At 39.1% G+C, this 72,089-nt stretch overlaps 3 protein-coding genes and 1 pseudogene across 3 annotated transcripts; 3 read left to right on the forward strand and 1 right to left on the reverse strand.

The window, feature by feature from the left end:
* Nucleotides 1-17,743: 17,743 nt before the first annotated feature.
* LOC113349529 (heat shock 70 kDa protein-like) lies at nt 17,744-20,091 on the forward strand. Its single transcript, XM_026593500.1, has one exon. The coding sequence runs from the start codon at nt 17,913-17,915 to the stop codon at nt 19,881-19,883; it is 1,971 nt and encodes a 656-aa protein (XP_026449285.1). The 5' UTR covers nt 17,744-17,912; the 3' UTR covers nt 19,884-20,091.
* A 1,617-nt stretch (nt 20,092-21,708) lies between these two features.
* Nucleotides 21,709-26,680, forward strand: LOC113349530. Its single transcript, XM_026593501.1, has 2 exons — nt 21,709-21,846; nt 23,748-26,680. The coding sequence occupies exon 2, from the start codon at nt 23,804-23,806 to the stop codon at nt 26,327-26,329; it is 2,526 nt and encodes an 841-aa protein (XP_026449286.1). The 5' UTR covers nt 21,709-21,846; nt 23,748-23,803; the 3' UTR covers nt 26,330-26,680.
* LOC113352301 lies at nt 26,333-31,053 on the forward strand (annotated as a pseudogene).
* Nucleotides 31,054-37,104: 6,051 nt separating this feature from the next.
* On the reverse strand, nt 37,105-37,725 carry LOC113352302. Its single transcript, XM_026596138.1, has one exon. It carries the CDS (start codon nt 37,723-37,725, stop codon nt 37,105-37,107), a length of 621 nt encoding a protein of 206 aa, XP_026451923.1.
* Nucleotides 37,726-72,089: the final 34,364 nt, after the last annotated feature.

The following is a 72,089-nucleotide window of genomic DNA, read 5'->3' on the forward strand; positions in this document are numbered from 1 at the left end:
GTCCGACCATATTCCGGCCGACGCCGACCAGGTGAGCTCTCTTTTTTTTTTTCTCTTTTTTTTTTTGCAGACTTCATGCTTTGATCATGTTAAATTTATCTACATATGCATATATGAATGTGAGTTTTGTAGAAAACCCTTGTTTTTAGAAAACGTATGTTCGTTCGATCGATAGTTTAAGAAACTAGTAAAATCCCTAACTTGAGAGAGATTTTTCTTTTGAAATAGACCTGTGTCCAGTGATAAAATTTTGTTTACGAGCTTTCATGGAAACCAAAACTTTATCTTAAAAGATATGAATTTTTCACAAAACCGAAATAAACCCTCGTTTACGAAGGAAAAGAGTTTTTTTTTTTTTTTTTATAAAACCGTGACCTGTTCACGAATTATATATATTTTTTGAACCGTGGAATATCCACAAAATTTACGTGAGATTTGCTCACATCAAATTGTTTTTTTTTATTCACGTGAGTAAATCACGTTTTTATTTATTTATATATATATTAAAAATCAAAACTTGAATTTTGTGTAGTCATTAGAAGTAAACAATTATTTATGATGAAATAATGTTTTAGTTTTCGTAACTCCATGGTGAATGTTCATACAGTAGAAATGTTCATGATTTTATGAAAATCTGAGTTTTGCTCGTCTTTTGTAGATTTGAAGAAACGAGCGAGTTTTGAAGTGTTAACTCTTGCATCAAAACCACTACTGTTAGTGGAATCGTAAAAAGGTAAAAGTTAAGAATTACCATTATTGGTAGATGCTAGTTGAGCATTTTTCCATTTGCATGATTCCATCATCTTGTCGAAGTTTGTATCTGGATGATGTACTGAAGTAGAATGTTATGTGAACTTTGCAGCTACTTCGCAAAGATGTCTGATTCTCAAGCTAATGATGCCTCCATAGATGATACATGTGTAGATAATGATGCCTCCAGGGACGATACGTGCATGGATGGGACTTTTATTGGTGAAGAAGAAGATGAAACACCTGGAATCAAGAATGTTCCAAATATATAAGATGCATTCTTTGTGGATCAAGGGTCTGAAAAGCGTCTCAGAAATCCATCATTTCGTCTTCTGATAAATCCTAGAGAGGTTACTCAGAAGAAATTGGTGACTCCTCAGGCAAGCATTCGGTTCTGTCTCGAATGAGGATATTTTTCTTCATCAATCATTGAATTCAAGCTTTCTCGACGACCTTTAGAGAAGTTTTCTGGATGGGAGAGGTATATGTTGGGTTTCCCTCACGTTCGAGCCAAGATGCATGATGCACAAATAATACGGGCTATCCAAGCTTCTGGAGACTTTTCATTTTTCACGATGCGCGAGGTATTGTAGCTCTACTTTCTCATTGGTGCATTCGAACTCATACCTTCATATGCATATGGGGAGAGTTTACTATTACTTTATAAGATGTAGTTGCTTTGTTGCATCTTCCAATCACAGATAACCTTCCTGAAGGTCTTTCTTCCTTAGAGGAAACTGCAATCTCTAACATCTTGACAACTGCAATGGAGGAGATCAATAAGGCATCATCCGATAGCAAAGGTTGTTATGCTCATTGGTTAATACATTGGTGGCCAAGAGATACTCCTCTGGAGTGTCCTGTTGATGGTACGTTATCTATTGTTGCTTTCTTGTGTTTATGGCTGTCCAGAGATGTATTTGAAGATACTGGAAACTTGTTGAAGCCGTTCGTGATTCCTTTTGCAATTAAGATGGCTCAGGGTGACCAACTCCCAATAGGTAGTCTGTTCTTGGGGTTCTTTGTACTCTAACTTAGACTCCCTGATTATAGACTCGAATGGTTTTATGAAGATCGAATGCTATGCCAATACGATGTTTCTTCAAGATTTGATGTGGGAACGTTTCAATAATTATGCACCTATTCCACGTACCATCTTGCAAGGATTGAATGATGATGCTCGCCACGTTTTCTATGAGAATACCAATGATAGGATTATGCGCTGGTCCACAAAGAAACCTCGACTCAAGACTCGCTTCATTGATGTGTTAGACCGTGAATCTGAATTCAACTTTCGCCCATGGGTGTCAGTTCCTTCTTATATATCTCAGTTGACAACTTTGAATGATGAAGAGAGTATGTCTTTGAAATCTGGTGCTGACTTGAGTGACGGCGAGAGGTCCTTAATGTTGAGTTGCACTCCTGATCATTTGATATCAATAATGCATGGCGAATTCTTGGTGGAAGAATACAATATCGATAGAAAAGCTCGGAAAATGGGTATGGATCAGTGTGTTCCTACTTTTCGAAGAAGGAAACCATCGGTTGAACATCTCATGACCCGTTTAGACCGCACACATGTGAAAGGAAGTGAATACTGGTTCCCTAGCTCTGAGCGAATTACATATGTAACTCCAGGTTATATAAACTTTTGGGATCAACAACTCGGGCGTTTACTCGATTTCGTGTAGGTTGATCAACCTTTGGTGAATGAGCCTCCTTCTGCTGAGATGATTGCTACTCGACCAAGACTGAAGCATTTTCCTGTTGGTGATAAACAGAAAACATCTCCAGGATGTTCACAAGTAAGTATTCTTTGTGTAATTTTCATGAAATTATGATAATTGCGTTTTGATTGTTGCATCAAAATTTTCCACAGGACGGTCGTAACGTAAGACCTCGAATCGATGTAGACCTCTCAGAAACTGAAGCAACTATTCATGGGGGAGAAGGAAGGAATAAGAATTATAAGATGGTACCTAACACCATAAAGTCCTCAGTGATCTCTTTGGTGAGTTGTGGATATTTCTTTCACCGTGACTTTTCTCATCCGTGTAATTAGGATCGCAAAACCAATGTTTGTTACGTTGTTACAGAATTTTACTCCATTAAGTATTGACGGTCTTCAGTTCTCTGTCGCTGGGAAAACAGTTTCTGACTTGAGTGTCGAAGAAGAGGCCGTAACTATTTGTTCGTATATCCAATGATGATGCTTTGTAGAAAAAATGCTAATTGTTGAGAATATGTCCAGGAGGATGTCACCATGGAGGTGGAGAGTACTAGTGATGTTCGTTTATCCTCGGAAAATGGCTATAAAGAAAATTCTTAGAGCTCAAAACCGAATGAAAGTGACGGTGCTTTTGGTGTTGATGCGGGTAATTCAGGTTCTTCGAACGCTTTAGGGACCACCCAAGTAAGTATTTCCCTTACATTCAATCCGTAGGAGAATAAAATTCCTGATTTATGAATGGGTGAATGAGAATTCATGTGAATATACGAAAAGTTTTGCCGAAATACGTCACCAGAAAATTTCAGATCTCAGCCCTTTAGCAAAAATGTTATAGAATCTTCATACGATGTCGGATTTTCGCAATCTACCCATGTATCCTTAAGACCAGGAAATTTCCAAGCTTTTCCAAAGAAGATTTTAGAGTTTTGAGCACTTTTAGGAGGTGAAATCAGCGAAACAGTGTTAGGGTACCGACCCTAAACTCGTCATAAGCCCATGGGTAGAACTCAACTCGAAAATCGGTTGACTAGATGAGGAAACCCATTGACTTATAAACTACCAATTATGCCCCATCTAACCAATGCGGGACTAGGATCCCAACATCCCACCACGCTTCCAGACCCAACGTCCTCGTTGGCCCACTCTATCGACACTGACCCGAAGGTAGCCCTTTCTCTTATGACGGCTTCACTCCCCTATCAGTATTCAATACCGGTGAAAACTACGCCCATAAATAGGTTCCCCAACACTTTAATCTAGCCTATAGGTCACCCCTTCCGTGGAGCGGGCATGGGTCGTGGTGGTTGGCTCTGATATCAAATGTTAGGGTACCGACCCTAAACTCGTCATAAGCCCATGGGTAGAACTCAAATCGAAAACCGGTTGACTAGATGAAGGAACCCATTGACTTATAAACTACCAATTAATCCCCATCTAAACAATGTGGGACTAGGATCCCAACAAAAAGTAAACTTCCAGGAGACTTCCAGAAAATTTTCAGCTATCATGTAGTCCGATGTTTTGACCTCATCGTTTTGCTCGTTCATACGATTGTTACGAAATTTTGTTAGGTTGTAGATAAGACCCATACGAAGATAATGGTATATAACTCAGCCTTAGATTCTTCACCAATTGCTCCCAACTCGTCGTTTTATACATGGCAGTGTAAAATCTTCTCAGACGAGCTTGTTGTAAAACGTGTTTTGTGACTGGCACGTTATTTGCCGATGTCTAGCATGTAAAATGAAGAACTTTGATGACGTTAGACCACTTGTATGCTGTAGTTTATGATTTCTTTTGGTTTGATGCTTGGATGATCCTAATATCATGTAATCTTCGTATTAGGTGTCAAATACCGAAGTTGAGAATGAAGGAGCTAATAATGATGGCTTGAGCAACACAGAGGTTATTGATAAAAGAACAACCATCTCTGAACTTCAAAGTCATGAGGGAGTTGTTGTTGAAGATCCCAAGACTTCAATTGTTGTTGCTTCAGTGGCGAAAGAAGCTGAACCACGCTTAAAAGAAACTGAAGAAATTGTTGCTATGACTGTAGAAGTTGCTCCAGTGATCGAGAATCGTATAGTGGTGCATGAATAACGGAGTGCAGGTATTTCTTTTGATCCTCCATTTGATGCATCACTCCCATATCACGAACTAGTTGGTGGATTTAGTGTTCCCATTGGATATGCCGACTTGTACGAGAAAATATGGAAGAAATTTGGTCACATCATCGTTGCTAGAGACCCAAAGCGTGCTTATTATTTAACAATGCAAGTAAGTGTTATCTTGCGTGTTGCCCTAGGTCCAGAAATACTGTGACTCCAGATGTACTCTTTGATTGGGAGTTTTGGGAGTTCAACTTGGAGAATTCTGAAAGACTTGGCTTCAACGTGAAGTGGCTTCGTAAGAAGATAAATGCTATTAAGGACTCATGTGAGAATAACATACCCTTTCCGAATGACGCTGTGGTGGAGCAGGAAGACAAGATTGGCAGGCTGACTGAAGAGCTGAACATGGAGAAGGCGGCCTTACAAGCCTTGAAGGATGCAGAGGAGAAAAAATCTTTCTTTGCTGATTTTCTTTGATTTCTTTTCATGAACTTCTGAACTTCTGAGAGATGTGATATTTTTATTTTTGGTTTTGATTGGTTTTGGATAAGTAGATGATTGAGGATTTTCTTTGGGTTTGATAGATATTTTCTTTAAGTAAACTGAATTTTGATAAATTGCTGAATTTAAATTATTGAATGCAAGTATTGCAAACATTTTGGAGGAATTGAAATACAATGAAAGAAAATTCTAAACGCCAAATATTTGAGGTGTTCATGCCTTGAACATCCAATACCTCAGATATCCAAAACCTTAAACGTCAAAGGCCTTAAGCCAATTTTCATGTATCACGGACACGGTCTCCTTGATGTCCTTGTTGATTAGTTTGTAGTATCCACCAGCAACAGACTTAGAGATCATAAAAGGTCCTTCCCAGTTGGAGTTCTTTGCAGAATGAAAGTTACGCTTGGTTGCTTTGAGAACTAAATCTCCTTCCTGGAATTTGTTAGACTTGATCATTCGTGCTCTGAATATTTTCTGCTGGTTTGGAATTCTTCGTGCAGTGGGATTCCATGTCTGTGGTACGTATGGACACTCGTGCAAAGGAGAGTATTTGAGATACTGTTTGTCATGCTTAGCCATGTCTTCAACAATAAATTTTCTGATAGAATGCTCAATTTGAAGAAGTTCCGAGCTTAACCATTTGGTGAAATATTGCTGAGGCGAGGTTATCCACTCATAGCATTTTGCAATAGTTAAGTTGTTGGTGGAGTAAAGCCCTCGGACCAAATAAGCATATTTGAAAACTGATGATATGGACACATGAGGATGAATAAGACTTCCCTGAGTACGAAACCTTTTGATGAAAGCATTTGCACCTTCTTCAGGATTTTGTGTTAGCTCTGTCAGGGCTTTGACCTCCCCCAAATACTCGAATGGTGAAATATCTTCTTTTTCTTCTTCTGAATCAGAGGTTTCTTCAACATAGAAATGTGCAATTGAAGGTGTTGGCGTTACCTTTCCAGCATGAATCCATGTACGTCTAAGAATCATATCATATCATGTATCTTCTCGGATTTGTTCCGTCCAGGCTGAGTTTATGTTCACCTTGAGAGTAATGTGGCCATAAGCATATATGGGTGTTCCTTCATGATCTGTGATTGTTACTAGAGCATGAATGGATTCTCGTCGTGTGATACCAGCAGCTCTGAGAGTTTTCAGAGGGATAACATTGACAGGAATGCCGACATCAATCAATGCTCGTTTGAACTCGTTTCCCTTGAGATGGACTGTGGTGAGAAGTCCTCAGTCGTACATTTCTTCGTCTGTTGTTGAGGGCGTCTCAGAAAATGCTTCTTGAACCAACAAACGCTTCTCTAACACGATGTGATTCAGTGCAGTGAACATGTATCCCCTTCGAGCCTTTGATAAGTATACCAATTCGCAGACATGCTCGATTAAGGATTGAACTGATTCTTTGACAGGTGGTTCAGAAAAGAGTGAGGGTTTCGACTGGGAGAGGATCTCTGTGTACTCCTTTAGTCCACAAGTTGAGTTCTCCTGATTCGATCTTTTCTTTAAATATGCGCTTCAAAGTTCTCCAATCACTTGTGGGATGGTTGACGAACCTATGAAAGCGACAGTAACGAGAATTTTCCATGGCCTATTCAGTTGGCTCTTTCTTGACATATGGCAGTTTCATTGCGTCGTCTTGAACCCATACATCTAGAAGTTCAATAACTTCTTCAATGGAGTAGGGAAAATCAGGTGCCTCTTGATCAGCTTCTGTGCATTGAGCAGGAACTTGCGTATTATCCTTCCTTTGTGTCTTTGAAGAAGTTGAGGAAGTATGTTTGCGCTTTGGCTCGGCCTTTTGTTTGCTCCCTTCCGCAACAACATTTGTGGAAGGTTAGAGGTTGTATTGTTTGTTGATTAAACATCTGCTACCTCGAGTCTCTCGTGGATCTTCAGCTTTTGTAGTCTTAGCTCTTTCCAATAAAGCAGGTGTAGTAGTTGCTGATCTCTTGGCCGCTTCATGGAGTTCTGAGAAAGTCTGGAACCTGAGATTTTCCAATAAAGCTCTGTAGACTGGAATCATTCCATTGATGCACAAGTCCACGAGTTGTTGCTCTGTGACATTTGGATCATGGCAATCCAAGGCCTGAACTCTGAACCTTTTCACATAATCGTTAGGATGTTCGTTGCTCTTTTGAAACATCCTTCCGAGATCGGAGAGGGTGATTTGCTCTGAAACGAAGAAATACTTTCTGTAGAAAGCATTAACCATTTCTCCCCAACTTTTGATACTTCCTGGTGCGATGTTGTTGTACCAGGTATATGCCCTGCCTTTCAGAGACTTTGAGAATTCCTTCAGTCGGACAGTATGATTATGCTCATGTTCTCCCAGTGCTTCCAGGAATCGAGAAACATGTTCTCGAGCATTGCATGTTCCATCATAAAGTGTGAAGGTTGGAGAGGTGTAACCTTTTGGAAGAGGAATCCTTTGCGTAGAAGCAGGGTATGGAGGTTGGTGATGGTGGATATAAGGCGTTTTGTCTTTTCCACAATCCTACAAAAGGCGTTCCAGGTCTTCACGAGTGATGAAGATGGATGGTTCTTTCGCTGGTGGATTGTCTGCAGCCTTGGGAACTTCCTCATCGTCTACTACATGGATCGGAGTGACCTCAGGATCAGCGTCTGAAGACGTTTCTTTAACTTTTCCTTTATCTTGAGTTTTATCTGACATCTTGTCTGTAAGAGTCTTGAGATAATTACATAGTTTCTTCTGAGTGGCAGCCATGTCAGTATGATTCTTGGCAAGAGTTTCTTGTACCTTCATGAGATCACCTGTGGTAGGTGGATTTTCTCTGATTTCTTCAGGAGACTGGCCGAAAAGCGGATTGTTGATGGCTCCAGTGCCATCACTTGCAGGGGTGATCACTGGAGCACCAGTGCTTGGAGGAGTAGTAGTGGCAGGTTGCGCCGGAGGAGTGGTAGTAGCAGGTTGTGCTGCAGGAGTGGTGTTAGTAGTGCCACTGGAGCTTGCGACATTAAGGTCGGGTGTTGGACCCGGATTGGTAACTGAAACCGACCTATGACCGACCATCTTTGTGAGAATTGAGATTGCAACCGAGAGAATGATCTCCCACTGTGGTAGCCAATCTGTAGATGGGGCAAAACGAGTTGCTGGTTTTTACGGAATTGAGGAGACGACCGTGCGGAGGAAACTCCTTGAACCGAGCGAACTGTCAAACCTCACAGAGATACACTGCAAGAAGGGAGTGCTTTGAATTCGAGAGATCAATCTGTATTACTCCGGCCTAAACCAAGACAATGGTCGTTCCAGAGTAAATTCGGTCACAAGAGAGGATGGGTCGATCTGTAGGAGGGAAGCTGAGAAATGTGTGAGATCAATGGTGATCGAAGATTGTGGGTGTGTTGTGTGTTCTGAAATAAGATAAGTTCTGAATGATTGAATTTTCTCTGTTGAGAGTAATTGCTCAGATGTTGAGTTTTCAATCTCTTGTTATCTGTTCGACGTGAGATTGTCCTTGTTTTCAATCATGATTCAGAGACTTATTTATATTACTAGAATTGAATACACCTTGATCCCATGAAGTGTGACAGTTGTTGGAGTCAAAGAGTGGGGAAGTTGAAATCGTGTTAAAACCGGTTGCTCATCGTGCGGAGACTTGGTTGATTTTTTGCCCACTACTTCGTTAACTCCTTCAATTGATTGCACGACTTGCTCACATTCTCATCGTGCGTATGAACACACGTGTCGTAGACCACCAGACCAAAACCCTAGTTAATATCCCACCATGTAACACGATTGATGTCTCGTGATTGTGGAATCTGCAAGGAAGACGTGTATTTAGTTAGTCAGTTGCTGACTTCATGGGACGATGAGTCCTTGTATTGCTGAGTCGAACGTGATTTTCAAATGTTCTGAGACTCATGAATTAACGTGTTTGTTGAGACAGAAGTATAATTGTCGAATAAATGTTGATAGTTAAGGTGAGCAAATATTGCTCATTCGATGGATCGTTGAATATTGATAGTTGAGCCAATATTCCTTAGTCTGAGAAAATGTTGCTCGTTTGATGAATTATTGGTAGCATGAATAAATAAAATATTATTTTAAGATACTGCAACTGAACCGAGTATAATTAATAAAATGTTGATCATGAGATCGTCGTAAAATTATTAGCGTTCGAATCTGGAATTATAAACCTTGAACTCGAAACCCTAATTCGATCAATTGATGATCAATTGATGGTTTATTGAAAATTAACCACGGAGTGAAGGAGGGACCGGCTACACGGGATGATGGATCGACCATGTAGCGCCCAGATGCTCAAGTAAGCAAAAAATACCAAAGTCTCCTGAAGACCAGTTGGTGAAAGGATGATTAAATGTTGGTTTAATCATTTATTAAAATAATGCTCGTCTGAGCCTTATGTGATAAACCCTAATTAGTTATGAAGAGATGAGGGACCGACCAAGGGGTCATGAAACCGGTCCTGGGTGGTCATGGGATCGACTGATGATCATTTTATGAAGTTCCAAATTGTTTGGAAGATTTTGAACCTAATATGAACAAATTAGCTCAAATGATGAAAATATGTGGGACCAGCCTCTTGCAAGACAAAGAGCCAACCTTGGTCGGTCAAGGTAGTATGCTCGCGTCACCAAAGTGTTCATGTCTCAGTCCTGAGGGTTTTGATATTTTCTGATGTGCGTTTGAGCAATCATTTGGGAAAATACGAAGAAGTCGGGGATTTTTTGCTGAAACTGAGGAAACTTCATGAGATGAAGGGAAAATAATAATAAAAATGAAGAAATCATGAAGTGTGGGACCTGCTATAGCCAAGGCATGGCCGGACGGCCAATGAGCCCGTCCCATAGTATTTTCCTAATTTTATTATATTTTTTCATGATTTTATGGAAATATCATAAAATCAAGGAGTTTGTTGAAACTAAAGAGTTTTGTTGAAATCAAGGAGTTTCCTTGAAGTGAAGGAGTTTCTATGAGATGAAGGAAACAAATAATATTAATAATACTAAAATAAGGGTGTGTGGGACCGGCTTGGGCATGGTCGGACGGCTGGGGCCGGTCCCATGAGTTTTCCCTAATTTTATGTATTATTTCATGATTTGAAGGAATTTTCATAATTTGAAGGAAACATCATGAAATCAAGGAATTTCATGGGATGACGGAAACATAAAAATAATAATAATAATAAAATAAGGGGCGTGTGGGACCGGCTAGGGCATGACCGGACGGCTAGGGCCCGGTCCCACGAGTTTCCCTAATTTTATATTATTTTTCATGACTTGAAGGAAATATCATGAAATTAAGGAGTTTTCATGAGATGAGAGAAATAATAATAAGATAATGAGGAATCCTGAGGTGTGGGACCGTCCACCACTAGGGCATAAACGGCCGGCTAGTAGACGCGGTCCCACGACACCTTTCCCAATTTTATATTATTTCCTTGATGCGAAGGAAACACCATGAAACTGAGGAGTTTCTTTAAAACGAAGGATATTTGTTTAAATGAAGGGATTTTCATGAGATCGAGGAAAATAATAAAAATATGATAAAACATAGAATTGGGCGTGGGACTGGCCACGGCGTGACTGGCCGGCCAGTGGGCCCAGTCCCCTAGCGCCTTGACTAATATTTTATTATTTATTATTTTCTTCCTATTTTGCATAGGTTCATCGTTCCTTCGTGTTTTGGAATGCTCGTTCGTGCATTCAGATGCTCGTTAGTGCATTATTGCTAAGTACACTTGCACCATTTTGGTCGGGGCTTACTCGATAGTGGATCAGATGCCCGTGCGTTGAATATTTATTACTAACCCATGGAATTCTGCTGGGAATGACCATGAATTGAAGTAATGAAATATTATGGAAAATGTAGAATATTTTCCAGGGATTTAGTTAATGAATCTAATGATTTAGGAATAATTAATCGATGGCTCTATACTAGTACGATCGTCTAGGAGCATTAATTATTCATGAATTAAGTGATATGAGCTTGTTGGAGCGTCATACTTCTTTTATATAGTCAGGGAAGACAATTGTTACATCCTGAAGACGTTATTGCTTTATACTAGAAGGCAAGCTGTTTAGGAGCCGTCCAATCTTTCGATTATATATATAAATAATTACTGAAATTGCTCAGTATTCATAAGATATGTCGTTGCCTCAGCTGAGAGACTACACATCTACATATACTCTGAGAGACAGTATTCTCAGTCAGAGATCTTTGTGGCATAAGCTTTCACGCTTTCAATAGGAGACATGAGCCTCGATATTCATCTGATTGCTGGATCAGGAGTATGTACAATTATGGGTTTACGATTTTAGCCCTTGTCGAAAATCCACCATATACAAAGGGTAATCTAGATATTTTTTTTGTGTTAGGATATCCCATAACCACTTTTTTGGACGCTAAGAATCCAAGTGATGCCCCTCTATTGGAGTGTGACGCCCCAATAATAGAACCAATTTAAACTAAACAGTTGTAGCTCAGGGAAATCAAACTTCTAAGGTGGAACTGATTGGGTCTTATTTTAAGGAAACAAAGAGAAACACTATTTGACTAAGGTCTAGTTTAAATTCACCCAATTCCAAAATGTGCAGCAGTCAGAGACCTAATGCAGTAAGGTTGTTCATTGAATTTTGGTAATGAAGATTTTGTTAGCATTTGGGATGATCTTTGGCTGTCTGGTTTGCCTTGCTTTATGCTTCAAAACAATCTAAAACCCTCCTAGTGAAAAGAAATTCATTAGCTCTCTCATTTGCAAAGAAACCAACACCTGGGACCAGATCCAACTCCAAGCTATTTTAAGTTAGGTAGAGATCCATTGCAAACAACAACCCATGATCATAATCAGTTGATAAAAGTTGAATAATTTGGATGTCAAACAAGAAAAATTGAAAACACAATAAGAGCTTTTTGCTTTAACTATGTTCATCATTATTCTTGACGAGTTTAGTTGGAGACAAATTTATTTGTTGGAAACTAAATATTGAGTCAAAAGATGATTATATGAAAATTGCCTTGAAATATCTTACATGATTTGTGTGAGACAATCGATTGATGTCGACTTGGAAAGTTTCGTATTGATCATTCGATCACTTGAAAATTACTTGAAGCTAATAGTTTGTGTGAGACAACTATTTTCGTCTTCTAAGGATGTTTCAATGATTAAAATGGGAGTTTAGAACAATTAACCATGTCTTGATACAACACGTTGTGCATACCTAGTATGCGAACTATATTTTTATGACTCAGGTCCGGGAACCTTGTTTGCGTACCTAGTATGCGAACGGTTTCACCCGATTTAGGTCCGAGACAGCTGTTTGCATACCTGGTTTGCAAACGACTGGACAAGGCCAAGGTCCGTAGCTGTTGTTTGCATACCTGGTTTGCGAACACAGTGGTTAAGTTCAAAAATCGGTTAAGTATGATTCTCATACTCATTAACTAAAAAATTTATGAATTCAGGAATGCAATCTTTGCAAACCGTGGCTTAATATTCATGAACTGATTCTTGTATAAGTACTTTGTACAATTATGAATCAATCCGATTTTCTTTCAATTTGTTCATATATATTTCTATGAGATAGTGAACAATTTAACAACTCTATTTGAAACACAATTAGATTCATTTGATTATCTTTCATGATTTATTGTTCATCATATTCGAAGTGTTAGATGAATGTGGTTAAGATAAACGTGTTCATATGGCTAACTTCAGTTAACTGTTATTGAGCCAACTCAATATACACGTTTAGGTACGGTTACCCATATCTAAATGAAGGTATATTTCATTTGTGTGTAACAAGCTAATACCACCTAACTGTGGAGATTGTTTGCTTTATTTTTAAGCAGACTTAGCTTGAATCTTACATCAGAAGTTCATATAACAGTGGATATTGAATGCTTTGTTACTAAACTATCTAAGATTTGATTGTAAGCAAACCCTGATATGAAAGACTATATAAGGAAGAACTCTAACAACTGGAAAACCTAGTCCCGACACTTTCCTGTGTCCTAGTTGAAAACTAGAGTCGATTCTTCTTTAACCTAGGTTTTTCCAAAACCATATTAGGTTAACGACTTGAAGACTTCATTTGGGATTCGTGAAACCAGATCCAACTATTTTCTCTGTAGTTTCGTATTCTGATCTTACTTGTTCTATCTTGTTGAGTACTATCTTCTCTTAGATTTTCTCGAGATTTATCTCCGATAGGTAAGATATAAAAAGTAGTCACAAAGTTCTTCGTCTCAGACTTTTTGATTCTACAGTAACTTCTTCTACCATCATACAGTTAAGTTATTGTGAGATGATTGATATTTCTAGGATGCTCTTCGGGAGTATAAGACCGGATTATCAATTGGTTCATGTTCACCTTTATTTATCATAAGACGGAACAAAACTTCACAGGTACTTCTGTGGGAGACAGATTTATCTATCAGAATAGACTTATCTGTGGGAGACAGATTTGTTTATAAATCTTCGACTTTGGGTCGTAACAACTCTTAGTTGTGGATGAGATCAGCTAAGGCAATCAAGTGCGCAGAATTCGGCGTTTGTTCTAGAGGAGAAAGGAACATGACTGTACCTTAATCGATGTGAGACTTGGTTAGGGCTCAGCTACATTTCAGTCTGAAGTTAACTTGTAGTAGGCTAGTGTATGTAGCGGCTTAATACAATGTGGTGTTCAATCTGGACTAGGTCCCGGGGTTTTTCTGCATTTGCAGTTTCTTCGTTAACAAAAATTTTGGTGTCTGTGTTATTTCTTTTCCGCATTATATTTTTATATATTTGAAATATCACAGGTTGTGCGTAGATCAATCAGATGATAAATCCGACCTTTGTTTGTTGGATATAACTTGATTGACTCTTGGGCATTGGTCTTTGGTACCGTCCAAGTTATTTCTCTTATCAATCAGGCTCACAAATTTCTATCTATTTGATTTTCTGATGGGATTTAGAAATAAAGATAAAACTCTTTGATATATCTCTTGATTGAGCTCGCTTTTAAGTTGGTGCTCTCGGAATTATATTGGAGTTTAGTCCATACAGATCGCTGAACGAATTATTGGGTGTGGTTGTTATACCCCCGTTTTTCACATATGTTAATCGAGAGTACATCACCAACACTTCAGCAAACCGAAGGTTTTAAAAAAGTTCCGACATCCAGTATAATACTTCCCCTAATAGCTGAACATGTAGTCTTATTTTCCGCATCCCAGAACAAAGATTCTGCAAGTATTTGGCCTTTAAAATTTATACCCAAATAGCTTCCGGTTCAACTAAAAATCTCAAGCTAACTTTGCGACAAGAGATTCATTTACCAGCTCTATCTGTCGAATCCCTGAACCACCTTCATTCTTGGGTTTACAAAAATCTTTCCAAGCCGTAAACGTCCAACTTTTGTCATTCTTCTTTAGTTGATTCCACCAAAACTTCCTGTATATTGTGTTCAGTTGTTGAAATACCTTTTTTGGAAGCTTATGCACACAATATAAAGCGCTGGAATAGTAAGCAAAGTATAATTGATGAGAATTGTTCTTCCAGCATGAAAAGAAGCTTGCACTTCCATTGTTTCAGTCGTTTCAAAATCTTCTCAATCAAATCATTATAAGTACTAATTCGAGACTTCGGAAGCAAAAGAAATTGACCCAAGTATTTCTCATCTTGTCCATATGCCTCACCCTTACAGGGAAGCCAAATAATCTTTTTGATCATTATCAACTAAAGGGATGAAATATATTGCTGATTTTTCAAAATAAGTTCTCTGCCCAGACCAGTCCATATATATATATATACTTGTAGCATTTCATGAACTGTCAGAATAGATTCAACATTTGCATACCAAAACACAAATAGATCGTCGGAGAACATATGCGTGTGATTGAAGGGGCCTACCGATTAAACTTAATACCACTATAAAAGATCATCTTTCTCATAACATTATACAATTCGAGATAACATTTCAGAACACATAGTGAATAAATACGGAGATCATGGACAACCTTGTCGTAAACCCCGTCCAGGCTTGAACTGATTTGACGGAATGCCATTTACAAGAACAGTAAAAGAAAAAGTTGTTATATAATCCATAATAAGGTCATGAGTTCTATTGTGGGTTCCAAGCTTAAGCTTAAGAGCAAAAGTCATTCACTCTTTGAAAATCTTTTCATGGAATGCAATATTTCATGAGCAATAACCAGATTATCTGAATTTTGTCAACCTGGTACAAATGCATTTTGAAACGGAGAGATTAAAGATGGTCTAAGGCGATTAGAAAAAAGCTTTGAAACAACATTTGTATGCAATATTACACAAAGAAATTTCTAAATCTCATAGGAGCTATTGAAAGTTTGTACATAATGTATGTACAAACTTTATACATACGTCAAATGAAGATTAATTTTAATTAAGTGAAATTAGGGCCAATTAAGTATAAAAAACGTAATAATTTGCTATTTTGTACTCCCTCCGTCTTAGTTTACTTGTCAAATTGAGGATTTTTTTTTGTCCTAAATTACTTGCCAAGTTTCATATTTTTCTACTTTTTATCCTAATTTACCCCTATGCTGGAATCAGGTTTTAGTATTGAGAATTGTGTAATTCTATTTCCTATACACAATCTTAAATTCTCCTCTCTATATATATCCTTTGTTTTTAATTCTTCAAGTAAAGACCAAAAAACTAGATATGTAAAAACTATGTATCTTAATACTAGCTTGGGTAAATTTGGAAAAAAATCTACTCTCTCTACATTTCTTAATATGTGTGCAAAAACCAATTTTGGCAAGTAAACTAGGACGGAGGGAGTAATATATATATCTAAATGTTTGATGAGGGAGGATCCTTTCACACTTTTATTCTCACACTATTTCACACGTTTTTTTCAATATAAAAACCAAACGCCAACAGATTTGAAGCTAATATTTTGGGGGATTTGTTCCTATTACAAAACTATATGCTCCTACACAAAATGAACGTATTTCGAAACATATAACACCACCATCTACTACTTGCTTAAAAAAAGAGAAAAATTTCTATTACTTTAAACATGAGCCGCTGAACATCAATGCATTTTTAACCTTTAAAAATTAAGATTGGTTGATGTTGTTATACGTTTCAGAATACGTTCATTTTTAGTTAAAACATAAATCTCTGTAAAATATTAGTTCCAAATCCGATACTATTTAATTTTTATTCACAAAATGTACCTCCAAAATGTGTGAAGTGTGACATAATAAAAATGCGAGGGGATCCTCCTCACATTTGATATGATTTAAGTTGTCTTTCATTAACTTCTTCTTAACCCAAAAATTCCTAAAAATAATTGGGTGGCATTTTCAACTGCCTAACCAAATCTAGTTACGAAAATGCTCAATTTAGCGATTAACAAACCCGATAAAAAGGGCTGAACATGGTTTCGGTTTTCTGTCGGAACCGGACCGAACCAAATCGATTAGGAAGAAACCGTACCAAACCATTTACTAATGGATTGGTTATGGTAATAAAAATTGGAAACCGACATTACTGGTTCGGTTTTGGTTTGACCTGGAAACCGAACCAAAAACCAATGGAAAACCGATAAGTATAGGTCGTTGATTAAAATCAGATAGATTTAATCTACCCCGTCCATCTCACTCTTTGTAAACCTAAGTTCTACCATTACCCCAGACGAGTTCATTTTTTCTCTTATTGTTTTCTTCATCTCCAATCGGCATTCGCCATAATCTTCAACTGAGTTATGAATTTGGAGCATGCAGAACTTGGAGTTTATGTATTTTGAATATGTAATGTTTATGTTTTGAACTATGCTTATAAACTTGAGTTATGAACTACGTTTGTGTGTTAGTTACATTCTACAGGTAGGTTAAAAAAATTCAACTGTTATTTTTTAAAAAATTTGAACTGTCAGTTTCAGAAAACCGACAACAGTCGGTTTTCCATTAACCCAATGAAACAAACCGAAACCGGCTAAAACCATTTAGAAACCGAGCCAATGGTTAATGGATTGGTTTGGTTTAGATTTTTAGAAACCAATAGTATTGGTTTCGGTTTTGGTTTGGCTGGAAACCGAACCAAAACCGATCAACAACCCTACGTACCGATAATAGTCCCGCCATTAACAAAGGCCTTTGCCTCCTTTACTGATTGATAACTCCAAAGGTAGAGGACAACCATAAACCATCCGATTCCTTTTCCGGAACTGATACACCTGCCAAGCAGATTTTCCTGTAGAATCGATGGTGTGTCACAAACTAGTGGGGTCTGCGCCCACTGGAGCTTAACAGGGGCCACTTTTTTGTGGTGAGAACCACAAATCTGTGACACACCACCGATTCTGCGGGAGAATCCGCTCGGCGAACTTATCATTTCTCTTAGGGACTTTTTGCTGTTGCATTTGGTTGGTGTAACAATTCTCCTCTAATAGTTTGTCCCCTTGAGCTGAAGTCAAATCAAGTCTTCTTTCAAAGACCTCCTGAGTAGGGGATATGGTCAATGCGACAATAAACTCTCGTCTCCAGAAGTCTCTAGGTTATACCTTTTTAGCCACCTGGAACCTTCAATATACCTACGTGTCTCTCTACCTCTCCATGCATCCCGACTCTTTTAAGACCTTTCTAGTTCTTACAACAACTCCCCAAAATCTTCTACTTCCATCTCGAATTTTCTCAAAAAGACCTCTCCATTAAGAAACGGACATCTTATAAATTACATACCTTAAATCCAACTTCATCTCATCGAAAAATCTCAAATCCAACAAAAGAAACTCAAAAAAACGATCACCAAAAACTTTCTCTGTTTTGCTCTGTTTTCGTAAGTGTGCTAATGGCTACGACAAGTGAAGGAAAAGCAATTGGAATCGATTTAGGCACAACATACAGCTGTGTAGGAGTATGGCAAAACGACCGAGTTGAGATCATAGCTAATGATCAAGGTAACAGAACAACACCATCATACGTTGCATTCACTGATACTGAAAGATTGATCGGTGATGCTGCAAAGAATCAAGTTGCAATGAATCCACACAACACAGTTTTTGATGCTAAGAGATTAATCGGTAGAAAAATCAGCGACCCTTCTGTTCAAAATGATATGAAGCTATGGCCGTTTAAGGTTATAGCAGGTCCAGGTGAGAAACCTATGATCGTTGTGAATTATAAAGGTGAAGAAAAGAAATTCTCAGCTGAGGAGATTTCATCAATGGTGTTGGTCAAGATGAGGGAGATTGCTGAAGCTTATTTGGGACAGTCGATCAAGAATGCTGTGATTACTGTCCCGGCTTATTTCAATGACTCGCAACGGCAGGCGACAAAAGATGCTGGTTCGATTGCGGGTCTTAATGTTTTGCGAATGATTAATGAACCTACTGCTGCTGCTATTGCATATGGTTTGGACAAGAAAGCTTCAAGAAGTGGAGAACAGAACGTGTTGATTTTTGATCTTGGCGGTGGTACTTTTGATGTTTCCTTGTTGACAATAGAAGAAGGGATATTCGAAGTGAAATCTACTGCTGGTGATACTCATCTTGGAGGTGAGGACTTCGATAATCGTTTGGTTAATCATTTTGTTGCTGAATTCAGGAGGAAGAATAAGAAAGACATTAGTGGAAATGCGCGGGCCCTTCGGAGGTTGCGAACTGCTTGCGAGAGAGCAAAGAGAACTTTATCATCGACTACTCAGACGACGCTGGAAATCGATTCTTTGTTTGAAGGAATGGACTTCTATACGACTATTACGAGAGCAAGGTTCGAGGAACTGAATATGGATATGTTCAGGAAATGCATGGAGCCAGTTGAGAAATGTCTGAGGGATGCCAAGATCGATAAGAGCCAAGTCCATGAGGTGGTGTTAGTCGGTGGCTCGACGCGAATTCCGAAAGTCCAGCAGCTTTTGCAAGATTTCTTCAATGGGAAAGAGCTTTGCAAAAGTATTAACCCTGATGAAGCTGTGGCATATGGTGCTGCTGTGCAAGCTGCAATTCTAAGTGGCGAAGGCAATGAAAAGGTGCAAGATCTTTTACTTCTTGATGTTACTCCATTGAGTTTAGGTCTTGAGACTGCTGGTGGTGTTATGACAACATTGATTCCAAGGAACACAACCATTCCAACCAAGAAGGAACAGATTTTCTCGACGTATTCGGATAATCAGCCCGGGGTGTTGATTCAAGTGTATGAAGGTGAAAGAGCAAGAACAAGAGATAACAATCTGCTGGGGAAGTTTGAGCTTTCCGGGATTCCACCGGCACCAAGAGGAGTTCCTCAAATTAATGTTGCTTTTGATATCGACGCTAACGGGATCCTGAATGTTTCGGCGGAGGATAAAACAGCCGGAGTGAAGAACAAGATTACGATCACCAATGACAAAGGAAGGTTAAGCAAGGAGGATATCGAGAAAATGGTACAAGATGCAGAAAGGTACAAAGCTGAAGATGAACAAGTGAAGAAAAAGGTCGAAGCGAAGAACTCACTCGAGAATTATGCTTATAACATGAGAAATACCGTGAAAGATGAGAAATTTGCAGGGAAGTTGGAGTCTTCAGATAAACAGAAGATTGAGGAAGCTGTAGAGGATACCATAAAATGGTTGGATGGAAATCAGTTGGCAGAAGTTGAGGAATTTGAAGACAAGTTGAAAGATTTGGAAGGTGTTTGTAATCCAATTATCTCCAAGATGTACCAAGCTGGTGGTGGTGCTGATATGCCTGGGGGTGCTGGTTTCGGCGGTCAAGACATGCCTGGTGGTGGTGGTAGTACCGGTGGTTCTGGCACAGGGCCCAAAATTGAGGAAGTTGATTAAGTTGTACTTGGTTCGTGGAGATGATCGTATTTTGGTGCTTATGGTTGATGGTTTTCCTAGTGTTTTGTGTTTAGCTCCTATTCTCTGGTCTTTTGTGTGTGCTTTTTTTGGCTGGTGTTGTGTAATAAAATGCAGTTGTTGTACTCGTTTTAATTTCCTTGTAGTACACTAAAAAACAACACCTAAGAGGTGGAATTCCAAGTGGGCACGCTTTCGAATTTGCTCACTTTGTGCATTTTGGTCGCTCAAGTGCACAAAGCCAATGGCGAATGTAACTTTGCGAAAACTTGTTTACAGTGGTTAGCCAAGTCACGACTGATGGGAACTATACACCTGTAGGGCTTCTAAGCCACGACTTCACTTGCGAAAACCCCGCTAGCGTAAAAATCCGGCGTCTGCCCAAACGACACAATTCCAACTACACAATTTTTTTTTTGAAAGCTCAAAACTTCATTGATTAATTAAAATATAATTACATAATACTCGATTTATACCCATGAATCAAAATACATGCAATAGTATAATAATTTTGAAACGAAGAAAAAGCAAAAATCTGTACTGAATATACGTAAATCAAGAGGAAAATTGAAATCTTCTGATAGCTTATCACCATTTTGTTGAGAAGATATGATGTTTCCGTAGTCTTTGTTGGTTTATCAACTTCGAATTTCATAGTCTTTGTTCATCAAGTCCGTAGATGATCATAAAAAAGATTGAACGAAATCGAAGTCCCTCTAGGAGGCATGAGAAATCATAATGGCACAAACTTATCAGCTACACAACTAAGTTACGATTCACTTTCATAACTAGAAAGTCCATAACTGATTTTCTTACTAAAAAGTCTATAACTGATTTTCTTAGCATTCGTTAACAGGAACAGAAATTTCACTTTCATAACTAGAAAGTCCATAACTTGATTTTCTTACTAGAAAGTCCATAACTGATTTTCTTAGCATTCGTTAACAGGAACAGAAATTTGTGGGAAAATTTCTATCAAAACGCCTGAGAACTAAAATATTCAATACTTCAACAAAAGATAACCATCTAATATTACTGTAAAAGGGTTTCAATCCAAGCAAAAATTAATCGAAACAATATAGATCCAAATGCACAAAACTCCATGGTAGTTGGATTTCGTTATACCTAAGTAAAAGCAAGTCTTATGATGGAAGAGTTCCATCTTCCATCTTCCACGCCACCTCAGCATTTGGAATTATGGATGGAAGTGTAAGTGTAGTGGTGGAATAGTGAAAACGCTATTCTTAATAGCAAAAAAAAAAACACTATTAAGAATAACACAAAAAAAACGCTATTAAGAATAACACTCAGTGCTATTTAGAATAACGTTTTTTTCTCAACCGTTAGATTTCAACAACTCATTTTAAATCTACGGTTAAAAAAAAACACTATTCTTAATAGCACTGAGTGCTATTAAGAATAGCGTTTTTTCTTGTGCTATTCTTAATACCGTTTCTTGTCTTCTACTGCGCTATTCTGATTAGCGTTTCCATGGATTCCACAGACCCTTCCATCAATTCATGGAACCCTGCTTGGATTTTCTGTGGAAGACCCAACTTGGAAGTTACTAGACTTGACATTCCATGATTTTTCCACACTTGGAATAGATCGGATTCCACCATAAGACTTGCTCGGCAAGCGAAACAAGGCTGTCAACCGTGGTTCACCTTACAAAGATACGTCAAATATTCGATCAAAATGCACAAAAATGAAATAGTCAAAGTAGTCAACTAAGTAAAAAAAAATACACCATATATCTTACTCGCATTCTCTTACAAAAACCCTCGAAACTTTTCTTTCACAAAAACCCTAGAAAAATAGCCGTAGCGGCAGTATTCTCTGTCCTTGGTTTTTCTCTAACACCAGTACTACGTACAAAGATTTTCTGTTTCTGAAAGAAATTTGGTGAAGAAGATTATCATATCATCAACATCATCCTTATCAGGTTAGTTTGGAATTTCAAATTTTTTTTTTTTTTCATATTACATAAATCTTAATCTAGGGTTTTCAACATTGAGGAGGAAGATATAAATCTTAATCTAGGGTTTGGGTTTGGACTACAGTCAATTACCTAATCTAAACATTGAAGAGAAACAGTGATTTCAATCACTCATTTTGCTTCCCTATTTACTTTATGTGTTCATTACTAAAACGTTTGAGTCTTTTTGAATTCCTCTGAAACATTTTTAGTTTCTTGAATATATGTTGTCTAATATTATTTGTTATTGAATCAAATATGTGATTGTCATATTCTGAGAAACTTGAGTTTCATAACTTAGATTGGGTTTTATGATTTGACAAGATCAATTGTTGATTCCGAATGATAATTATTGCCATTTTAGGATCTTAAGATTTTAGGTTCTAGCCCTAATCATTTGATCATTCTAAGTAATTGACTGTAGTTGATTTTGTTGGTCACCTGTAATTAATGGCTTTGTTGTAGTGTGAGCAAGTAGTTAGATTTGAGAGTTTCAGAAAAGTAGACATAAAAGAAGATTGATTGGAATGTATGAACCTACATTTTTCCCATACAGTGGCTTTGTTTAATTGCAGTATAGCAATGATTAAGATTTCAAAATGGAAGACAAAAACAGCAGATACACAAGATGTAGAGAGAGATTACATGACTGATAATAACAGACTACGGAGAGAGTTAAGCTGCAGTATGGAGATATCATCATGCGATTTTCGCTTAGCCCTGTTTTCAGTAAAATAAGTTGCTTAGGATTCATCTGATAAAAAGTGGCATACCATTCCCCTTATAGTATTTAGGGGTCATCAATTAACCACTGTACTAACCCACCATGTATCCGGTGATTAGATGTATAGTGTAGTTAGTAGTACGTAATAAAATCTGGTAATTACAAAAAGAATTGTATTGTGATATGTACACTTATTGAATTTTTAAGATCAGTAATTAGGTTTCTCAATTGGCTTTGTCATCTGGAAAATAAAACTTATACTGGTACTTTTTTGTTAATCTAAATTGGGTTTAATTAGTCTAAAATGTGAATCCTTGGTGTGCTGGATAAGCCAAATACGGCTACATGAATCGGAAATGTTGTTGCTTTCTTTTGTATGGTAGATGTAAAGGACAACTGAGACAGGTCTATAGTGGTGTTGGCGCATAGTATAAGTCTAACATCAATCAGCAGGCTCAAGTGTTAAAAATTGGTGCAAATAGAAAACCAAACATGTAACTTTTTTTTTTCTTTACAAATCTGTGTAACTTTTTATCTGTGGATATATGTACTCTTTACAGGTAACTGTGTACATTCTTTAATGTCAAAAACTAAGTTTGGAACATTTTAAGGGACTCCAATGCGTGGTACCTGTAATTAGACCATATATACTCTCATTCATTTTCTTATGACAACTTTGTTTTCCGTTTTCTTTCTATGTTTGATTATCTTTTTTCTTTTAGCAACTGTACCCTATCTGCACAAATGAAAATTAAATGCCAAAAAAGAATAGTGTTTGCCTACGTGCAACACACGTGCACTCTACTTGTGTGTCTTAATTGGGGTTATTTTTTTCATTTGAATTCAGTGGAAAATAAAGATGATGGATTGTTTAGATTTCTTGATACCTCGTGTTCAGTTTTGTTGATGATCAATTTCAAGAGTGGTCAATTTAAGAAAATAGGTTATTAGAGTTTCAAATTATGCTCAATTAATTCAAAAGCCTTTTATTAATTCTTAAAACTCACGGTGTAGTCTAGCTATAATCTCTCATTGAGTTACAGCAGTATATCATATGTTCTTGTTTTAATTGTTCTTTTTTTTTTAATCAGATTCTCAAATTCAAAGTCTACCACTCACAATTGTTTTTTGTTTGTTTGTTCAGGTTGTTTCCTTGAATTCCATTGGTATATACAGCTCAGAAATCAATCTTCCTGAATCATGGATTTCTCTGAAGACTGGAAAGCGTACTTCCCCATCGGCTCTGTCCCTTGTCCGCCTCTTCTTTTACCTGAATCTGTAGTAAAATCTACAGTCGGTCCGCTTCTATTTAGCCCTTCTCCTGGAACCCGAAGAACAGCATCTTCATCTACATGTTCTACTCAAGTTAAGTCTCATGATTTCTCTTCTAACAACAATCTCGGTTATATCAAATGCCCTGACAATGATGTATTGGTTTTCTTCCCTACTGGGGATAATCTCCATGAACTTGGGCGTGCTAAATTATCCCTAAAAATAGATGAAATACCAGAAATATATGATGCATCAGAATGCGAGTGCGGTGTGATTGTTAAGATTATGGTTAATTCAGTTTGGAAGCCTGCTGATTTTGTTTCTCGTGAGGGTTTTCCGCCACCACCTTCTGTTGTTACTCTAGGTTATTTGTCAGCTTGTACAGCCCACTCTGTCCATTGGTTTAGGATTGACTGGGATCGTAAAGAACATCAACATGTATTGGTTAACTTGGGTTCTGAGCAGTTCTCTGGTTCTGTTCTTCATGTTTGTTGGAGTCCACATGTGAATTATGAAAGTCTTGTTTTGTTAGATAGTGGTGAACTGATCTTATTTGATTGGGGTCGCTTTCCTGATAGAACTAGTTTAGATGTTGAATGGAAGGATTCAGATTCGGGCACATTAACTTCAGATACTAGATGGCTGAGTTGTGAATTTGGTTCGCATCCTCGGATATTTGTCATTGCTTGTTCAGATATTGTTTACCAAGTTGATTCGAGGTTTCATGACAAGGATATTGCAAGCATTCTAGCAAAGATCGAGTTGTTTGCTGACGCGCAATTAGCTGGGCCCGAGGAGTTGTTAGCTGACTCGCATGAGCCTGACGAATTCGTTACATTTTGTAGAGCGGGTTCTGGAGGTTTCAATTTCAGTATAGCAAGTAAATATGGCCTATATCTCATAGACACCAGAAAGCCACTATCTCCTGTGTTACAATGGTTTCACAATCTTGATTACAAACCAACTTATATGCAGGTGTTCGAACTTTCTGAATTAAGGTCCAAGGTAGAACGTGATAAATATCAATGGGCCACTCAATCTGGTTTTGCCATTTTGCTGGGGTCATTTTTGGATGATGACTTTAATTTGTTCTTCTATGGGCCTCCTTTGCCAGCTCCACCTAAATCATTGGCTTCTATAGTTGCAGATTTATGCCACACCTTATATGCATGGGGGCATCCTTCATATCTATCTTTGTCCGGTCCCCGATGCTATAGTGGTGATTGCCTCATACAAGAGGAGTTATCAAATGCAAAGCGTCCCAAGAGAAAAATCATGGGCTTCTGCATCATCACTGAAGATCTCTTAGACATCCATCTTGAAAGTGGTGGCGGCTGCAGTTTTGAACTCATTAGGTTGTTGCCCTCTGGGAAGATTGAGTCACAGATGTACAATGCTTCTTGGGAGTTTGACAAACCATCTGCAATAGAGCATTTGGAACCAGCTGAATCACTGGATGAAGACTTTTGTATGGATTTGTTTCAGAGAGGTGATATTTGTAAGAAAATGAAGTACTGGGAACTAGATTATCTCCTTCCTTATTTACATGGTGATCTTCTTGCAAAAGTCTTGAAGGAGGGTTCTGGTTGTATGCAGTCATATACTCAAGAAAAGTACAAATATTTGCATGATCATTTGAAGGCTGCTAGTGTTGATCAGATTGGGTCACTGCCTGATATTGTTAAGGTTTTAACTTCTGTCAGTGTTCCAATGAACATAAATGAGATTGCTGTAAGTAGAATGTGGACTGGCCTATCCATCGGTGCTTTACAGCTAGGGTATTCTTCGTATCCAGAGCTCCCGCAAATTAAACTGGACTCTAAGGAAGTGTCCATGGACTTCTTACATATTCCGAAGTCTCCTCAGCTGCCACCATTTTTATTGAGGAAGCCTTCGAGAAGAAATAAGGAGTCCCAAAAAGTGCAGCCCGGTGATGATCTTTTGGGACCAGTGCTTCCTCTTCCGGTTCTAGTCAATCTTCACAAGGTAGAAAAGGAGATGGGCACATCAGCTGCGGACAAAAATGAATTCTCATTAACTCACCAATGCAATGAGATCATGAGAGTGGCCAACATTATGGGTTTGCCAGGCTCTTCTGCTGAGTTACTCGACTCCCATGCTGTTTCTCTTGATGATGACATGGACAAGAACTCTAGTGTTTTCCAAGAGGTAAAGTCATTGGTCTTTCATAAACCAACATCATTCACTAGTGAGAACCGCCACTCTGTGGAACAGCCTGTTCTGGAAGATACCTCTGCGACATTCATCATGAAAGCGAACAAATCTGATTTAGAGATGTTTGATGATCTGTGCCCAATTGAGTTGAAGTTTGATTCTCCTACTAGAAACTTTGGGAAGGAGGAGTTGGAGGCACTCAAGTTGTTGAAGAGACGAATTTCCTCATGGCAGGGAAAGTATAAGCCTTATCAGACTTTAGTTGGACGTCAAGCGTAAAAGATGATAACACTCATTAACTATCCAGGTAAAAAAATTGGTCACAAGCAACTCTACCCTATTTAGCTGTATCCAATTCTTTCCTGGGTAGACACACTAGACCCTCACTTACCATTGATATTTAACTATATATATGCTTTTTGATTGAACATTATTCTCATGGAATTTATCTCTGTAATAGTTAGATTCGTGGTAGAATGATGAGCTCTGTTTTTTTTTTACTTTGTATCTTTTATATATGTGGGTATGTGCCTGATTCTAGTTGAACCATGTGTGGTTCACTCTTGGACCTGTGGAAGGATGACATATTTATCATCAGATGATGAAATAGATTTCATATCATTTCATCTATACTATGGTCCTTGCAGAAGGATAAGGGAACATGTGCTAAATGCCACCATTTTTAATATACTTTACCTGATTATCCCTTTTATTCAAGTAGCTTATTTTGGTGTTTTAACTCTGTCTCTAGCACTCTTCTGACTAATGATCTCTTTGTGTCATTCATCTGTTGCCGTATTATTTGTCATGTTACATTATATTGCAGGGATCTATATGTGATCTTATTTCAGTTACTTTGTAATTTGAGCATGTTCACTGAAATTTTAGGTTTTGGTAGTTTAGTATTAAATCATATAGCGATAGGTATCATTTTATTCGATTCTAGTGTATGGTATTGTTGGGCTGTATCTTTAAAGTTTGCTAAAAACCTACAAAGATTCCAGCTTTTTTGCAAGTCAGTTTGCTTGCAGCAAGTCCTTTGCCTCAATTGTAACATATCTGAACTCAAAATTTAAAAAAAAAAAAAATTGTGATCCATAAGGTACCATGTGGCTGTACACCACTATTTCTACCTACTTGTTACGCTGTTTTACCTGCTGCATTTATATTGTAGGTATCTTAGTATGATTGTGTATCAGTTGCTATTTTGTATTCAAAACTTTCGGCAACTGTTCTTTACTGATTTGCTGTTAGGATCTTTAAGTGATTACTTTCACTGTTTTATCTGTTCTAGATTCTATAACATTTTAAGCTTCTACAGATTCTTTATTACTTGGGTAGAAAAACCTGCTTCGCGGCTAACTTTTTTTCGTTCCCTAGTTTAGTTTCCTATATAGAGAAGATTCGATTGCAAAGTACAAATATTTCAGCTTCTTGTATTTGTCAGTTTGCATGCAGCAAAGTATGGCCCCAACTATAACATTCTTTGCTTTTTCTATTTCCAACTCACCTTTACATGGAAATTTTAAATCTGATTGTCGGGTTGGAGGTCAACTTTTGTATTTGCGAATCGTGTAAGAGTTAAGGGTACATTGAATTTAATAGTCATGCTGCGGCAGAAAGAATCTTACAGACATGCAATGGTCAATTGATGCCCAATGTTGAGCAGAACTTCAGGTTGAACTGGGCTTCTTTTGGCTCTGGAGATAAGCGTCAGGATGACAGTGCTGACTTCACAGTATTCGTTGGAGATTTGGCTGCTGATGTTACAGGTTATACGTTGCAAGAGACATTTAAGGTTCACTATACCTCTGTTAAGGGTGCAAAAGTTGTTACTGATAGAACCACTGGACATTCTAAGTGATATGGATTTGTTAGATTTGCTTATGAAGGCGAACAGTTGAGGGCAATGACTGAAATAATTTTGCTCAACAAGACCCATGCGTATTGGGCCTGCTAGTAACAAAAAAACTATTGGTGTCGGTCAACAACAGTATCCAAAAGGTACATGTTGCTATAACACATTTATGCTTCTCCCTGATTTTGATAACAACTTTATTCATGGTTTGTTAATTTGCAAATTACTGTGCTTTGATGTCTCTTATTAGAAACAATTTTCTTTTGTTATCTCTCTCACTGTAGTAGATTTCATTAGGATTGTTTGGAGAATTTGGTGAATTCTTCTGTCAGACATTGTTGTTAAAGGCAGTTTAAGATTCGTTTTATTCTAATATTACTTCCTTTGCCAAGTTGGACACTTAAGTGCTGTTTAAAGATTCCAAAACTTATAAGGACTCATGTTGTCTCGAAGCAGGATGCCTACAGGCACTCATGTTTAGGGGCCTGGAAGATTCCTCGTTAGTGCGTGGCCTCGTATAGGTCAGTTTTATTGCTTATGTCGTAATCTGGCCTTAATTTCCATATTCCGTGGCATTTACGCTTTCATCCTCAGATTATTTCAGTTTAAAGAAAAAGTTAGTTCCTCTTATACCCTTTACATTTAGTAACCATTCCAAACTTTCCTTGCTTCAGTTATTCCAATTGCTTCTGCACCTGCTCTTAGATTACCTAGTATGATGTTCTTCTCTTCTTCATCAATTTTCATTCTGATTTAGTCATGCTATTTCCATATTCGTTGTGCAGCAAGGCTGCTACTGATTTGTGCCAATTTTAATGTTTAGACTGAGAGCCTTAAACTCCTAGCACTTGCAGTTTTAGTTGATGCACTTCATATTTATCAGTCTCTCATCAATCAGTAGTTAGGTCAGGTTGTTTCAGTGAAGCGCACCTGAAGTCCTTTTTGTTTTTTTTTGTTTGCACTTTCAGTTTTCTCCAGTAATTATTTGCCTTTTATCTTTGCGGGAGTGGGTCTTTATTTTATGAATTTTTGGTTGGTTGTGCACTCGCTGTGAGACTGCTCATGAATCTTTGGAGGGTTATAATTATCTTCTGTTATGTTATATAGACAATTTAGATTGGACCCCCCTTAGTTGTGCAACTTTTTTGTGGGGGACTTGTTATTCAGTAAGACGAAACACTATTGTGTTTTTCTAGTTGGCTTTATTTTGGGTGCTCCCTTCCTTGGATGTATATCTATTAAAAGAATTAATGCTTCCATCAGCATTTTCTTCCTCTGGTTTTATCTTTCATAGTGATTTCACAATCAAATTAAGTGTGGGTGAAATCTTAATGATGTGTAAAGCACTCTTATGGTGCATATACCAATATGATAATCAAGTTGTATTCCTTGGTAACATGATCTTCTAGTTTTCCTGTCACATAATATTTATCTGTGGGTTTGTTCAGTTCGATAATAGGTAAAAGGATTTAGTCTTACTTAGTTCATTTGCAGCCTCTAACCTGAAGCTTTGTGGTCCCTCTAATTTTCATTGTTTTAATTGCATATGGTGGCTTCAGGACTTGTGCAGAGGAGGCTCTGCTGATGTTAAATGGAAGTCAATTGGGTGGTTCAAACATCCGACTTTCACGGGGACGCAGTCCTTCAAGTAAACAGGTAGCTTTATGTCCCTTCTGATTAAATATTGCTCTATTTAACTGCTGCATCCATGACTAAAAAACTAATCTGCCTAAATTTAGGATCACTCCGGTGGTATGGTTCAGCAACATGCAGATCCAAACCAGTGGCCTGCTGCAGCTGGTAATATGTACGGATAGAATGGAGGTTATGAAGCCTATGGATATATTGATACTTGCTGATTACGTGTTTTCTGCAAAACGTTTGCGGAGTACTATGTAGTACATGTAGCTACCTTATTGAATTCGTCTAGTTTATCTTGCTTGAAGAAAGAGGCTAGATAGTGATGCTTATAAATCACTCTCTGCTCATGTTAGGCTAAATTTTTTTTTCCCGCAACTCCGTGAATGCTTTCTAATTGCATGTTTTCCCTATCCAAAGGGCTGCTGGAAATCATCGAAAGTACTGTAAGGCTAAACATGCTTCATCTCCATATAAACAATTTATTTAGTTGGGGATTCCATTGGAGGATGTTAGCACTTCCATTGATCTAATGGTACTCCCAACAAGTATTTTTCTTTTGTTAGTGCACTGAATTGTTAACCGACTTCTTTGTGGTTCAGCAACATCATTTGGCAGATCAGCCTTGCAGGCTCTCTTCCCCATCTTATAAGTTTTGCCTGATAGCTTCCATATTATATTTATATACCTTCTTAGTATTATTGAAGGTACGTGTTCTTCTCCTTGAATCCTTACAACTGTGTTATCGCTTTTTATATTTTCTTTAGAATTTCAGGAATTCTCTGTTGAAAGCTCTGAACCACAACATTGTTTAATTGTTTGTCTGTAACTCTGAATTGTCATTTCAGGTGCCCCAATGAAGGTGGCAGTAGTCAATATTAAAAAAGGCCTCCCTCTTGCACAAAGACTTGGAAAAATGTTCAGAAACCTGACTACTTTGTTACCATGTATATCTGTACAAACTAAGGACCAACAATCCTCGAGTCTCTAGGTTCCTTGTCCATTGGAAAATTAAAAAAAAAAACTAGCAACCTGTTGTTGAAAGAGCTTCTTCCTTGTAACAAAAAATGAACATCACTTTTTTTTGTGTGTGGATCTAGTGTGATCAATTGCCTGCAGGGTTTGGGGTTATCATACTGAAGGAAACTCTTCTGTGGAAATACCCTGGTAAGGTTCTTTGCTTTGTGTCGAATTTAAAGCTTCTAATCTGAAAGTTGCATGGCATCAGTGCTGAAGTGCTAGTGCTTGCAAGCTGTCTGTTCTTGCAAATCTGTTTAACTGGATAGCTCGGTGTTATCAATACTCGAAGGATTCTGCCAAGGGATGAAAGAAGAATTGAAAGACGGAGACAATGCAAATGTAATGTACTTGAAGATAAAATCAGAGAACTATCTACAGGGCCATGTAAGCTCGTGTAGATGAAGTTCCTACCTCTGAACTGTAAATTAGATTTTCATGTTTATCTCTTGTAAGATTGTATAAGATGAAACTTTTGTTTTCTTTATAAGAAATTCCATGACTGATTTTGGTAACTGCAGCAGGAATACTTGGATCTGTTAATAGGTTTTCAGGAACATAACATGCTGAAGAGTAAATGAATAATATTTCATTGGGTTTTGCGAATTTCAGTTATTGGAATATACACGTCTGGTAAAAGAGCTCATTCCAAAACTTGCTAGTCTTAAAGTCCAGCATGTCAGTTCTGTGTTAGTCGATTACAGCAAGAGTCGCATTGAACCAAATTCTGTATGATCATGGCACTAATGCTTGGAAATTGGAATAGCAAAAACTACGTAAAGGTGTCAAAACATAATGATCTCCATCTGAACTCGAATAATGACATCCTAATGCATCTGTGGTACTGACTGAAATCAATAAACTGAAAAAAGGAGAAAAAAATGATTCAAGAGGACCTCAGCCTCAGGGGCCTCTTAGTGGTCGGGTGTAAAACAAAATTGGATAATGAAGCCCATTAATAGGCCCATTTTGTTTTCTTTTTGTTTTTTGTTTTTTTTTTTATAGAAAAACCGAGAGAGCGCTCAAAGAGCAACTAACTCTCAAGAATATCGGTTTGGTCATCTGGGCTATGACTAGCACCGAGATGAGCCTCCATAGAGTGATTAATGTTATTACAATTATCCTCAAAGTTAGGAACTTGAACAAACTGAAGAGCATCAAAAAGTTGTTTTAAGGTCAGGACATTTCCAGGAGGATTGGCTAGATATAAGAGCTAATCTGATAGCATTAGAGTTTTGTTGAGGAGCTATCTTGATTAGATTGCCTAGCACAAAATCAACAGCTTCAAAACTTCCACCAAAGTTGGGGGTGTGAGTTCCTTAAATCTTTCCTGTACTTCTATTTGATAACCATGGTTGACGGCCTGGATGATTACTTCATCTTCTACAGCAAATTCAATGTTGGACTTCTGCATTTCCTGGCCCCAATCTAGAGCTAGTTGAGCGCATCTGCTTGCCCTGTCAGCTCTGCTGAGTCCAATTGTAGGGTCTTTGTAGTTTCTTGCTCCCACACATTTCCCTGAGAAGGACAAAGCAAAAAAAGCAAAGTTAGTAAAAGATTGTAAACCACTACTAGTCATGTTGTTATCTACTTCTAAGATACTCATGCTAATAGTGATTCCAAATTTCTCCTTATGGTTCTTGATCAATCTAGTAATTCTTAGTTGATGATCATTGTTATTGTCCTGGTAATACAGATTGTTCAGAATGTGCCTTGGGTTGTTATTCACTCTGTTGAAGGAGCACAAGTGTTGAGTGATTTTCATAGCAGTACACTCAGTAGAATGAGTAATGTTTCTGAAGACCAGATCACATCTGGCTTTCCAAATGAACCAGCAGATAGTGGCAAAAGTAGCGTTCCAGCTGGAATTAGGGTTGCCATTATATAACCAGCTATTAAGCCAGTCATGGAAGGATCCAAAGCACTGAAGAGTTGATGAGATTCCCCAAAAAGCTTTTCCCAAACTTTGGAAGCAGCTGGACAAGCCAAGAGAGCTTGTGTAATATCTTCTTTAGCATTCTTTCAATAAGTGTAAACAGGATCAATATTATTCAGAATGCTAGCAGACTTAGCACTAGTTGGTAGGATGCCTTGTGCACATTTCCAGATGAAGAGATGAATAGCTGTAGTAGTGTCCAGCTTCCAAAGTTTTCCCCATGGAGCATTAGGAGCATCAGTAGCATATTTATCATAGATTTGCTTATCATATAAGGATTTGATAGAGAATTTCCCTGTATGGGTTAAATTCCAGTATATGGTGTCTTCAACATTAATGTTAGGATGAGTAAGGAGAATCAAGTTTTGAATATCCTGATAGAACCAGAGCGTTAGGAGGTTTAAGTCCCATTCTCCAGTGGTATTGATAAGCTGGTTGACAGTAATAAGGTTAGAAGGGCAGTTGGGTGGTTTTGGGAGAGCATTGCTCGGTCGAACTCGCATGCGTTGCTATCTCAAGCATGTTTTTCAATGTTAGTGATCATAACTATAAGTCTTGGTTTCTAGTCTACTATAGCTAAGGTCTCGGACTAGGATAGAAAGTGTAGTTGAGCTCAAGAACTCCATGACAATCATCATACAAGACGAAGGACTACTCAAGGAACTGGTGGATCTTCATCGACTAAAAGTATGTGGAGACTTGACTTATCTATCACTCAAAAATATATTTATCTCCTATCTTGAGACAAAAGTCGTTTTGCTATATAGACTTAGATTATACACATTTGCTATTTCGAGCCGAGTTTATCTCGCCTATCTATTTCTCGAAATATGTGTTGGTAAGCTTTCGCTTTAACCAAGTTCATCTTTACCTAGTGACGAAAATCATGACAAGTTTCAATCACTTTGAAAATTGCTTACTTTGACGAAAAATAGTTTGTGAATAACAACTATAGAATATCAACGCCCTCTAAGAATGTTTCAATGATTGAAATGAGATTTTAGATTATATAACCATTGGAGGATATAAGCATTGTTGTGGAAACACATATATGTATAAGTCCTTATTCCTTGAATCGAAGTTTGCTAACTTTGTTGATCAAGAGAACCGGCATGGTGGCGTGAGCCAAGTCCGCGAACTAAGTCCGCGAACTGGCGGAAGTTCTCTTCCCGAGAATTTCTGCTGGAGCTTGTGAACTCCGTCCGGGAACTTAAGTCCACGAACCCAGTCCGCGAACTTGAGTAGGTTATATCTAAAAACGATGTTTGTGAACTTATTCTTATATAAACTAAGGAATGCAAATTGCAAACCGTGGCTATAGTTCATTAACCGATTCGAGTGAATCAAATCGTTTTTGCTTCGATTGTGTCTTGTGTAGTTACATAAGATTTCCTTGCAATTGAACAACTCTCTAACTAGTTCATTTGAGTTACTTGAACTATTTATGGTGAAGAACAATATGGTTGATATGAAAGTGATCATATGGATAACCATTTGATTGACTATTGTTGAACCAACAAATGTACAAGTTTGGGTACGGTTACACAAGCATAGAAACATGCATTTCATTTGTGTGTAACAAGCTAGTTTTCGATCTAACGGTTGAAAGATATTAGCTTTAATCTAATAAGGTTTTCATATAACGGTGAATATTGAATGCTTTGTTACCAAGATAACATTGATTGCAAACCCTGATTTGAAAAACTATATAAGGGAGAACTCTAGCAACTGGGAACCTAATCCCCACACCTTCTGTGTGATACTAGTTGTGCTAAGCTAGAGTCCATTCTCCTTTAACATTTGGTTTCTTCTTCTAAACCAGGTTATCGACTTAAATACTTCATTGGGATTGTGAAGCCAGACCGATACTACTTTCTCGTAGTTGTGTGATCTGATCTTGTTGTTTCTATCGTACGAGTACAATTGTAATAATCATCTTGAGATTGATATCTCCGATAGGCAAGATATAAAAGTAATCACAAATACTTCATCTCATCGTTTGTGATTCCACAATATCTTTTTCGCTGCGTCGATTAGGATTATTGTGAGGTGATTGATAATACTAGGCTGTTTTTCGGGAATATAAGTCCGGTTTATCAATTGGTTCATGTTCACCTTGATTTATCAAAAGACGGATTTATCTATTACCGTAGACTTTTCCGTGTGATACAGATTTGTTTATTAAAGTATTCGACTTTGGGTCGTAGGAACTCTTAGTTGTGGGTGAGATCAGCTAAGGGAATCAAGTACATAGCATCCTGCTGGGATCAGAGACGTAGGAGCATAACTGTACCTTGGATCAGTGTGAGATTGATTGGGGTTCATCTACAGTCCAGACCGAAGTTAATTTGGAGTAGGCTAGTGTCTGTAGCGGCTTAATACAGTGTATGTTCAATCTGGACTAGGTCCCGGGGTTTTTCTGCATTTGCGGTTTCCTTGTTAACAAAATTCTGGTGTCTGTGTTATTTCTTTTCCGCATTATATTTTGTTATATAATTGAAATATCACAGGTTGTGCACTGTTCAATCAATTAGAATATCCGATCTTTTGGTTGTTGATTTAAATTGATTGACACTTGGAAATTGGTCTTTGGTACCATCCAAGTTATCTCTCTAGTATTTGACAAAGACTCGCAGATTTCTATTTGCTTGAGTATATATCAAATCGAGAGATTGAGATATAAACTCTTTGATATACTAACTGTCTAATTGATTCTCTAGAAAGTATATTGGAGTTTGTCCATAAAGATTGCTAAGCGAAATATTGGGTGTGGTTGTTGTACCCCTGCTTTTTCATGATAGTTTTAGAGTAACCTTCAATCCATTTTTCCTCCCAGATATGAATGTTGTTTCCTTTTCCAATCTTCCATATATAGTATTTTTGAATGTTTTCTATACCTTCAAGAATTCCTTTCCATATCCAAGAGTCATTGGCTTTTGGTTTAGTGTCCATTCTGATGATCTCTTGATTTGGGAAGTGATAAGCCTTCATGGTGGAGCTCCAGAGTGAATAAGGCTCAGTAATTAATCTCCAGGAAATCTTTGTGATCATTGCATTGTTGAAGTATTCCATGTTCTTGAATCCTATCCCACCAAGTAGAGACCTTTGGGTTTATCTGGCTCTTTATTCCAAAATAAATCTCTTTGGATATCATTAATTTCTTTACAGATGGCCTTAGGAAGATTGAAGCAATTCATCTGATAAATACTGAATGTTGAGGTGACAGTTTGAATCATGATGACTTTTCCAGCTGTTGACATGGTGGCTTTTCATCCAGCAAGTCTGTATTTTAACTTGTCAACACAAGGTTTGAAGGCTTGCACTTTGCTTCTGTTGGTGAAGAGAGGAGAGCCCAAATATTTATCTTTGATGTTGATCCTTTGAACATGCATGTTATTGCTTATTCTGTCATCTATATCTGGAGCAGTGTTTTTGCTGAAGAAGATGCCAGATTTTTCAAAGTTAATCATTTGCCCATAAGATTGACTGAAATCTTGAAATATCCTTATTAAGTTGTTGCATTCATCCATATTAGCTTTGCATAATATCATACAATCATCAGCAAATAACAGATGGCTGATGGCAGGGGCATCATTACAAATTCTTGTTCCATGTATAAGTTTTTCGATCTTATGCAAAAACCAGATATATTGATAATGTCGTCATGCAGAATAAGAACAAATATGGTGAAAGTGGATCACCTTGTATGAGGCCTCTGGTAGGTGTGAAGAATGTTCCATGTGATCCATTTACCAACACAGTAAGGTTAGTAGTGGATATGCATTGTTTAATTAGATTGCACCATTGAGTGTTGAATCCCATTTGAATCATTACTTGTATGAGGAAATCCCAGTTGACTCTATCAAAAGCTTTGGATATATCAATCTTTATCCCCATAGTCCCATTATTTCCTTTTTCCCCTTTTCTTATGTTCATATAGTGTATGATTTCATGACCAATAGCAATGTTGTCAGAGATCTGTCTTCCATGGATAAAAGCAGATTGAAAGGGATAGATGAGATTAGGTTGGAGGGGTTTGAGTCTTTGATCTAAGATTTTAGATATTATTTTGTAAGTGGTATTGCAAAGAGATATGGGTCTGAATTGAGAGGGGGTATTAGGGTTGTCAGTTTTAGGAACGAGTGATATGAAGGTAGAGTTGATCTCTTTAAGGAGAAATCCAGATTTTAAGAAGTTTTGGACCATGGTAATAATATCATTTCCCACAATGTCCCAGTTGGCTTGCAAGAAGTTTGGTGGGAAGCCATTAGGTCCTAGAGCCCTGTCCCCTGCCATGCTAAATATAACAGATTTGATCTCAGCAGCTTCAGGGATTTTTAGGAGGTTCATGTTTTCAGTATTGGTAATAGTGGTAGGGATGAGGTTGATTATGGATTGGTTAATGGTGATTGGTTCAGCAGTAGCCATGTTGGCGAAATGGGTGGTGAAACAATGAGCAATGTCCTTACTGTTGTGTAGCCAGGTACCATCTTCTATTTGAATGGAGATAATCTTGTTTCTTCTATACCTCTTCTTAGCAGAATCATGAAAAAATCTTGTGTTCTTGTCCCCTAACTTGATAAGTTGATCTCTACTTTTAGTTTTCTAGAAGGTTTCTTGAACATTTTTCCAGTGATCCACAACTTTCTTAGCTTCTCTGATGTCATTCCCTTTGTTGTTGTTGAACTGATTTTTGGTGGTCCAATCCAAATATTGAAGGCTTTCCTCAAGATTAGTCTTAATATTACCATATACCTCTTTATTCCACAACTTAATTTTTACTTTAATATCTCTTAATTTCCTAGCTATCTTGATTGCAAGGGAACCTTTGTGATTTTTCTTCCAGCATTCAGCAATAATATCCTTGCAATATTGATGATCAAGCCAAGAACCAAAGAATTTAAAAGGTATGTGTCCTTGTTTCCAGTTAGAATTGGTATTGAGAATGATTGGGTTATGATCAGAGCCTATGGCTGGAAGGTTGGAGATGGTAGAGTTAGGAAAGAGATCAAGCCAATCCTCATTTGATAATCCTCTATCAAGTCTTTTCTCAGTGAGTCGTAAGCCCACTCTTCTGTTTTTCCAAGTGAAGGGACACTTAGTATACCCCAAGTCAGTGAGATTTGCTTCTTCCAGTTTTTCCAAGAAGATAGTAGCTTCACAAGAATTAATAGGATGTTGACTAAGTTTTTCATGATCATGCAGTACAAAGTTTAGGTCCCCCATTATCAACCAAGGCAATCTATTTATTTTGTCATTATTTTATATCATTTTCCAATAATGCAGTTTATGTAAAGTAGTATAGGGACTACCATAGTAACATGTGAAATGCCAAGGGTCCCCTATGGTAGGAGTCACCATAGCACTAATATGGTTATTGGATAAATCTTGTATGGTGACATTCAGACTAGTTTTCATGGCTAGAAAAAGGCCTCCAGCAGTTTTAAGTTTTCCTATAGGTTCAACAAACCAGAAATTAGTGACTCTTATGTTGCTGAGGATAGCTTTTAGGTTGCTAGATTGTTGTTTAGTTTCAGATAAAAGAAATATGTCAGGATTATGCTTGTTTAACATGTTATTCAGATGTCTACTAGTACTATGTTTTCCTAGTCCTTGACAATTCCATGTCATGATTGAAAAATATTTCCAGAAGTAAGAGACGCTAGGATAAAGAAAAATAAGGATAGTGTAGCCTATGCAAAAGTGCCTAAGGGTCCTAGTTTTAAGATAAACAATATAGGAGAACCTATTTATATGAATTAAAGCATAGATATGTATTCTCAAATAATTATGAAGGATGCTAGAAATTATATGCAGGTTGTGTAAAAAGCAAGTTTGAGCAAAGTTTTGTACCTTAGGTGCTTGGAAAGGATTTTCTCCCTCAAGATTGGTAGTAGTCGGGTTTGTCAGATGATCTTCCTCCATAGGCATGACTTGTGTGTTACTCTTCTTGGAAGGATTCATCTGATCCCAACAAGGAAGGGATATCTCAGTAGTAGGAGAGGAACCATAAATTTTCCTTTTTGTGTCAAGTAATTGGAGATTTCTACTTGGATCTCCAGTCTTCTGTTTAGACTCCTTCTTTCTTCTTTCCCAGAGAAGTTTTTTCTAGTGATTGAATTCCTCATTGATTTGATTTTGGATATCAGACAAGGAAGGTAAGAATTCAAAAGGTTTGGGGATAAAAGGAGGGACTTTAGGAAATATATTATTAGGATGGTAGAAGTTTCAATCACATTTTCATAATTTTGAGAATTCTTCCTGGCAGCAGCCTTGATATGAATGCCTTTTTTCTTCAAAAACTTATCCTTAGCCTTGTGATTTTCTAGAAGTTTTTTTATGTTTCTTCTGACAAGCTATGGCTTCAATATTTGTAGTTGGAAATTTCTCAGAATTGGGAAGATGAAGACCAGCTTTAAAGATTATGTCCTCCTCAGGTCCATCCAGTTCTTCAGAGCTATTTTGAGGGCAATTTGTTTCTATGCTTCTCTCATTATTCCAAGAAAATTCCTCGACAACATCTTTATCAGAGTAGCTTCTTTTCTTGATGATGGGTTGAGTACTACTAGAAGATAGGTTGTTGGGGGTGGTGGGATTAGAGGGGTAAGGATTATTAAGATTAAAAGGGTGAGTGTTATTGTTAACAGTATGAGGAACTTCATATTTTTCCTCACAAAGGGGACCAGGATGGTCAAGAATTCTGCAAACTTTCCAAAGAGATATGCCATTCAGGGCATAGGAAAATTCAAGCCCATGGGAGATAGTGGTAGTTTCATAAGCATTTATACCAAACTTTAGAGCTCTATTAATATCAATTATCATAAGTGTTAGAACACTGCTCGGTCGAACTCGCATGCATTGCTATCTCAAGCATGTTTGTCAATGTTAGTGATCAAAACTATAAGTCTTGATTTCTATCCTATTTATAGATGTCTCGGACTAGGACATAGTTTGTGTAGTTGAGCTTAGACTTCACGACAATTATCACTTGAAGACGAAGAACTACTAAGGAGAGCTTGTGGAACTTCATCGACAAAAAGGTATGTGGAGACTTAAACTCATATATCACTTGGAAATTCTATTTTTACTCTATCTCCTATATTGAGACGTAAGTCGTATTACGATTACTTTTCTATATACACATTTGAGATTTCGAGCTGAGTATATCTCACTTACATATTTTTCGAAATCTGTCTTGGTGAGATTTCGCTTCGACCAAGTTCATCTTATATCATGACAAAATTTCGAATAAAAACTTACAAGGTTTGTGTGATACAATCATTTGGTGTAAGACTTGGAATGTTTCGATAATGATTATTTCAATATCTTGAAAATTGCTTTGATGCTATTAATGTGTGAAAACGACTATTGTCATTATAGAAGAATGCTTCAATGATTGAAATAAAGAGTTTAGAATCATGTAACCGTCTTTGGATATAAGGATAGAGTGTGTTCGCACATTTGTGTATAAGTCCAAAACCGGGAACCAAAAGTATGCATACTTGTGTGTATACAAAATGGTTGAAGGAGACTGGATAAGTATGCGTACCCGTATGCATACTGGCGGAAGTTCTTGTCCGTGAACTTATGCTAATGTTGGAATTTCAAAACCAACTCATTCAGTTACCTAAGTATGCGTACCCGTATGCATACTTGCGGAAAGTTCACGTCCGTGAATTTATGCTGAGTTTGAAAACCAAAACAAACTCAAATCCGGTTGCTTAAGTACGCATACCCGTACACATACTTAAGTGGTTACTTTTTAAAATCGGTAGTGTACATGAACCTAAACATTTATTTATAAGGAATGCAATCTTTGGAAAATGTGGCTATAAATGTTCATGTATTGATTCGAGTGAATCAAACCGATTTTGCTTCAATTGTGTTCTTGTATAAATCTATGATAATATACCAATTGAACAACTCTCTAACTAGTTTCATTTGAGTCATTTGAACTAGTTATGGTTAAGATGAATAAGGTTGATATGAGAGCAATCCATATGGCTAACCTCGGTTAACTATTTGTGAACCAACATGGTGTACACGTTTGGGTATGGTTACATAAACCTAAATGAGGGTACATTTCATTTGTGTGTAACAAGCTAAGTTCGATCTAACGGTTGAAAGATATTGGCTTGGTTGAATCAGGTATTTCATCTAACGGTGAATATTGAATGCTTTGTTACTAAGGTAACTTGGATTGCAAACCCTGATTTGAAAACTATATAAAGGAGAACTCTAGCAACTGGGAAACCTAATCCCCACACCTCATGTGTGTTACTAGTTGCATAACTAGAGTCGATTCTCCTTTAATCTTAGGTTTCTTCTCGAGACCCTGTAAGTTAACGACTTGAAGACTTCATTGAGATTGTGAAGCCAGACCCAACTATTCTCTTTGTAGTTGCGTGATCTGATCTTGCTGTTTCTATCGTGATTGAGTGCAATTGTAAAATTGGCTTGAGATTTATATCTCCTATAGGCAAGATAGAAAAGTAGTCACAAACACCTTCGTCTCATCGTTTGTGATTCCACAATAACTTGTTTCGCTAGTCGATTAAGTTTATTGTGAGGTGATTGATAATACTAGGATGCACTTCGGGAATATAAGTCCGGTTTATCAATTGGTTCTTGTTCACCTTGATTTATCAAAAGATGGAACAAGAACTCTTGGGTATTTCTGTGGGAGACAAATTTATTCAATCCTATAGACTTTTCTGTGTGATACAATTTTTTTTATCAAGTCCTCGACTTTGGGTCGTAACCACTCTTAGTTGTGGGTGAGATCAGCTAAGGGAATCAAGTGCGTAATATCCTGCTGGGATCAGAGACGTAAGGAGCGCAACCGTACCTTGAATCGGTGTGATATTGATTAGGGTTCAACTACAGTCCAGTCCGAAGTTAATTGGTAGTAGGCTAGTGTCTGTAGCGGCTTAATCATTGTGGTGTTCAAACTGGACTAGGTCCCGGAGTTTTTCTGCATTTGCGGTTTCCTCGTTAACAAAACTCTGGTGTCTGTGTTATTTCTTTTCCGCATTATATTTTGTTATATAATTGAAATATCACAGGTTGTGCGTTAAGATCAATCAATTAGAATATCCAACCTTTGGTTTTTGATTTACATTGATTGACACTTGAACATTGGTCTTTGGTACCGTTCAAGTAATTCCTCTTATATACAATCGGGTTCGCAGATTTCTATTTGCTGATTGCGGATTGAATTAAGAGTTAGAGATATTAAACTCTTTGATATACTTTATTCTAGATTGAGTTTGACTGTCTAATTGATTCTATAGAAAGTGTATTGGAGTAAGTCCCCTCAGATTGCCAAACGAATTGTTGGGTGTGGTTGTTACACCCCCGCATTTTCAATTGGTATCAGAGCAGGCAAACACGTTAAAGACCTTACAAGTTTGTGTTTGTAGCGATCTGATATGGACATGAGTGCTATCTCAATAAATGCACCACCGGATCCAGGGATTCCAGAAGTTGCTTCCATGTCTGATTTAATTAAATCCATTGAAGAAATTATGTCTAAACCTCCACCAGGTTTAAAATCCCTTGAAGTTCTTTCAGGAATTGAAAAGAAACTTGAAAGTCTATCTTTTGATGTTGATATATATCTCCAGAATGAACAAGAATCTCTTGACATGCAAAATCAAGTTATGATGGATAATATTTATATTGAGGTTAATATTGACTTGTTTATCAGTAAGAGCAATGCTCCTCCTTTGTGTAATCCAATTAGTAGTTACAAACTAAATGATTTACAAGAAGAGTTTAAACCTCAATCGTCTGGGTATATCACTTCAATACTGTATGATCAGAATCTCGCAACAATTATATCTCAGCGAAATTATCAATGGTATTGCACAATAGCATTGCAGAACAATTTCAGAAACGACGTCAACAAGGATCATGAGAAAGATGTGATAGTCTTGCGAAGATTAGAGATCTTGCGAAGATAATATTTGTATGGTTGCGAGAATGTCGCAAACCATATCCGAAAATAAAGGACAGATTAGCTGTCATCCACTATGTATTTCCTTATAAATAGTCATTCGAGTTGTAAAGGAGTAGAGAGATCTTTTTTGAGTAAGAAACAAGTAAATAGGAGAGAGAAAGTCCAGAGCAAAGTTCATTCTTGATTTCTTTATCTTTCTTGTAAGAACATTCAAAATTTAATCAATAAAATTAAGAGTGTAAAAACCTAAAAATGAGTTGATCAACAATGAAATCATATGAGGGGTGTAGTGTAGGATTTCCTGCAACTACATAATGGCGCTAGAAACAGGGACGAGTAGAAGATTATTCTAGAAAAAGCTAAAGATTGATATTGAGATTTGTGAAAATTTAAAGTGATTGATTAAGAATTTTTCATTTTTTGCAATACTGTTAGCATTGAAGAAATGGCTAGAAGAAGAAATACATCCGAACAACCGACTACTATTAGAAGAAGCAAAAGAATTGCTGGAAGAGAAAGAAGTGAAATGGGAGAATCTACTAGAATGAGAAATAATAGAGAAAATCATAATTCAATCGCCAATTCAACAACACTAGTTCAAGAGAGGAATACAGATTATGACAGAGTGAGCGTACACACTTGGCGATCAAATTCAGCAGAAGAAATAGAAGAAGAGCAACAAAATAGAAATTAGACAGGAAGAGAGAAATCAAGAAGCAGATGAAGGAATAATTCATGGAGTGAGAAATTGGAGCGTTAGAAACATTGAGACGAAGAATACATGAAGAAAGAAGAGCTGAGGCAGAAGAACGTGCAAATTTAACAAGCAAAATCACGAATTAAGGATGGAGAATATAGATTGCAGAATAGAAGATCGAGAAGTATTACAAAATCATATTCCAGATCGACTAGAAGAGAAATGAGGCAAAATTCACCACAATCAATGTTGGAAACAATATTCAAGAAGAAATCAAATCCTAATGAAGAATATCGCGAAAATAGAGAAAGAATTGATGATCGTTACATTCCACAAAATGAAACTTTTGATGATGGGCAAATTGGAGGAAATCAAGAGAACGGGAAAATTCAGAGACAAAATAACCAAGATGGCGAAGGAAATCAAGAGAGGAGGAAGAAGAATTTTACATGTGAGAGAAAATCAAAGAAATCAACAGACAATTGAAGAAGAAATTGAAAGACATAATGCTGAACAAGCACGTTTAATCTGCGAACGTGAAAGTTGAGAGGGAAATGGAAGAGCAAGAGCTTCAGGAGACAATTCGCCAGAACAATCATGACAATCGAGAAAGAAGGCGTATACAAAACCGGAATAATGATAATCTCAATGAGAGTATGATAGAGTGAAGAGAATGGCTGAAAGACAGCGAATTGAGTTGATAAGAAATGAACAAAATTATGGAGGGGAAAATGAACGACATCATCATTTGCGAATTCAAGATAGGATGAGGAAGAGAATCGCAGAAGAAGACGAATGAGGATAATGAAGAAGAGATACAAAATTTCGCAAGAGAAGATAGACGTGAACGCAGAAGAAAGAAGCAAAATTAAAGAGACCAATGGGTCAAGATTCAGGAGTAAATAAACAAATCTTGAAAGAATTAGAAGAAAAGAGGAATGCTAAATAACAGAGGAGAAGTAGGTAGAAGACAATTGGATGAAGCAATAGAAGAAGCTGCGAAAACTCCATTTACAAGGGAAGTACAATTAGGAGGAATACCACCGAAATGCAATTTCCCGCATTAACCAGCATTTTCGATGGAACAACTTGTGCAATTCAACACATTAAAGCTTATGTGAGGTGCATGTTACAATGGGAAAATCATGATGCGGTATTGTGCAAATATTTCGCATCCAGCTTAACAGGAGAGCGTTAAAATGGTTTGAAGGTTTACCAAAGAATACAATAACCTCCTTCAATCATTTGCAGACCACATTCTTGGGAGCATATATAAGTAATAATTCCTCACGACCTGGTATAGAAGATGTGTTTGGATTAAAACAAAGGATTGGCGAAAGTTTGAAACACTTGACTAAAAGATGGAGAACTATGTGTAGCGAAATGGCTGGCCGTGTAGATGAGAGATATCTCATATTATATATCAATGCTATGTTTGCAACAAACCTGTTGTATGTCCAAATTTTCAGAGTCAAGAATACGATTACAATGACTGAATTGCGAGAACTTCAAGAAGAATACATTGCTTTAGAGGAAAACAAAATGAAATGGAATCATATCCAGTTGCGAACACCAGCTCACAAACAGCGAATGCAAGCTTATTACCCAAGCTAATAAATACAGTGGCGAATACTTCGCAAGTACAACAAGAAAAGGTGACAGTAACAATCAGCAGAAGTTGGTAGCTATGGGAGCCGAGATCAAGAAGAGTATGAAAGAGAAAGAAATTTCTACAGTCGTGGAGGAAATAACAAGATTCAAAGACTCGATCAACCGCAAGAAACTTATGGAGGTCAAAGACCAAACTTTAATAGAGGACAAGGAGGTCACAAGGTAGTATGGGAAGAAATCAAGATGCCACCTCTAAATGCAAGTGTGGAGAAGATATGGGAAGCTATAATTTGATGGAGAATATACCAACACCATGGAACATGGGAACGGAAACCCCCAAATCACAGAAGTCATGAATTTTGTTCTTATCATCATTTTCATGGACATACCACAAATGATTGCAGAAATGTAAAGAGAATTATTTTGAGAATGATAGATCAAGGAAAACTAAACGACTTTCTGGTAGGGCATCCACAATCTCAACCATTACCACCACCACCAGAACATCAAAGTGAATACGATGAAAAAGAAAGAAACATTCTTCATAGAAGTTGGTGCAAAAAAAATCTATTCTGTCACTCTATCGTACATTCATATAAGACAATTGAAGATTTTCATGATAATGTTTTAAGTAGAGTGTTCGCAAGAGATAATAATGGAAGAGAATTATGAATATTGCGAAAATTCGCACTAGAGGAATGGCAGAAACAGATCATTTCTTTTACCGCAGAAGAAATTCCCGAAGGAGAAGAGGTGCATGACAATCCATTGGTAATAAAATTAGAAATTAATCCAAAACAAAAGAAGATGAGGATGATGAAGCTGAAGATTCATGGGCAATCAATAGAATCTAGTCGATACTGGAAGCTCTGTGAACATCTTATTTTATCATACTTATAAAACCATGGGTGGAAGAGATGATGATCTTATACCATCAACATATAAGATATATGGTTTTAATGGTACTGCTAACAAGCCTAAAGGGGAGGTTACTATGCAAATTCCATTGAAGGGAATATCTTCTGAAATCTCATTCTGTGTCGTTGATGTAGAATCACCCTACAATGCATTAATTGGTCGACCTTGGCTACATGGGATTCTAGGTGTAGCTTCAACTTTCCATCAATGCATCAAATTCCCTCACCCCAATGGTGTAGGAATCATAAAGGGAGATTGGGTTGAAGGAAAGAAATGTTACGAAACTGAGATAGAATCTTGCGAAGGAAGAGCAAACAAGAAGGAAAACTGGCGACACAAAATCAAGGATGTACAAAGAAGTGAGAAGTTGATGGTGGATACAATCGAAAAGAAAGGAGAAGAGATGTTGCAAAATAATGCTAGCTCAGATAAAAAGGATGAACATACCATTACCAAGGAAGCAGTAGCAGAAAATCATAAAGAAGCAGAGGAGGGCAAAGTAATAAAACAAGAAATGTATGAATGATTAAGTTGTTGCGATAATCTCGCAATAAGTAAAATTCTCAAAAATACATTTGATTGAACAACAAAATTGAGATTGCGAAATTCAGATACAATATTATGAATTGCGAGACTCTCGCAGAGATAATGAATTTTACAGAAAATAATCAGAAAGAATGACAAAAGAGAAAGAGGCGAACCTTTATGGCGTACACCCTAGTTCGCGAATAAATTTCGCAAGAGGCAAATGTAAGACCTAAAGTACGTCATATAGGGGGTACCTGTTACATGGCTCAGGGAAAGGCTACACCGCCACCGGAACCTGAGTCATGGAGATTTGGGGTCAATAAAGCCCATCCGGGAGAGGCACCTTGGATTCTCAACTTAAGCATATGACTTAGGTTGGGCGACTAAGGTAATAAGGACTCTCCCAAGGAGTGCAGATCTGATCAAGGCGCCGAGGTACACGGTTGAGTCAAGAGTGCCGGGGCGTTTGAAGCGTCCTTGCCATTCTTGACAAGTCTTGGCTTATACTGCACTCGGCCTGAAGAAAACCCCACTTAGGGTGCAGTCTCGTAACCATAACCCTATAGGTAAAAGGGATAAGAGGCTGCGAAAACAACTGGTTGTTGTTAAGACTGGATGGGAGGAGCTAACCTTGTATGGTAGAAGTACGCCTCCTTGAAGGGGCAACCAGGGGGAGATAAGGGCGGCACCCTCCATTAGGGAGCTGATAAGTGTCTTAAGACGCAAATGTCATGAGGCTTTTATTCGCAAGGATATTAAGGCTTGTCATATTTGTGCAACAATCCTGAAGAGGCAATAATACAAAAGAAAAAGATAAGACGAGATCAATGGGTTTTCGCATGAAAGTGCGAAGACGTCCTGCGATTTCGTCGCAAGACGGCAATGTCATGGGGCTTTATTTTCGCAAGAATATTTAGGCCTGTCATATTGTCGCAACATTCCTGAAGAGGCCATAATACAAAAGAAAAAGTTAAGGCAAGATCAATGGGTTTTGCATGAAATGCAAGGACGTCCTGCGATTTTGTCGCAATGACAAGAGGTGGCATAATAAGACCTTTAATTAGGAAGGCAAAATAAGACCACACAGGAATGAGATTTTGAAAAGAAACAAAATTCACTTCGCAAAAGGTTGCGAAATTATACAATAAAAAAAGTTTATGAATCTCTCATTTGGATTCAAATAACAGAGGCAAGTATGGGAATGTATGAAATTAGAAAATGTTATTTGTCTCCATATGAGAGATTTACTCAAAAATTCAAGAATTAATGATTATATTGATTAACTGTATTGCAAAGAAGAATTTTTTAATTTAGGTCAAAATGAAAGAAACACAATATACAGAAAGAAGAAATAAATGTACAAGTTACAAAGAATCAAAGAAGAATAAAGACTATTTCTTGGTTAATCCTTCATTATCTCTTCATCAGACTTATTTCCTTCTTCATCTGCGTCAGAATCTCATCACCATCAGAACTTCCATCACTATCAGATTCTTCATCGTCAGCTTCGCTATCAGAGATAATCAAACTGGGAGTATTCTGTGGGATTTCTTCTAAAAGACAAGGTAATCAGAATGTGGGATATTATGATCATCACAAACCATTGGATGGTTTGATTGCGAAAATGCATAGCGTCATTCTTAAAATTCTCAATGGTGATTTGATTTGATTCTTCAATCTAGAATACTTGTCGTTGCGAGAAGAAAGATTCTTTGCGAGTTCCTCCTTTTCAGCTTCAAGTTCTTCAATCTTTTCACGATATTTATTTTCAGAATCTGCGAACAAAAGACAACCAATTATTAACTTGATGAAAATCATAAGAAGCAAAAGATTAGTAAAGAAGAGCAATTAGCAACCTTCTCTGTCAGAAATCATGTCTCTAATCAAGGCTGTATGTTCAACTTGGAGACTAACATTTACGCCTAAATCTTTTCTAGCATCATCTAAAATTTTCGCAGCCCAGACAAATTCATCCTCACTACTTATGAGAAGACGAGAACGAATTTGATTTTCCCTTTCGCAGAGTTCAATATTCTTGCGGTTAGCTTCATCTCGCTCAAGTTGAACTTCAAGAGAGCCTCTTGGAATTTCCAAAGCCTTGGCACCTTGATCAGAGATACGATCCTTATCATCTATGAGACCGCTAATTTTGGTTCTTAATTCATTGGTTTTCTCTTTGGAATCAATAAGGAGACGCTTAAATCTGTTGGCTAAGCCTAAACTGGATCTATGATCAATTTCTAAGAGGCGAAATTTCGATCTAAGTTCATTTAGAGAAAGAGATGAAATTCTATCATTTGAAAAGCTATTTAAGGAATTGTTAAGACGTTCAAGAAGGGTATCATTATCCAAGGCATTAGGAAATGAGCGAAGAAGGGTAGCTTCATCAGAAAGACCATAATGTCTGCAAAAAGGATATTTAAATAAGATAAAACAACAGGATGAATGAATAAAGGAAAAGAGAAAAGTAATACCGTAAAGCTGATTATTAGCTTGTTGAAGACTAGAAATTTTGTTCTTATACGAGGAAGAATCAATTTCTAATTGTCTATTTTTCTCGCGAAGACTTTAACTTCAGCTTCCAATTCTTCATTCTTTTGCGAAATTGAAGATTTTCTTTTCAAGATTTTCGCGTCTTCTCTCTATCTGAGGCAACAGCAAAAGAAGCTTTTCCAGCCTGCGAAAAGAAATAAAAAATATTAATATAGAAAGAGATTTTGAGTTATAACAATGAAAAGTAAAAAGATAAAAGTATACCAGACTATTGAGAGAATGCAAAAGTCGGGAGTCACTGATCTAGAAACTCCGCGAAGAGATTATCACCATCCAGTAAAGGGACATCACAAAGGTAGCGAGAGCTTTGCAGGTATTTGCGAATTGGCTATCTCCCATTCCTTGTAGAGAATCAGAAAAGAGGCCAGAAAGCTTAGCCATAGAAGATTCAGGTGGAGAATCTTCAGTTGCAGCAAGATCATCGTTATCCTCATCACCCTTATCTTTCAGAACTTTCGTTAGGAAGATTTGAAGGAGAAGAGAACGAACTTTTCTTTTCTTTGGAGGAGGACCAGTTGATTTTTCCTGCGAAGAGTACCTTTACCTTATCACCAATCTTCGCAGCATCAACAGATTCTTCTACTTCAGCAATAATCTTCACACACAGATAGAAATAAGAAATGGAAGCATGGAAGTAACAGTACTATTTAAAGTCATAAGAGAAATTTCTTACCTCATCTGTGTATGAGCGAAGAGCTAACAGAGTACTAGATTTCCCAGTCCTGTTATAACTATCCTTTAGTTTTTGGATCTGCGGAAATGTCGCAAGAGTTAGCGAACAGAATAGTAAAAATCAATAAAGAAATAAAATGAGTTAAAGGGAGAAACATACCTCTTTCTCCTTCTCGGGCCAGAGAAACCCAAGGTTGATATGCAGCGAGATTCGCAGGAAGAACGTTTGATCCAGCAATGTAGGGACCCTTTAGCATTAAAGGAAAACACACCATTTTCATCTTTGGATTGGCGAGGAGTTGTTTTTTACCAGAATGCCAGTCAATATCTTGCATAAGAATTTTGGCTTCATCAATGTTATCTTTCTTCTTAATCGAATACCCCAGCGAGTATTCTCTTTCTTCATGGAGATAAGTTCGTAGTTTTCAAAGAAATTCGCCACTGTATATTTCTCAGCAACTATCTCTAGGTTTGCGAATTTTGGATCCCTAAGTTCTTTGGAGTAAAGAGATCCTCTACCAGCACCACGATTAGCGAACTCTAGCATCAGACGGATGCAGTCCCCACTTAGTTGGAAAATGGCTCGCGAAAATCCCGGATGAGCGAGAATTCATAAAATAAAGGAATGTCTGGGTTATAAAGAGGAATAGGGAGACCTGCGAGAAGTTTACCTAGCGAAATTATGATTGATTGATCATCACAATTTTGATTGGAGAAAAGCTTGACAGAAAGAATTGATTTAGCATTCACACCAGGAATGAGGGAGAGTGAAAGACCTTTATTAGCAAGATATTTTTGGACATCTTGTAGATTCTTCTCATATATATGACCACTTGGAGCCATGTTTAAATACAGAGTATGGGAATGTATGGAAAGTAAAAGAATTGAAAGAAGAAAAAATTACAGCAGCAGAATTTACAGAAGAATGACAGAGTTGCAGAGATGAGAGAATAAAAATAGAAGAGAAAGTAAAAAGAAAAGTGGAAAGAGGTGGGGAGAAGAGTATATAAAGAAAATTTACTTCTCGAAGAAATAAACACCATTAAGACGAAGAGACGTGAACGGTTGAAAGGTAGCGGTTACAGAAGACGTATCAATAAATAAATGGAAGAGAGAGTACGTGTGATAAATATGGAATATGAAAAGATAAGAAGTTGCGGCATTTCTCACATCATTATCTACTTTGCAGAGAAGATATGAGAAGAGTCAAGATGTAGGATCAGAATCTCGCAACAATTATATCTCAGCGAAATTATCAATGGTATTGCACAATAGCGTCGCAGAACAATTTCAGAAACGACGTCAGCAAGGATCATGAGAAAGATGTGATAGTCTTGCGAAGATTAGAGATCTTGCAAAGATAATATTTGTAAGGTTGCGAGAATGTCGCAAACCATATCCGAAAATAAAAGACAGATTAGCTGTCATCCACTATGTATTTCCTTATAAATAGTCATTCGAGTTGTAAAGAAGTAGAGAGATCTTTTTTGAGTAAGAAACAAGTAAATAGGAGAGAAAAAGTCCAGAGAAAAGTTCATTCTTGATTTCTTTATCTTTCTTGTAAGAACATTCAAAATTTAATCAATAAAATTAAGAGTGTAAAAACCTAAAAATGAGTTGATCAACAATGAAATCATATGAGGGGTGTAGTGTAGGATTTCCTGCAACTACAAATACATGAATCGATTCATTGCTCAATTCCTGATACTCCATATCAGGATAATAGTATTATCTTCCTTTATGAAGAGGCTAGGACATCTTTTTTTTATCAAAAGAGTTTCCCTTCACAACACTAAAAACTATCTGCTGGAACTGTCTCTTATAAGTTGGAAAACAAGAAATCGGGAACACAATCCTTTTGAGGTTCTCCTGAGAATCTTTGACAAACTTATATAAACCAGTTCTTGGGTATTTCTTAACTCTGCAAGATGTAAGAGTTGGAAAGAAACTCTCTCCTGGTGTCATGGTGTGAGTGGACGTTTGTTCCTATAAGTTCTTAAAAGAATTACTCATGAGAGCCTTGTTGAGCTTTGCTTCAAACTCTCATTCATATTTTGTTATATCAAAAATATGTATAAAAGAAAAAGGAAAAACAAACGTGCCCTTGTATGCACACATACGGTTCATGTACTTTATGCCATGTTCCAGCACTGACTGATTCCAGTACCTGAATTAGTTTTGCCAGTTTGGGAACTGTTCGGTCATTTGCACATAAAAAGAGAGAAAGAATTTTATTCTTTTCACCTTCATCTTCTCTTTGGCTGTTCATGAACAAAAGAAAAAAATACCCTGGTTCACAAACTCATCATCATCCTTCTCTTGTTTCTTAACCAATTTTTGATTGGTTTTCACCTTTAAACTCAAAAGAAGCTTCTACACGTTGGGTCGAGTACCTTTTTCATTCTACTCATCGCTTTGAAACTCCACCATCAAGAACAGTTCACGGACCAAGTAAGTAGTTCATACTCTCTGTTGTGTTTTTCAAAAATATGGCTTCTAGGAAAAGGGTAAGCCGTGGTGAAAGTTCGAGTACTCAACCAAATTCTTCTAGTAGAAGGTTTGATAGTGATAATGAGTTTGACGATGATGAAGTTGGTTTAGACGTTCTATAACCCTTTTATGATCCTGCTCTTCAAATTAGTTTTACTAGTCTTCTTGCTAGGGACAAATATGTCAAGTTTCTTAAGGGAAATTTTGTCATAGAAAGGGTTTATGACCGTACTGTTAAAGAACCTGAGTTTCACCAGTTTATGAACCAACGTGAATGGGGATATATTCATGATGGTATTGGGTCATCATACCTTGAGATTACTTGCTATTTTTATGCTAACCTGCTGTTTGAGGGTGAAAACGGTTTCTGCTGATTTTGGTAATTTCGGGTGTGTGGGTGAGAAACGAGTTTAAACCCTAAACAATGTACTATAAGGGAGTACGTTAGATTCGAGATATAAATCTGTACAAATCCGGCCTAAACCAAGAAATGGTCGTTCGAGACTTGCTTCGGTCACAAAGTGAAGGAGGAGGGTTGGTTTTGGGGAGGGAAGCAAGTGTTGATATTATTTTTGAATGATGTTGTAGTAATGAGGTTCAAACTTTCAGACTTGTGAAGATTAAATTTAAAGATTTAATAAAATTATATACAAAAATATTAACAAAGTGGGCGAGAGGTATGAGAAAATAACCAAGACACTGATTCCACTGTTACACATGAATTAATGATTGTAAATAATCCAAAACTCTAATTATCTTTTAAGTCCTTTATATCTTAACTCACTAATAATCAAGCAAATTCTCAAACATCAATTGTATCCCTTAAGCATAGATTATCTAAACAAAGCATAACCTATCTAATTGAATCACAACTGATTAGGAAAATTACGCTAACAATTTAAAACTCCGCAAAAGCAGTGATTGAGTGAATTATAATTAAATAGTAGAGAAAATAAAACAGTTACCAATTATTCATGCGTAAATAGGTTCCTCATTGCCTTGGTTGTGGGAGAATTAGCCGCTCATCATGTTGGAAACACGCTCAAAAATCATTATTATTGCTCAAAGGGTGTTTACAAATGATGAAAATGGAGAAATAATTCAAAAACGGGTTTGTAACAATTATATTTGTTACAAACCAGAGAACTACGACCCACAGTATGTGTCACTGATACTGTTGCTCTAAGACCCACGGCTCTGTGTCGCAAATGCTGACAAATAAGTCTGCCTCTGATGTACGACCCACGGCTGTGAGTCGTTGTTACTGTTGGAAAACGACGGTCTTGGATGGTCCGTTCTTCGTATTCTTCATGTTCATCAGCAGCAGCAGCAGCAGAAACCAAGTTTGGGAAAACTCGAATTTCTCCTTCTCTGGCTCTCCTCAGCCCCCCAGACTCTCGACACCCCGGTTCCAATACATCCCAGAAACCTTTATATACCCGCATCATCCAGAAAATCTTCGTCATAATTCCCAATAATCTTCTTTTATTTCTCGGAAATATTTTTCTTCTTTATTTATTTTTTTAGCCAACCACGGGTGTAATTCATCTCTGCACACATTATTCTTCAGCTCAACCAATACAACACGGTTCAACTAGATGTGTATACGTCTCAGATAACGTTGAACTTGCAGCAGCCACATTAAAACTTTCCGAGAATAATTCGACCTCTGTTTTGCCGAGTGTATATCCTTTTCTTTTTTCACACGCGTCTTCTGAGCTGGCTAAGTCCAAAATATTTCGCAAGATCAAATCGAATCAAACAAGATACACAATGTCCAAATATCCACGCAACTGCCAACTATACTTCAAAACCAAAACCCGAGAAATAACTCTCTCCCTGTTTCACCCAACACCGGATTATCCAACCCAATTTTGTTGATTTGAAGGCCTATACCATCCCTGTTAAGCCCAAAAAGTTCCATTGAAACCAATTACGACGATTGAATCTCCTCCAAAACCTCCAAAAATCCGAACCCTAATTCTGGTCGGTGAGAAGCAATTTTCCCGCCACTTTTGAATTTTAAATTAAAGAAGATGACCTCCCCCTAATACTGTATGGGTGTCCCTTTAGCACTTGTCCTGGGGTGCAAATAGTATTTTTGGGCGTAAATAGTAATTTTTCTGGGATTCCTTTAGCGCATTTCTGGGATGCCTTTAACACATTTCGGGGGTGCCTTTAGTACTTCACCATAGGGGTGTAAAACACCACTTTTCGAGCCAATTTCGCCGCAAGAGCTTATTTTTCCAAAAACATCTAAAAAAATAAAACACCATAATAAGTACGAAATCGAGTACTAACAATACAGAACATTGAGGACAAATTAGTCACAAAAATGTGTCTATCAAGTGTTGAGACCAGAATAGTTGCTGGAAGAGTAGCTGTTTCACGACTTGTATCAGAAAGTGGGAAGCTAACAGATGGAAAGCTAGCAAATGTTTTCTGAGTATTGTATGCTCCTGATCTGAACTTGTTGTTCGGTGGAAATAGGTAATGCCTATTTATACAAGTCGAAGTGAAACGTACTCTGGTCTCATTAAGAAATGAAAAACGGGTGAGTAAATGGGAGGAGGTGGTAACCGGTAACGCCTGGAATTGATGTTCCATAAAAGAAAGCGTTTGACCATTACTCCCTGTATTTACTAACCGCCTCATCCTTATGACACTTTCTTATAACGGGCGTAGTGTACGCTGCACGCTGTAAACCGCCAAACCAATACCCAATGAGCATCCCCTAGTTTGTGACATGTGTTGATGTCTCTAGTGTTTTCATGGAAAACATGTAGCACGTTGTTGTTGTCTGGAAAGTTGAGCTTGGGAGACTTCCAGGATGGGTGGTGACCTTCGACGGTCGAGATTTTGCATCTTAAGAGGAAAGGTATACGTCGATTATTGCAACCCTTCGTTTGGTATCCAGTGACATGAAAGCATGATCAGTATGGCTTTAATATGGCCTAGTTTAGGCGCGTACAAAAGTTAGGGTTTTGGCTTTGTTTAGGCGCGACCAAACTAGGGCCAAAGGTTTCCATGCGTTAGCTGGTAACCTTGGACGGCTAAGATCTGCACCTTAGATGAAAGAGTGGTCGTTGATTGTTGCAGACCTTCATTTTGGTAGCCGCATAGGGAAGGCCGACATGGTATGGCGTGACAAGGTGGTTGGCATGCCATTGGAACATGTGGCATGGCATGCCTTGGCACGGCGAAAACTAGGGTTTTGGGCCAAAGGTTACCATGCGTTGTTTGGCGACCTTGGACGGCTAGGATTTGCATCTAGGATTGAAGGGTGGCCGTTAATCGTCGCACGCCTTCGTTTTGGTAGCCGCATAGGGAAGGCCGGCATGGTATGGCGCGACAAGGTGGTTGGCATGCCATTGGCACATGTGGCATGGCATGCCTTGGCACGGTTTGGTGTGGCCAAAACTAGGGTTTTGGACCAAAGGTTACCATGCGTTGTTTGGCGTCCTTGGACGGCTAAAATTTGCATCTAGGATTGAAGGGTGGCCGTTGATCGTCGCACGCCTTCGTTTTGGTAGCCGCATAGGGAAGGCCGGCATGGTGGGGCCAAGGCAAATGGCGCGGACGGCTTGGAATAGTGGGGCCAAAGCAAGGTGTGGTTGGCTTGGCATGATGGGGCCAAGGGTTTGGCATGCCATTGGCGCATGGTGCGGATAGCATGGGTTGGGCCAAGGCAAGGTGCGGTTGGCTTGGCATGGTGGGGCCAAGGAAAGTTGCGGTTGGCTTGGCATGGTGGGGCCAAGGGTTTGGCATTCCATTGGCGCATGGTACGGCTAGAACGATTGGCATGCCTTGGCGCGGTAGACGTGGATGGCATGGTTTGCCATCGGCACAGTGGTGTGGCTGGCATGGTTGGCATGCCTTGGCGCTGGGATGTGGCTGACATGGAATGCAATTGGCACAGTGGTGCGGCTGGCATGGATGGCATGCCTTTGCGCGGAAACGTGGCTGGCATGGCATGCCAGTGGCACAGTGGTGCGGCTGGCATGGTTGGCATGCCTTGGCACGGAAACGTGGCTGGCATGGCATGCCAGTGGCACAGTGGTGCGGCTGGCATGGTTGGCATGCCTTGACGCGAAGACGTGGATGGCATGGCATGCCATTGGCGCAATGGTGCGGCTAACATGGTTGGCATACCTTGGCGCGAATACGTGGCTGACATGGCATGCCATTGGCACAGTGGTACGGATGGCATGGTTGGCATGCCTTGGCGCGAGGACGTGGCTGGCATGGCATGCCATTGGCACAATGATGCGGTTGGCATGGTTTACATGCCTTGGCGCGAACACGTGGCTGGCATGGCATGACATTGGCACAGTAGTGCGACTGGCATGGTTGGCATGCCTTAGCGCGAAGACGTGGCTGGCATGGCATGCCATTGGCACGTGGTGCGTCTGGTATGGTTGGCATGCCTTGGCGCGAAGATGTGGCTGGCATGGCATGCCATTGGCACAGTGGTGCGGCTGGCACGGTTGGCATGCCTTGGCGCGGTAGCATAAGAATTAGGGTTTGGCATAGATGATGTCAGTCAATCTTAAGGGTTCTTCCGTGGAACATGACCCATGTAAAAAAAAAGTTAACCCAGTAATTCTGACGTAGGCATGCTGATCGATTCAATAAATGTGCTAATGATCATAGTGACGTCATGTCAGATGTGGGGTTTTACGATTTTAAACCCTAAGCTAAAAACCACCATCAATATTAAGTCCCCTGCTTAGCTCGGAACATGAGCTTTGTTGCGAGGTAAGCATAAGATAGTGACAGGCAAGGACAAAATCGAAATGATAAGGCGTGGAAATACGGTCAAGAAGGTCCGACTAACCTTTTTCGAGAGGTAGGGAGAGTTCATGGTCCTCGTGTTTGGAGGCCTTGCATAGATCTACTTGTAGTGTTGCTGGCTAGACCGTGAAGTGGTGAGATGTAGATTGTCGGCTTGGAATGGGAGCCGCATGCGTTAGTCGTCTTGGAATGGGAGCCGCAGGCATCGGTCGGCTTGGAATGGGAGCCGCATGCGTCGGTCGGCTTGGAATGAGAGCCGCACGCGTTGGTCGGCTTGGAATGGGAGTCTCACGCGTTGGTCGGCTTGGAATGGGAGACACAGGCGTCGGTCGGCTTGGAATGGGAGCCGCACGCGTCGGCCGGCTTAGAATGGGAGCCGCACGCGTTGGTCGGATTGGAATGGGAGCCTCACGCGTTGGTCAGCTTGGAATGGGAGCCGCACGCGTTGGTCGGCTTGGAATGGGAGCCACAGGCGTTGGTCGGCTTGGAATGAGAGGAAACTGGCTTCGGTTCACGGAATGGTGGAAATTGTCTTCAGTCCGCAGAATGGTGTAAAATGGTTTCGGAACTTCGGCTACCAAACGATGGTGATGACGCTGGAACTTCGGTTATCAAATGGTAGTGATGGCGCCTGGAAACTTTGTCTAAATTAGGGTTTGGCATGCCAAAACCCTAATTAGCGCCCCTTACTAGAATCGTTGTAGAATTCTCGTACGAACTCGGATTTTGACGCTCCGCCCCTCTATCTGACCGGAAGATAATTTTCTATCTCCCAACGCGGGAATATTTAGGTTTTGAGCTCGTTTAGGAGGTGAAAACGGCCCTACAGTGAAACTCAGGAAGAATTCAGGAGGGATGTTGCGGGCCCAGGGTAACATAGTCGCGCCGAATCATCTATTCCCGTTCATGGAGCAAGAAGGAAATTTTATTCTGTGCAAACTCTAGAAACTCTGTCCGTATGAAAAGAGGTATTGACCTTCTTTTTTTTTTTCTGTCGCTCATCCGGATCCGTGCTTTCGTCTGCAGTGTCTCTCCAGTGGATTCCAAAATTTACCAAACTCCATTGCATTCTTGGGACGAATGGATGTGGTTGCGTTGTCGGTCCATCCTTTATTTTAGGTTGTTCAGTGCGTGGACCTTCTGATCGTGATGACAGTATGTTGTGGATGCTTGTATGGTCGAAATCTTCCGGAGCCACTGGATGAAATAGATGAGTTGGGAGACGTTTCGTTACCGACGTGCTGCTATCAAGTCTTCAAGGACTTTGTTCCAAGAGACATCATGTCATACACCCAGTTGTTCTAGTCGGGTGTATTTAGCATATGTAACCATGGGGTGGCCCTTATCTGTGTGGTGTGTTTAGTTAGCTGTGTTAACCAATGAGAGTACTTATGTAGCCGATCAGGCATTGATTGAGGAAGATTATTATGAACCAATTACTTTTCTAAATGTATTCTTATCCATTCTCTTTCATGTTCTTCCTTCTCATCTGATTCTTACCCTAATTCTTCTCTTAATTCTTCTTAATTCAGTCCCCTTTGTAGTAGGTTACTACAAATTGGTATCAGGAGCATCTCGTTCTTGGACCTGCTATGGCAAACAAAGCTTCTGTTGAATAACTCACAAGGAAGATTGACGAGCTTCATAAAGCTCAATATGATTCAAATAAGAAGATAGATGAGCTTACTAAATTCCAGAGAGATTCTACAGTCAAATATGATACAGTGTTGAAATCAGTTGCAGAAATTAAAGAAGCTCAAGTTAAGTCAACGGCGGAGTTAGATACTCTAATTAATACCGCCTTTGAATCTCAGATGAACTGTTACATTGCGGCTTCAGTTGGGAGGAACGTAAATCAAGACAATCAAATGGGTAATAACAACGGAATTTTGGGTCCTCCACCAAATGGTAATCCATTTATATCAGGTGAAAACATTGTTCAACCTCATAATTATATTATTCAGCATGATCAAAATCAGTTTCAACAACCCAGGCCTAAGGTATAATTTCCTAGATTTGATGGTACTAACCCCAGATCTTGGACATGCAAGTGTAGAAATTTTTTTCTTCTACATAATTTGTCTGATCCGCATATGGTAAATCTGGCTTCCATGTACTTAGAAGGGAAGGCTGATACTTGGTTTCAGGACTACCAAATTGGTAAGCAGGAAATCGCTTGGGAAAATTTCATTAGAGATATCTGTTTACGCTTTCAAGAGTTAGGACATGATGATGTTGTAGGGGAATTTAACAAGCTCTGCCAAATTGGCTCTGTACTTGATTACCAAGAGATCTTTGAGGATTTGAAGGCTTTAATGCTAGCAAAACATCCTCACCTCACTGAGGAATATTTCACTTCCAGTTTTATTAGTGGTCTTAAAGAGGAACTGCGATTACATGTCCAAATGTTTGCACCTAAGACACTTACTAATGCTGTCTATTTAGCTAGAATGCAAGAGGCACTCGTAGAAAATGCAGCTAAAAAAGCTAGATCCCAATACAGACCCTCACCACTCTGTGTCTCCAACAACTATTCTCAAAGAAATTCATCTTCTCCAGTTACTAGTCCAAAAACTTTCACAAAACCACCTTCACCTACTCTTGTCATTTCACCACCATCAATTAAGAAGCTATCCTATGCTGAAATGAGGAAGTGCAGGGAAAAAGGATTCTGTTATAACTGTGATGAAGTGTTTCAATCAGGGCACAAGTGTATTAAACAACAGATCTATATGCTGGCCGCTGAAGATGATGAATGCACATAATCTGAAGAAGACTCTCCTCTAGATACACCCTTATCTCCAACAACAGAAGAGGAAGTCGAGATTTCAGTTCATGCTTTAGCTGGGAATGTATCTCATAACACGATTCGCATAGAAGGAGCAGCTAGAAACAATCATTGATTATTTTGATTGACAGTGGGAGTACACATAGTTTTCTAGACCTAGCTGCGGCATCACGATATGCTGGATTGATGATTCCCACAGCTTCCTTGCAGGTTGCTGTAGCTAATGGCAGTAAGATGTTGAGTGATGCTAAATGTCCTTCTTTCAGATGGCAGATACAGGGCACCATTTTCAGTTTGATATGCGGATGTTAAATTTAGGCGGCTGTGACATGGTTCTTGGAGTGGACTGGATGCGCGGAATGAGCCCAATGGTCTTTGACTTCAACAAACTTACTGTTGAGTTCGACAAGGATGGACGACATATCAAACTCCAAGGTAACTCACCTATAGCACAACTCTCTATGATGACTGGTAAGGCTCTTCATAAGTGGCTCAAACAAAACAGAGGTGGTATGGATGGAAGAATTTTTGCTACTACTGCTTGTGAAGACCAAAAAATTACCCCATCACCCATTTCACCCTTACTTCAAAAATATGATTCTGTGTTTCAAACTCCACACACACTCCCACCTTCTAGAAAACATGATCACCATATTCCATTAAAACCCCTCACCACCCCCCCCCCCCAAATCAAAGACCTTATCGCATTCCTTATATTCAGAAGGAAGTGGTAGAGCAGTTGGTGCAAGAAATGCTTAAAACTGGAGTGATTCAACCTATTCGAAGCCCTTTATCTTCTCCAATTTTACTTATTAAGAAGAAGGATGGAAGTTGGCGGTTCTGTGTCGATTACAGGAAGTTGAATGAAGCCACCATTAAAGATAAATACCCTATTCCTATCATAGAAGAACTCTTAGATGAATTATTTGGTTCTAAGGTGTTCTCCAAAACAGATTTACGAGCGGGGTATCATCAGATTCGGGTTTTTCTACCAGACATCCACAAACGACATTTAAAACACATCAAGGGCATTATGCGTTCTTGGTTATGCCATTCGGCTTGACAAATGCGCCTGCATCCTTTCAAGCTTTGATGAATGATGTCTTTCAACCACACTTGAGGAAATTCATTTTATTCTTCTTCGACGATATTTTTGTGTATAATCCTGACATGTCTACACACTTAAAGCATCTCGAAATCACTCTCCAGACTCTCCAACAACACCAACTGTTTTCCAAGCTCCGTAAGTGCACCTTTGGACAAACTCAAGTGGAATACCTTGGCCACATTATTACTGGTGATGGAGTCACAGCTGATCCAGGAAAAATTGCTTGTATGATCAACTGGCCAAGACCAACTACTTTAAAAGAACTTAGAGGCTTTCTGGGTCTCACTGGTTATTATCGAAAGTTTGTCAAAGGCTATGGAATTCTCAGTAAACCTCTGACAGAGTTATTGAAGAAGGATAACTTCCAGTGGACTGATATATCTCAATCTGCATTTGAGACTCTTAAGAACGCTGTCACCAGCACACCAGTCCTTGTACTCCCTGATTTCAGCTTGCCATTTGAGTTAGAAACTGATGCATGTGACACAAGTATAGGAGCTGTCTTAATGCAAAATAGAAGACCTATTTCTTATTTCAGCAAAGGAATGGGCACAAGGTTTCTCTCTATGTCCACTTATGAAAAAGAGTTACTGGCCATAGTAATGGCTGTCTCAAAATGGAGAGCTTATATATTGGATAATCACTTCATCATTTACACAGACCACTAAAGATTGAAGTACTTCATGGAGCAGAGACTTCAAACTATGGTGCAACAAAAATGGCTCTCTAAGATGCTTGGCTATAATTACACAGTTATTTACAAGAGAGGAGTGGAGAATAAAGTGGCTGATGCTTTATCAAGAGATCCTAATTCATATGCACCTGCCTGCCAGCTCATCTCCCAACTTCAACCTACTTGGTTTAGTGAAGTACAAGCCAGTTATACAGCAGACTCCATAGCAGCTGAACTCATTCAACAACTTACCATTGCTCCTACAAGCAGAAGTCCTTATACTCTTCTACAATGGATTCTTAGATATCAGCATAGAGTTTATATTGGCTCCACTGGTACAATGAGACAACAAGTCATGGCTGCAGTCCATTCTTCTTCTGTGGGAGGGAATTCTGGTACTCAGGCTAGTTATCAGAGAGCTAAGACTTATTTCCATTGGATTGGTATGAAGAGAGACTTATTCAAGTATATCCAAGAATGTGACATTTGTCAGCAGCACAAATATTCTAATTCTTCACCTGGTGGCTTATTACAACCACTTCCAGTGCCAGACCAAGTTTGGAAACATATCTCAATGGACTTCATTACTGGTTTACCAAAATCATAGGGAAGAGAAGTCATCCTGGTAGTGGTGGACAGATTCACTAAGTATAGCTATTTCCTTCCACTGAGCCATCCCTTCACAGCTGCTTCAGTGGCAAAGGTATTCCTTGATAATATTTACAAATTGCATGGTTTACCAGCTACCATTGTGTCTGATAGAGACATCATTTTTCTCAGCCATTTTTGGCAAGAATTATTTACTAAATTGGGCATAGCATTGCACATGAGCTCAGCTTACCATCCTCAAACATATGGGCAAACTAAAAGAGTCAATGCCTGTCTGGAGTCATATTTGAGATGCATGACTAGTTATAGACCTACTAAATGGGTGCAGTGGTTATCTTTGGCTGAGTGGTGGTTCAACTCCACTTATCATACTAGTCTTAAAACCACTCCATTCCAATCTCTCCATGGGTACATTCCCCAGCAATTTGGCATTTTTTCTCATCAAGTGAGCTCCAATACATCTGTAGAAGATTACTTGCAAAGCAGACAAGCAATGGGTGTTCTACTGAAGTCTACTCTTGAAGATGCTCAACATGGAATCAAACAGCAAGCTGATAAGAAGAGGACTGAGAGAGAATTCCAGGTTGGTGACTGGGTTTATTTAAGACTTCAGCCTTACAGACAGACTTCTATTCATCTCAGGAGGAATTTGAAGCTCTCTGCAAGATATTTTGGTCCATATCAAGTCACAGCAAGAATTGGTAAGGTGGATTATCAATTAGCACTTTCTGCTACTTCTAAGATTCATCCTGTGTTCCATGTGTCACAGTTGAAACCTAAGCTGGGAGCAGGGTTACTTCCTCAAACCACATTGCCAAAACTTAATTCTAAAGGGTGTATGAAGGTCACTCTTTTATAGGTTCTGTCTGCTAGAACTGTCATGAAGAATCAACAGTAGGTGGAACAAGTCTTAGTGCACTGGATGCACTCTACAACTGCTGAAGCTACTTGGGAGGACAGAGCTCTCATCAAGGGTCAGTTTCCAAAGTTGATTCTTGAGGACAAGAATCATTTTGGGTAAGGGGTATTTTTCATACACACAGTTGTTCTATCGGGTGTATTTAGCATATGTAACCATGGGGTGGCCCTTATCTGTGTGGTGTGTTTAGTTAGCTGTGTTAACCAATGAGAGTACTTATGTAGCCGATCAGGCATTGGTTGAGGCAGATTATTATGAACCAATTACTTTTCTAAATGTATTATTATCCATTCTCTTTCCTGTTCTTCCTTCTCATCTGATTCTTACCCTAATTCTTCTCTTAATTCTTCTTAATTCAGTCCCTTTTTTAGTAGGTTACTACACATCCTTCGAACCATCTTCTGAATCTTGGACTATCGTGTGGAATGAGAAGCCGTGAGCAGTCCCCAGTTATGTTTCTGTTAGATCCGATAGCACGGCCGAACATGTGAATGTATCCCTGTGGCGTGCTTTTGGAGTCTTCGATGCACATGTACGGCTTTGTGTTGAGAAATTCCCGTGGCTCGTAAAACTTCGACAGTGATGATGTTGAAATCAGAAATAACCTGGTTGAGGGGAGTGAAAGCGTCCCATGCTGGTAGTCCCCACGTGTAGCCTACTTTCATTGCATCGTCTTGAATCCACGTCCACGGGGTTTGATACAAGCTTATTGTATTCTTTTGGATGCGACGCTGGGATGCTCAGAATATCACATGGACGAAATATTCTGGATAGCGAAGAGGTAGAAATGAGAGAGTTATGTTGTTTATCGTGGCTTCCTCTATTTCTTCAAGAAAATGTTTCAACCGCGTTTCTGGAGTTATCTCATGAGTTTTTTATGGTCGTCGAGTGCGATGAGAGTCCCCAGTCGCATTTTTCTTTAGTTTCTGAAGTTGTTTTCATCTAAGCAGGCTTGGGGTCCTCCGCGGCCTCGTAAAGTGCTGAAGGCGTCTTCTAGACAGAGAGGTGATGATATTCTTGCGCTTCACCCTTGAAGAGTAGATGACCTTGTTGTGGATATGGCCTTTTGGCTGAATGTGTCTTCCGATCTTTGAAAGTGAAGGGATTCCGTGTATATCCTCAGTCCCCAAGCATGGTTTACATGTTTTCATCTTTGTAGCGATTGCTGCTGTGGTGAATCTCTGGATGGTATCAACAAATGAGTGGTAACAGTTCTTGGTAGCAAATGTAATCGGAAGAGACTACATTGTCGTGGTAACAAAGTAGGTTGGATGGAATTGTATGGGTATCCATGGAAGTAAAAGGATTGTCCGGATGCGTAAGCGAGCAAACTGTCAATGATCATGAGTTCTGGATGCGATCATAATCCTTGACATGGGGAACGTGGTGGTACGACCCTTTGCAGGAAGGAGTGGCGGCCCCGGTACGATCCTTGGCAGGAGAAAGCAACGTTGAGGAGGCTTAGGCTCTTGGAGAGGATGTTGAAACTTAAGAATCCAAACGCTGAAGCTTCGGCTTTGATCCTGGAGCAGCTTATGGAGAGAATGCTGAAGAGGAGCGGCTGCTGAAGTGAACTTTGAAGCGGAGCCGCTGCTGGAGGACGTTGAAGCGGAGAGGCTGCGTTAATCAGTGTGCTGTCAAACTGGACACCCTTCAAGCGAACAGTGGTTAGGAGTCCCCAGTTCCATCTATCGTGCCTTCCAAGAGAGGTAGGGGTTTGGGAACGACTTCTTGGATGGAAATAGCTGTTTTCCTGACACAGAGCGGTTGAGGGATGCGAATATGTCTTGACATTGCGCCTTGGTAAAATATAAAATCTCTCATAAATGTTCCACCATAGACTGCACAATTTTATGGGCGAAGTCCCCCGAAATCATGCATATCCTGACGGGAAGAGAGTCTTTGTGAACTCAGGGGGGTTGATGATCTCCTTGCTTTAATTTTGGATAAGTCGTTCCTGATCTCTACGTGTAATGAAATTGGATTGCTGATTCCCTTATACTGAGCGTTCAAGAGCAACGCTGGAAGGATGCAAGCTGCTGGCGCTGGGAAGATGCAAGTTGTTAGCGCTGGAAGGATGCAAGCTTTCAGCGCTGGAAGAGATGCAAGCTGCTGGAGATAGAAAAATGAAATTTTTTAGCGCTGGATGGATGCAAGCCGTCAGCGCTGGAAGGGATGCAAGCTGCTGGCGCTGGAAAGATGCAAGCTGTTAGCGCTAGATGGATGCAAGCCGTCAGCGCTGGAATGGATGCAAGCTGCTGGGGCTGGAAAGATGCAAGTTGTTAGCGCTAGATCGGCTTGGAATGGGCGCTGGCTTGGCGTGGACGCTGTCTTGGCAAGGCGCTAACTTGGCATGGCGCTGGCTTGGCGCGATAGCAATAAAGTGGGAAAGCATATTCCAGGTATGTACTCCAGCGTTTCTCTTTCAATTTTTTTTCTTATTTTTCTTGTGTTGGTGCAAACCCTAGCCATAGGTATGCCTTCCATAAATCTGTAGAAATATTGTTCTTCTGAACTGGTGTAAACCCTAGACGTAGGTATGCCTTTCATAAACTTGTAGAAACAATTCATCATAAACAATTCCTCTTCGAATATCACTGTGGTAACGTCAGCTACCTCATGAATAGTGACGGGTAATCATTATTATGCAAAGTGGGTACGTACGGGTAGGTGACTGATTCCACGAAGAACCGGGCGTTAGGGTTTTCCTTCTTTTTTTTGTAAGTCAAACAAAGATCCTGGTTTATGGTTTGATTTTCTGGATTTTTGGGTTGATAGACAAGTGTTACCTATGAGGGTTTTGGATTATTATTCGGGATGAACTGTTTTAGGATGATGTCGTTTTTTGTTATGATTGTAACTGACACAAACATCCCAGGGAAGATGTGGAACCGTGAACGTTGCGTGTCGGTAGATGACATGGGATGAAACATAACATGGCTATCGGTTTTATCATTCCCGTGAAAACTTGAAATAATGAACCATGTATTTTGTCTAGGCAAGACTTACTCGGTTTTTTGGATCTGCTAACGAAAAATGAGTCAGGTGCAAGTCCGAGTTTTTTGGGAACCACTGCGATTGTGGAAAGTCCCCAGTCGTCCCTGAGTCACTTGATAATCGATTCGTCGATCCCTGGGCGGATCGTTTGCTTTTAACCTCTGGGAAGTCCCCAGTCGCCCCTTGCGGTGTCATGACTGGTAATCGGGTCGTCTAGTAACTGAATCGTCGATCCCTGAGCGGATCGTATCGGGATGTCTGGTAGCTGAGTCTTCAATCCCTGAGCGGATCTTTTGCCGCTACCGTCCTGACGTCTGGGTCGAAGTATGAGATCGATGATTGAAAATTGACATTGTAACTGAAAGATCAATCTCCCACTGTGGTCGCCAATTGTTTGAGGGTGAAACGGTTTCTACTGATTTTGGTAATTTCGGGTGTGTGGGTGAGAAACGAGTTTAAACCCTAAACAATGTACTGCAAGGGAGTACTTTAGATTAGAGATATAAATCTGTACAAATCCGGCCTAAACCAAGAAATGGCCGTTACAGACTTGCTTCGGTCACAAAGTGAAGGAGAAGGGTTGGTTTTGGGGAGGGAAGCGAAGAGAGTGTTGAGACCAAAATAGTTGATTCTGGAAGAGTAGTTGTTTCACAACTTGTATCAGAAAGTGGGAAGCTAACAGATGGAAAGCTAGCAAATGTTTTCTGAGTGTTGTATGCTCCTGACCTGAACTTGTTATTCGGTGGAAATAGGTAATGCCTATTTATACAAGTCGAAGTGAAACGTACTCTGGTCTCATTAAGAAATGGAAAACAGGTGAGTAAATGGGAGGAGGTGGTAACCGGTAACGTCTGGAATCGATGTTCCATAAAAGAAAGCGTTTCACCATTACTCCCTGTATTTACTAACCGCCTCATCCTTATGACACATTATTATAATGGGCGTAGTGCACGCCGCACGCTGTAAACCGCCAAACCAATACCCAATGAGCATCCCCCAGTTTGTGACATGCGTTGATGTCTCGAGTGTTTTCATGGAAAACATGTAGCACGTTGTTGTTTTTTGGCAAGTTGAGCTTGGGAGACTTGCCGGCTCGGTGGTGACCTTCGACGGTCGATATTTTGCATCTTAAGAGGAAAGGTAGCCGTTGATTATTGCAACCCGTTTTTTTGTATCCAGTGACATGAAAGCATGATCAGTATGGCTTTAATATGGATTATTTTAGGCTCGGCCAAAAGTTAGGGTTTTGGCTTTGTTTAGGCGCGACCAAACTAGGGCCAAAGGTTGCCATGCGTTAGCTGGTAACCTTGGACAGCTAAGATCTGCACCTTAGATGAAATAGTGGCCGTTGATTGTTGCAGGCCTTCGTTTTGGTAGCCGCATAGGGAAGGCCGACATGGTATGGCGCGACAAGGTGGTTGGCATGCCATTGGCACATGTGGCATGGCATGCCTTGGCGCGGTTTGGCGTGGCCAAAACTAGGGTTTTGGGCCAAAGGTTACCATGCGTTGTTTGACGACCTTGGACGGCTAGGATTTGCATCTAGGATTGAAGTGTGGTCGTTGATCGTCGCACGCCTTCGTTTTGGTTGCCGCATAGGGAAGGCCGGCATGGTATGGTGCGGCAAGGTGGTTGGCATGCCATTGGCACATGTGGCATGGTATGCCTTGGCGCGGTTTGGCGTGGCCAAAACTAGGGTTTTGGGCCGAAGGTTACCATGCGTTGTTTGGCGTCCTTGGACGGATAGGATTTGCATCTAGGATTGAAGGGTGACCGTTGGTCGTCGCACGCCTTCGTTTTGGTAGCCGCATAGAGAAGGCCGGCATGGTATGGCGCGGCAAGGTGGTTGGCATGCCATTGGAACATGTGGCATGGCATGCCTTGGCGCGATTTGGTGTGGCCAAAACTAGGGTTTTGGGACAAAGGTTACCATGCGTTGGTTGGCATCCTTGGACGGCTAGGATTTGCATATAGGATTGAAGGGTGGCTGTTGATCGTCGCACGCCTTCGTTTTGGTAGCCGCATAGGGAAAGCCGACATGGTGGGACCAAGGCAAATGGCGCGGACGACTTGGCATAGTGGGGCCAAGGCAAGGTACGGTTGGCTTGGCATGGTGAGGCCCAGGAAAGGTGCGGTTGTCTTGGCATGGTGGGGCCAAGGCAAGGTGCGGTTGGCTTGACATTGTGGGGCCAAGGGTTTGGCATGCCATTGGCGCATGGTGCGGCTAGCACGGTTGGCATGTCTTGGCGCGGTAGACGTGGCTGGCATGGTTTGCCATCGGCACAGTGGTGCGGCTGGCATGGTTGGCATGCCTTGGCGCGGATATGTGGCTGGCATGGTTTTCCATCGGCACAGTGGTGCGGATGGCATGGTTGGCATGCCTTGGAGCGGAGATGTGGCTGGCATGGCATGCCATCGACACAGTGGTGCGACTGGCATGGTTGGCATGACTTGGCGCGGAGACGTGGCTGGCATGGCATGCCATTGGCACAGTGGTGCGGCTGGCATGGTTAACATGCCTTGGAGCGGAGACGTGGCTGGCATGGAATGCCATTGGCATAGTGGTGCAGCTGGCATGGTTGGCATGCCTTGGCGCGAAGACGTGGCTGGCATGGGATGCCATTGTCACAGTGGTGCGACTGGCATGGTTGGCATGCCTTGGCGCGAAGACTTGGATGGCATGGCATGCCATTGGCACAGTGGTGCGGATGGCATGCTTGGTGTGCCTTGGCGCGAAGAAGTGGCTGGCATGGCATGCCATTGTCACTGTGGTGCGACTGGAATGTTTGGCATGCCTTGGCGCGAAGACGTGGCTAGCATGGAATGCCATTGGCATAGTGGTGCGGCTGGCACGGTTGGCATGCGTTGGCGCGGTGGCATGAGAATTAGGGTTTGACATAGATGATGTCAGTCAATGTTAAGGGTTCGGCCGTGGAACATGACCCATGTAAAAAAAAAAAAAAGATACCCCAGTAATAAATGTGCTAATGGTCATAGTGACGTCATGTCAGATGTGCGGTTTTATGATTTTAACCCTAAGCTAAAAACCACCATCAACACCTGCATGCTGCCAACAAGACCAGTTGTTCCTTCAAGACAATGGTTGGTGGGATATCTTTTAAGGTAAATCGTGGCGTGATTGCATACTTGTTGAATTTATCACTTGATCGCTCATTTGCAATTCCTCAACCAGAGCATCTCAGACCAACTCAGGGTCAGCTATCTGGAATGCTTATAAATAGGAGTGAATCATGGTCTGGGGGAAAGTTGTCTGTTGACAACATTAGCTTTCATTTGAAAATTTTTAGTAAATTGGTTGTTGCAAATTTGATTCCCAGTACTCTTGATAAGAATCTCATGGAGCAGGACCCTTGCGGAGATGGTCTGCTATTTCATTTCTGATGAAGAGATTGATTTCTGTGGCCTGATTATTCGTCAAATGATTCATATGGTTTCACAGAAAAAGAATCTTGGGTTTCCATGTCTCATCAGCCGAATTTGCAGTCAATTTAAGGTTCGTCCTATTGGTACCTGCACTGGTCATGCTACTCCTCTATCCTAGACAGATATCAACAAGATGAATAAACCAGTCACTTCCGAAGGCAATCTTCTTAATGAAAAAATTGAGTTCTTACAGGAAAAATTGAGCTATGTGTTGGGAATTCATCCTGAACTAACTGAACCTGTTATTAAGATCGCTGAGAAATAAAATCACAATCAAGTTTAGTTTCTTCATTTTGTTTTTAAGTTCTTGTTAAACTTCAATTGTTGAATACTATTCCAAGAGTTGTAATAAACTTATGTTTAGCCTTGAATGGATTTCCTTCATTTTAAGTTGCTAAAAAATATTGCATCCATGAGAAGTTTAACATATGTTCAAAAGTTATCTCTATTATGTCGGTATGAAAGTATTGATAGAAGATAGAATGAACTTTTGACTTTACAAAAGTTAAAGCATTTTATGTCATTTTTTGATGGAAGAAAGGATAAAGATTTTGTTTACAAGGATTGAGTCTATTACATGTCATTGTTGAAATAGTGATGAAAAATAGAATGAATCCTTGTCTATTCCGCAGTATTGGTCAATCTCTGATCCACATTTTTGTGCATATATTGTGTTTCTCCATAAGTTTTCTTATGATTGAGCATGACCAGTTGAATTGATCATTCTCTTGTGGTCAGTTTAGTTGTTTCTCTGTAAGTTCTCTTATGACGAGCATGAACAATTGAATTTATCACTTTCTGGTGGTTAATTTAGTTGTGTAAATCCGATTGAATTAATCATGGGTTTTCTTGTGGTTAATTTAGTTGTGCATTTTGATTGGATTAATCATGGATTCTCTTGTGGTTAATTCAATTGAATACTTTGGATTCAAATTCATGTTTTCATGTGATTTGGTTAGGTCCAAAGAAATCCTTCTTTTCTTGTGAAAGTAAGGTCGTCTTTGTTTTTCTTTCGGGAATGACATTTTATGGGGGGAGTTCTTTTTGAACTTGTGCTTAATTGCCAAATCTTTGTGGGGGAGCCCGGCTGTGGAATATTATAGGGATTATCTTGTATCTTTATAAACTCCTTGATGAATGCATTTAGCTTCGACTTTATGATGGCATCTAAATAAGTTGATATGGTATTCTCTTTTGGTCATGAAGTATCTCTATGAAAATTTCATGAGGATCCCACTAGTTTTCGTACCTTTGCCAATTTATATTGAAAAAAAGGGAGAGAATTAATGTGTAATGTGATACTACAAATACATATGGTTTACAAATCATTATGTAAGGGGGAGTGGTTTTCATGTTGAGATGAAGTATTGACTAAAGGGGAGTGATACATATCACCATAGTGTTATTGTCAAAGTTGTGATACAATTGAACTTTGATGTTGTGTAATAATACTATGACACCGTATAACAATGATTGAGAGCATTGTTTTTCTCATTGTTATCGCTACGGATCTTCAACTAACAATGGTGCTAAACTTACAACCTTTGGAATCATTGGAGTATTTGGAAGTGACGAAGATTTCGAGTCATGTTGAAGATGCCAAGGAGATCAGGCATTTGGATGAGAAGCTATAATTTTTATTTATTTGTAATCCATATGTATTGATAGTTTTGTCAGTAAAATTGACAAAAGGGGAGACTATTATAGCACTGCTCGGTCGAACTCTCATGCGTTGCTATCTCAAGCATGTTTGTCAATGTTAGCGATCAAAACTATAAGTCTTGATTTCTAGCCTATTTATAGATGTCTCGGACTAGGACATAGTTTGTGTAGTTGAGCTTAGACTTCACGGCGTTTATCACTTGAAGATGAAGAACTACTAAGGAGAGATTTTGGAACTTCATCGATAAAAAGGTATGTGGAGACTTAAACTCATCTATCACTTGGAAAGTCTATTTCTACTCTATCTCCTATATTGAGACATAAGTCGTATTATGATATAGATTTCTATATACACATTTGAGATTTCGAGCTGAGTATATCTCGTTTACATATTTCTCGGAATATGTGTCGGTAAGCTTTCGCTTCGACCAAGTTCATCTTATATCATGACAAAATTGCCGAGTAACATCTTACATGGTTTGTGTGATACAATCATTTGGTGTAAGACTTGGAATGTTTCGATAATGATTATTTCAATATCTTGAAAATTGCTTTGATGCTAATAGTGTGTGAAAATGGCCATTGTCATTATAGAAGAATGTTTCAATTATTGAAATAAAGAGTTTGGAATCTTGTAACCTTCTTTGTATATAAGCATAGAGTGTGTTTGCACATTTGTGTATAAGTCCAAAACCGGGAACCAAAAGTATGCATACTTGTGTGTATACAAAATGGTTGAAGGAGACTGGATAAGTATGTGTACCCGTACGCATACTGGCAGAAGTTCACGTCCGTGAATTTCTGCTGATATTGGAATTTCAAAACCAACTCATTCAGTTACCTAAGTATGCGTACCCGTTCGCATACTGGCGGAAAGTTCATATCCGTGAATTTCTGCTGAGTTTGAAAACAAAAAAAAACTCAAATCCGGTTACTTAAGTACGCAGACCCGTACGCATAATTAAGTGGTTACTTTCTAAAATCGGTAGTGTACATGAACCTAAATATTTATTTATAAGGAATGCAATCTTTGTAAACCGTGTCTATAATGTTCATGTATTGATTCGAGTGAATCAAAACGATTTTGCTTCAATTGTGTTCTTGTATAAATCTATGAGAATATAGCAATTGAAGAACTCTTAACTAGTTTCATTTGAGTCATTTGA

This window comes from Papaver somniferum, chromosome 2, assembly GCF_003573695.1.
Source record: "Papaver somniferum cultivar HN1 chromosome 2, ASM357369v1, whole genome shotgun sequence".
NCBI classification, from domain to species: domain Eukaryota; kingdom Viridiplantae; phylum Streptophyta; class Magnoliopsida; order Ranunculales; family Papaveraceae; genus Papaver; species Papaver somniferum.

What these genes read in the sequence shown, in the direction of transcription:
- LOC113349529 (XM_026593500.1), top strand. Translation starts at nt 17,913, where the DNA reads ATGGCTACGACAAGTGAAGGAAAAGCAATTGGAATCGATTTAGGCACA.
- LOC113352302 (XM_026596138.1), bottom strand. Translation starts at nt 37,725, where the DNA reads ATGGGGGACCTAAACTTTGTACTGCATGATCATGAAAAACTTAGTCAA.
- LOC113349530 (XM_026593501.1), top strand. Translation starts at nt 23,804, where the DNA reads ATGGATTTCTCTGAAGACTGGAAAGCGTACTTCCCCATCGGCTCTGTC.